Raw genomic sequence first — 66704 nt, forward strand, 5'->3', positions numbered from 1 at the left:
CGGCCAATCAAGTCGCCGTCCTTGGATACTGAGAAGGTAGACCTAGACGCAGAAGATTGCAATTTTCTTGCTCATCACGGTTTAAACTCAGTTATTTTGCATTCTCAAAAGGTTCTATTAGAGAAAAAAAAATAACTTCTATTTAATACAACTACAAATTTAGGTAATTGGACTTTCAAACTACCATACATGAAACCCATGCTCTATTTATCCCAATGTTTTATTTGAAATCTTGGTCAGGAAAACAGCAAAAAGCGCAATTTTCCACTTAACTTGCTTTTGAGATTACTCCATAGGTTACTCTGTATTACTCCTTTCCAGCATAATTACCCATAAGACCAATGTATGAACCAGGGTCACTTCTTGGACAGACACAAAACCGAACTATCTATGTTTTCGCCACTTCCAATAGTAAAGTTGGAAGGATATCTTCTTTTTGCATATGAAGTAGTAAAAGTAGTAAGGAGGTATTCATCATCAGAGCGAGAGAGGTTTTGCCACATGCTCAGTTTATTATTTAGGGGCTGATGCTCAACTGGGCTTACATTTTTTATCTAGTTATTAATAGAACGAGGAAATTGTAAGGCTTCAGATTCCCAGATTTACAGCTAGAGTAATCGATATGGTCGATATTATTAGGTATAAAAATATAAATATCAAAATGAGTTTATTCAAAATTTAGGAGTAATAATATTATCAACATGGGATATTTATTTCAAATCTATAAGCTGCTTTAGAAATTAAAGTTCATCTAAAATCGAAACTTACCACTTAACATGCTTGGAAGATTATTCTGTAGGTTAAGCTAAATGTTTTATATAAAACCAACCAATTCAAAAATTAGATCTGTTGACAAGTTACTAAAAATTAGATCTGTTGGCAAGTTACCGAAAAAATTCTTGTAACTGACATTCACATTCTACTCTGTGTATTAATGTTATACTTTGAATTAATCGTTTCGAACATGATTACCCATAAGACAAATGTACGAATATGAACCAGGGTCACCTCCTAGACAGACACAACCTATGTTTTATCGAACAGCCAGAAGCTCAGTTAATTAATTAGGGTCTGTTGGACAAATAAACTTCATTAACTATGAACAAAATATGAGCTCAATCTTTAGATGTAAACTTTCGAAAATAACAGTGCAAAAGAGCGTTTTAGAAACATAATGTATTTTTATTCATTTCTTGGTGTAACGAGGAAATTGTACGACTTCAGATTCCCAGATTTGCAGCTAGAGTGATCGATATAGTCGATATTGTAAGAGATAAAAATATGAAAATCAAAATGAGTTTATTCAACATTTGGGAGTAACAATATTATCAACAATGTAGGTTTATTTTAAATCTACCAGTTGCTTTTGGAATTTAAATTTTGAAGTGAGCTAATATTGTTTTAGGACTAATGACCAAAGAAAATTAACTGTTTGTAATTCTCTCTCCCTCTGGCCGGTACGTCTGTCGCTTATTATGTAAATTAGATACTTTATCAGTCCATGAAGACAGTAAACTGTATTTTATAGCCCTGCAATAATGTTAAGAGTGAATGGGGTCAAGGGCGGAAATTCTCAAGACAACAACAAACAAACTTCCACTCGTGACAACTCATTTTTCTCTTCAGTCCACAGTTTTAATAAATAATTACAAGTTCTTCATATTTAAATACTCCTTCTGAAAAGAAGGATTAGTCAACAGTGTAAGGGCAGTTTCTGTATTGTCATTTCCGTTCTTAAATGAAGATACTTTTCAACCATTCTACCATTTATAATTTTAGTACGCATTCATTACTATACGAGTACTCAAGTATTGCTTAAATTTTAACATAATTACAATGAAATAGTTCACTATAAAATTATTTAAGGTACTTTGGGATTATACCGACCACACCAGTATGAAGAACACAAAAATATAAATTTATAGAAACAAACATGATAGAACGAAAAAACAACTCTTTAATTACAAAATTACAAACTTACAACGATTATCAATTGTTAATGGGGTCAGATTCCGTTATATACCCCCAACGCTTAAACTTTTTTCAATGAACTTACAACGTTATAAAACGTTGTAGTTGAGTAACAGAATTAACATTCCATCAATCAACAAGCATTTCCAGGTATTGTGATCGATATTGTTGTCGCTGTTATCTTATCTTTCTCGAGAATCCCGATTACGGCAGGCCGCGCGGCATCACATGATTATTTAAGTATTTGCACGGTACATAATTGCCTTTCCATTACAATTCAATTTATATTTCTGATCAGCCCCTCTAGAATTTGATATTTTACTGATAGGTACTATCTCGAGGGATGTTTTTCTATCGTTGACATCAGCGCGGGCTTCGGCAGCACCTTCGGTCCTTCGAGGCCGGAGGCACTCGCATTTTGGGTGGCGGAGTGTGATCAAGAATAAAAACAAGTTTTGTGAGTTTTTTTCAATAAAGAGTTTAGTTTTTGTTTGGTAATGTTTGTTTTTGTTGAATTTTTGTGTTTGGAGAAATGTAGGGGTAAAACACGGAAGTACAACAAAGCGACGCACCAACTGAAAGGGCGTTAGGTTAGGTTAGGTTAGGTTAGGTTAGGTTAGGTTAGGTTAGGTTAGGTTAGGTTAGGTTAGGTTAGGTTAGGTTAGGTTAGGTTAGGTTAGGTTAGGTTAGGTTAGGTTAGGTTAGGTTCTACTAGACCGCTCGACTTTGACCTCTGTCTGAGGATGGGGAGGGGTTTGCGATAAGACAATACCTGTTTTATATTGACGAAATATTGTTCCTACGCTAATCTAGTAATCAGTAGAAACAAAATCTCAAATAACGATTCATGTCTGGGTGTGGTCGGTATAATCCCAAAGTACCTTATTTAAATTATACATTATTATTGTAAAAATAAAATAATATATGTTTTTACATATATTATAGTATAAAATAAAAAAGTCCTTTCCCAGTAAATGGCTATAAAAATCTAGTTTCTTTTCTGAGAAGGTAACTTCATAGATTTTCATGTAAGACAAACACATGAAGTGGTCTTAGTTTATTCATTTGTGGTTTTTATTGTTAAATTTTGATTAATTTATTGGTTGTTATTATTTTTTTACTTTATTTTCCCAGTGTTACAGTTTTCTCAAACATTATTTTTCTCGTATTTGTTATAATTTACAGCTCACTCTTCAGCTTCTTAAGTTTTAACTTATTTTTATTTGATACAAACTTATAGTGTTTTTTTATCTCTTAGGTATTCTTCTATTTCAGTTATTTTAAGTTAATCATATCATTGCACTCAACTTTGTATAAAAACACATTGTCGTTGGTCGAATAAATAAATACTAATTGTTTATCATTCGTATTCAGTATATTTTTCCCATAAGAAACTCTATGTTGAATATAAATTTAAACCAGTACTTTAAACAGTTAATAGTACTTAGTATTGAAAGTTGTTGAGTTTAATCTCTATTAAAAAGCAGGTGTCAAATTTTACACCTTGTTGAAAGCGGAGCGTCAGATCGGAGGCCGGCAGCTAACTAGAGTGTCCTCATAAATACAAATACTAAAATAACAACTGACTCTGTCTGAAAAGATTAATCATTTTATAATGTTTTATCGCATCTTAATCTTGCCATTTGTCATAAATAGCCATAGTAAACCATTGCAAAACTAAGCAAGCTATAGTTTTCGTTTGCCGCTAAGTAAGAATAAGAACATTTATTTTTCTAAATTTGAAAATTATTATAGTAGCGTTATATTGTTTGGAAAATGAATAACTATCTACGACCAGTTTTCGATGGTTATTTAGGATTAACATAACTACGATTTACTTAAGTATACTGTAACACTTCTTTGTAAATTAAACACTGGTAGTATATATTTGTTATACAAGACACGCAAGTCAAAAATCAAATTATCTAAATCATAAGGAAGTCTGGGAGTAAGGCGAGCTCTGAAATGGTCAAAGACGAAAGATGGACAGAGGGCCAAGGATTGAGAGGCTTACAGATCAATCAACCCTCTTCACTCACCCCTCCTTCCCTCACCCCCTACTACATTTACTCCCATTCTGATATTACGTGGAAAGAAATCTTTGTTAGTACTGGAATCTTCATTTATTTGATACTGTTAGTAACTTGCCGTTTAAGGGTAATAAATTTAGTTCAATAATGCGAATTTTCGTTAAAAACCTGACATTCTTCTTTTTAAGGATTACTTAAAATAGTTATTATATACAATTATTGGTTCAGATCTCAAATAACAACAATTTATAATTTTGCTGTTTAAAACTCATATTTTTCATCGAATTTCACTTTAACATATTTATAGAAGAGCACCAACAATATATTGTATTATTTACAATGCGATTTAAAGAAGTGGTATACCATAGTCTCATTATATTCTATAGTAACCACTATTTTAGATTATAAATGTTATTTTTAATTTAAAAAATGAATCAATGTAGTAAAAACCGATAAATAATGCATGATTGCAATGATGTAATATAAAACGTTTATAAACTTTGACCACACTTAGAATAACAAGAATAAATTGATGACGTTTGTCGAGAATTCATAATGAATTTCTTGGCACTGAACGATCAACATGTTGGATTTAAGCTTATAGTAACCAAAATGTATGTGTGCAATTGAATAGAAATATTTATATTTACTTAAACTATTATTAATGTGCACGTTAACAGCTGAAACAGTTTGCAATCATATTACAAAATTTCTACAGATATGTGTAATTATGCGTCTGATATTAGCTAATAGTTGAGGTAATAAGGGAAGAAATTATTTTCCTGATAGGGCAAGTTGGTAGTGCTGGCTGGTAATGCAGGTTGGTAGGGCAAGCTGTTAGTGCAAGCTGGTAGTGCAGGCCGATTGGGCAAGCTGGTAGTGCAAGCTGGTAGTGCAGGTTGGTTGGGCAGTCTAGTAGTGAAGGCTGTTAGTGCAAGCTGGTAGTGCAGGCTGGTTGGGCAAGCTGGTAGTGCAAATTGGTAGGGCAGACTGATAGTGCAGGCTGGTAGGGCATACTGATAGTGCAGGCTGGTAGGGCAGACTGATAGTGCAGACTGATAGTGCAATCTGGTAATGCAAGCTGGTAGTGCAGGCTGGTAGGATAAGCATAGTAAAGCGCGTTGCTGTGTTAGGTATCGATTCCAGTTCCATACCGAGAGTAAAGAATGAAATTTCCAGTTTCTCTGACATCTCCAATACTCTCCTGTCATCACATCTGATATCAATACCACCCATACGCTCTCTCAGTCCTGACGTTAGCATACACAGAGTATGGGTTTGATCGAATATGTATTCAATATATTGTCTCCAGCTAATGGATTGAGTAGTCCTTACTGGTTTTATTTCTAAAACTGTAATAGGTCAGTCATGGAAGAAATAAAGGTAAAAAATATTATAATTTGTGGCGGTAAAGAGAATATCCAAAATCCACGAACCCATTGATTAAGGGTGTAATCTTTTTTACTCGCTATCTGTTTTTTATAGAATGATTGTTAAATCAACGTCACTTTTGATTCATATGTAAGATGGTACAATCGAGTTTTTCGAGTTTAGTTGGAAACAATTATTTTTATTTTTAATTCGTATCACTTAAATTCGTAGCCTTGCCTGTAAAGCATAAAAAGTCGGAAAAAATGTGTTATTATCACTTCTCGAGGAATTACAGACATTTAAAGCAGAAAATGTAGGCAATTTTTAATAAGTGCTAAATTTTATTTTAAAGTTAAGAAAGTAATGTGTTTTAAAAATATAATTTTATATTATAGTATAATAAAAATTAATAATATTGTTATTATAGTTACTTTCAGCATATACACTTGTAATTATTATTAACTGAATGTAACATAGACTACTAGAAAGCTAATTAAAATTATTTAAGGCATGCCATTAAAATAAACCATTATTCTGATAAAAACCCCCAATATAAGACCTAGAATAACAACTAGAAGTGAGCAATTGAAAGATATTTAAGTATTTTTATCTATAAAATACGTAAATAGTGTCTTTGTATACGAGTATCGGAAAAAAGTTTGGAAATACTTCTTGAATAATAGATTTATTTATTATATGGAAGTTAGTAATATCCACTGGATGAGTTGTAAACTCGTAGATGTAAACATTGTAAACTGCTAAATAAAAGAAATCTCAAAGAAACCAGGAAAATAGGCCAAATTCAGCCTTACACAGACAGTTAAGTTTATAGCTCGCTGTTACATCAGATGGCCCGGTTTACGAGACACACATAGAACTGCTTGTCTTTCAATTCTTTTGAGAATGTTATTCACTGAGATACCAACTGAAAAACAAAACACCGATCCTTTATTTATGCTTGATTGGCTTTCACTTTTTCTACTAATAAGTTAGCGCCTTGACTTAATAGATTAATTTAGAATATTAATGTTTCAAAATGTTAAAATTGAAGTTAAGAAAATGTTAAATAAGAATATAAGAGATTTATATTTGAATGATTTTCAACTGCAAAATACTCATTGTTTGAGCGAGTGCCGCCAGGGACATCAATATATTTATACCCAAGGCCTTGACGCGCCAGTCACAGAAACTGTGTCTGAATCCTTTCAATTTCCTCCATGGGGTAACGCTGATGTGGATACCATATGAAACTACAATATTCTAAGTAAAGGCGATCCAGAGAAAAGTACAAGATCTTCAGCGTGTGGAGGTCATTAAAGTGACTAGATACTCTCCATATTAGGCCAAGGCTTCGATCAGAAAATCTTAAGATAACAAAAATGTAAGGGTAACTACAGGATCTTTTATATTATTGTTCAACTCATAATGTAGCTGGATAACCTTATATAATAGTCTGGATAAATTCACATATTGTGATTGGAAAACAGAGTGGCGATATCTAGTCTATTTTAGATCCTTTTGTTACGAGTTAATTTCCAACACGTAGCATATATACAAGGTTGTGGTTGGTATAAGAAATTTAAGAATAATAAATTAAAAGAAAAGCTCACAGCACATAAGGTATGATTCAATATGATTTATTGAAATACAAACTGTATTACTTTTTTACGAAAATATTATTGATTTCGATTTCATTCTGAAAATGGGCCAAAGATTATATTATTGGAAATTATATATATTTCCAGTCATTTTTCATAGGGTTATTAGAAAGTATGTTTATTTCCACTTTGCAATATTTACAACATTGATAAGTGTATTTAAAGTGTGATAAATTCCAACAGTTTACAGTTTGTAGCGTATATTACCCATTATGAGTGGTTACATAGAAAAATAAAATAACAGACCCCGACTTTCAAAGTATCAGAAGATTTAGGTCACGCATTATCTTTCCACTTCAGTACATATAACGTGATATTGTGAAGTAACACTACGGTAACAGGAAATGGAAATCTCCGATCGATCTCCAATAGCTCTCGATCACAGCTATCGGTTAACAGCATCTACTTGTAGCCTACCCTATCACATTTGTTCCTTCCAAGGAATCTACAGTTGTTAAACTAAGTCAGTATTCATGTGGATTTTCCGTCCGATCAGATCTCCAAATAGCTCCTCTCGATCACAGCTATCGTTTTAACCATTCATCTACTCTTGGTAGCCTACCCTATCAACATGTGTTTCTCACTCGGCACCTACTTGTTAAACTAAGATCAGTATTCATGTGGATTATCTACCTATCGGATCACCAATAGCTCTCGATCACAGATATCGGTTAACAGCATACTACTTGTACCTACCCTATCGACATTGTTTTCTCATTGCACCTACTGTTGTTTAAACTAAGTCAGTATTCATGTTGATTGATCCTCCTATCGACTCGCAATAGCTACACTATCACAGTTAATCAGTTAACAGCATCTACCTGTAGCCTACCCTATCACCATTTTATTCCTTTCCATGGCACCTACTGTTGCTCTTAAACTTAGACTCTCTATTCCGTGGATATCTCCTATCGATCTCCAATAGCTCTAGCGATCACAGTTATCATTTAACAGACAGTCTACCTTGTAGCCTTACCCTATCTCATTTGTTTCTCATGGCACCTACTGTTGTTAAACTAAGTTTAGTATTTATGGGATATCTCCTTACCGATCATTCACAAATCAGCTCGAAGCACAGTTATCAGTTAACAGCATCTACTTGAGCCTACCCTATCACATTTGTTTTCCTTTCATGGCACCTACGGTTGTTAACACTTAACTCTATTCATGTGGATATTCTCCTATCGATCTCCAATAGCTCACTATCACAGTTATCCAGTTAACGCATCTACATTGAGTAGCCTACCCTATCACATTGTTTCTCATGGCACCTACTGTTTATAAACTAATTTAGTTTTTAGATGATAATTCTCATATGCGTTCTTCCAATAGCCTCTCATCACAGTATCAGTTAACAGCATCTACTTGTAGCCTACCCTATCATATTTTTTTCCTTTGTCATGGCACCTACTTTTTACTGAGTTAACTTTAGAACAGCTATACATGGATATCTCCTATCTGATCTCCAATAGCTCATGATCACAGTTATCATTAACACCATCTACTTGTAGCCTACCCTATCACAATTGAGGTTCTTTACGTGGCACCTACTGTTTTAAACTTAACACTATTCATCGAGATATTCACCTATCGGATCTCCAATAGCTTCACTATCACAGTTATCAGTTTAACAGCAATCTACTGTAGCCTACACTATCACATTTGTTTCTCATGGTCACCTACCTGGATGTTAAACTAAGTTAGTTTTTATGTCAGGATATCTCCTATCGTACTCCAATTAGCTCACGATCACAAGTTATTCAGTTAACAGCATCTACTTGGAGTCTACGGGCCTATCATATTTTTTCTCTTCATGGTCACCTACTGTTGTTTAAACTTAGACACATTCATGTGGAATATCTCCTAGATCGATCTCCAATAATGCTACACTAATCACCGTATCAGTTAAACAGCATCTACTTGAGTAGCCTGCCCTATCACATTGTTTCTCATAGCACTACTGTTGATAAACTAATTTAGTATTCTAATGTCTGGAATATCTCCTATCGATCTAGCAATATGCTCTCGATCACCAATTATCAGTTAACACATCATACTTGTATCCTACCTCTATCAAACTATCTTTAGAGTTCCTTTCATGGCACCTACTGTTGTAAACTTAGACACTAATTCATAGTGGATACATCTCCTATCGATCTCCCAATAACTCACGATCACAAGTTTCAGTAACAGCATCTCATCTAACTTGTAGCCTACCCTATCACATTGCGTTCCTACTTCATGCCCTTACTGTTGTTTACACTAAGTTAGTTTGTTTTATGCTGGATATCTCCTATCGATCTCCATAGCTCTCGATCTTACAGTTATCCAGTTAACAGCATCTACTTAGTAGCCTACCCCTAACATATTTTTTCCTTTCTCATGGTAATGGCACCTACAGTGTTTCAAACTTCTACACACTATTCCAGTGGATATCTCCTATCGATCTCCAAATAGCTCACGATCACAGTTATCAGTTACAGCTCTGCGCTTGTAGCCTACCCTATCACATATGTTCCTTTCATGGTATCACAGTTCGTTATACTAAGACAGTATTGCCCATGTGGATATCTCCTATCGATCTCCAATACTATCGATCACAGCTATCGGTTAACAGCAATCTACTTGTAGCCTACCCTATCAACATTTCTGTTTTCCATGGCACCTACTGTTGTTAAAACTAAGTCAGTATTCATTGGATATCTTCCTATCATCAACCAATAGCTCTCGATCACAGTTCTCAATCCGGTTAACAGCATCTTACATGTAAGACTTATCCCTAATCACATTTTTTCTCATGCACCGTACGTAGTTGATAAACTAAAGACAGTATATTCATAGTGGATATCTCCTATCGAATCTCCATATAGCTCAACTATCACCAGTTATAAGTTTAACAGCATCAACTTGTATCCTACCCCTACAATTTGTCCTTTCATTGCACCTACTGTCTGTTTAAACGAAGTCCAGTATTCATGTGGGATAACTCCTATCGAACTCCAATGCAGCTCACTTATCACAGTTATCAGTTAACAGCATCTACTTGTAGCCTACCCTATCACATTTCTCCTATCTCTATGGGCACCTACTAGTTGTTAAACTAAGTTAGGTTATTTATGTGGATATCTCCTATGCGATCTCCAATAGCTCTCGATCACAGTTATCAGTTTAACAGCATCTACTTGTAGCCTACTACTCCCTATCACATTTGTTTCCTTTCATGGCACCAGACTGTTGTTAAACTAGACACTATTCATTTGGATATCTCCTATCGATCTCAATAGCGCACGAGTCACAGTTATCAGTTAACAGCTCTACTGTAAGCCTGACCCTACAACCCATAACATTTGTTCCTTCATGCACCTCCTGGTTTTTTAAACTTAGCCACTATTCATGTGGATATCTCCTATCGATCTCGCAATAGCTCACTATCAAGTTTATCAGTTAACAGCATCTACTGTAGCCAACCCTATCACATTTGATTTCTCATGTGTGCACCTACTGTTTGTTACAAACTAAGTTATTATTATTGTGATAACACCTATCGCGTTCTCCAATAGCTCCTCGATCACAGTTATCAAAGTTAACATCATCTACTTGAGTAGCCTACCTATCATCATATTTTTTTTCCTTTCATGCACCTACTGGTTGGTTAAACTAGACACTATTCATGTGGGGATATCTCATATCGATCTCCAATAGCCACGATCACAGTTATCATTTAACAGCATCACTACTTGTAGCCCTACCCTATCACATTTGTTTTCTCAGGGCACCTACTGTTGTTAAACCAAGTTATATCTAAGTGGACTATCTCCTATACGATCTCCAATAGCTCTGATCCAGCAAAAAGTTATTCAGTTAACAGCATCTACTTGTAGCCTACCCTATCACATATTGTTCCTTACATGGCACCTACTGTATTGTTAAACTAAAGTTATGTTTTTTATGTGGATATCTCCCTATCGATCTCCAATAAGCTCCGATCAAAGCTATCGTTTACAGCATCTACTTCGAGTCCTACCCCCTATACACATTTGTTCCTTTCATGGCACCCACTACTGTGTGTTTAACTTAGAACACTATTCATTGGACATATCTCCTATCGATCTTCCAATACTCACTATCACCAGTTATTCTCATATAAACCATCATCTACTTATAGAGCCTACCCTAATTCACATTTGGTTTTCTCATGGCACCTACTGTTGTTACACTAAGTTAGTTTTTAAGTGGTAGTATTCTCCAATCGTTCTCCCTAGCTCTCGATCACAGTTATACAGTTAACAGCATCTACTTGTAGCCCTACCCTATCATTATTTTTTTCCTTTCATGGCACCTACTCTTGTAATCTTAGAACACTATTCATGTTGATAATCTCTCCTAACAGATTCCTCGCAATAGCTCACGAACGCAGCTTTATCAGTTAACAGCATCTACTTGTAGCCTACCCTATCACATTTAGTTTTTCTCTCATGGCACCTGTACGTTAGTTAACAACTAAGTTAGAATTTATGGTGGATATCTCCTAGTCGATCTCGCAATACTCTCTCTGATCACAGTTATCATATAAAACAGCAAATCTACTTGTAGCCTACCCTACATCACATTTGTTCCTTTCATGGCACCTACTGTTTTGTTAAGACTTTAACACAATTCACTGTGGATATTCTACTATCGATCTCCAATAGCTCACGATCACAGTTATCAGCTTAACAGCATCATACTTGTAGACCTCCCCTATCACATTTGCAGCGATTCCTTTCATGGCACCTACTGTTGTTAAACTAAGTTATTGTTCTTATTATGGCATATCTCCTATCTATCTCCAAATAGCTTCTCGATCACAGTTAATCATTTAACAGCATCTACGTTGTAGCCTACCCTATCAAAATTTTTTCCTATTCATGGCACCTACAATACTGTTGTTAACTTAAGACACTATTGCATGTGGATATCTCCTATCTGATCTCCAATAGTCCACGATCACAGTTATCAGTTAACAGCATCTTCTTAGAAGCCTACCCTATCACATTTGTTCCTTTCATGGTATCTACAGTTGTTAAACTAAGTCAGTATTCATGTGGATATCTCCTATCGATCTCCAATAGCTCTCGATCACAGTTATCGGTTAACAGCATCTACTTGTAGCCTACCCTATCACATTTGTTCCTTTCATGGCACCTACTGTTGTTAAACTAAGTCAGTATTCATGTGGATATCTCCTATCGATCTCCAATAGCTCTCGATCACAGTTATCGGTTAACAGCATCTACTTGTAGCCTACCCTATCACATTTGTTTCTCATGGCACCTACTGGTGTTAAACTAATTAGTCAGTGAGTTTCATGTGGATATCTCCTATCGATCTCCAATAGCTCACGATCACAGTTATCAGTTAACAGCATCTACTTTGTAGCCTACCCTATCATCACTTTTGTTCCATTTCATGGCACCTACTGTTGTTATTTAAACATAAGTTAGACACTATTCAATGTGGATATCTCCTATCGATCTCCAATAGCTCACGATCACAGTTAATCAGTTAAACAGCAGTTTACTTGTAGCCTACTCCTATCACATTTGTTTCTCATGGCACCCTACTGTTGTGTTAAACAAGTTAGTATAGTATTTAATGTGGATATCTCCTATCGATCTCCAATAGCTCTCGATCCACAGTTATCAGTTAACAGCATCTACTTGTAGCCTACCCTATCACATTTGTTCCTTTCATGGCACCTACTGTTGTTAAACTTAGACACTATTCATGTGGATATCTCCTATCGATCTCCAATAGCTCACGATCACAGTTATATCAGTTAACAGCTTCTACTTGTAGTCCCCCTACCCTATCACATTTGTTCCTTTCATGGCACCTACTGTTTGTTAAAACTTAGTTCACTTTTTTTCATGTGGATATCTCCTACTCGATCTCCAATAGCTCACGATCACAGTTATCAGTTAACAGCATCTACTTGTAGCCAACCCTATCACAATTTGTTCTTTCATGGCACCTACTGTTGTTAAACTTAGACACTATTCATGTGGATATCTCCTATCGATCTCCAATAGCTCACGGATCACAGTTATCAGTTAACTGCATCTACTTGTAGCCTACCCCAATCACATTTTGTTTCTTTCATGTGCACCTACAGTTGTTTAAAACTAAGGTCAGTATTCATGTGGATATCTCCTATCGATCTCCAATAGCTCTCGATCACAGTTATCAGGTTAACAGCATCTACTTGTAGCCTACCCTATCACACTTTGTTTCTCATGGCACCTACTGTTGTTAAACTAAGTCAGTATTCTATGTGGATAATCTCCTATCGATCTCCAATAGCTCTCGATCACAGTTATCAGGTTAAACAGTCATCTACTTGTAGCCTACCCTATCCGATATTTTTTTCTCATGGCAGCCACCTACTGGTTGTTAAACTAAGTTAGACATATCTTCATGTGGATATCTCCTATCGATCTCCAATAGCTCACGATCACAGTTATCAGTTAACAGCATCTACTTGTAGCCTTCCCTATCACATTTGTTCTTTCATGGCACCTACTGCTGTGTTAAACACTTTAGACACTATTCATGTGGATATCTCCTATCGATCTCCAATAGCTTCACCGATTTTTTTTTTTTTGTCACTAGTTATCAGTTAACAGCATCTACTTGTAGCCTACCCTATCACATTTGTTCCTTTCATGGCACATAACTACAGTTGTTAAACTAAGTTTAGTATTTTTATGTGGATATCTCCTATTCGATCTCCAATAGCTCTCGATCACAGTTATCAAGTTAACAGCATCTACTTGTAGCCTACCCTATCACATTTGTTCCTTTCATGGCACCTACTGTTGTTAAACTTAGACAACTATTCATGTGGATATCTCCTATCGATCTCCAATAGCTCACGATCACAGTTATCAGTTAACAGCATCTACTTGTAGCCTACCCCTACACACACACACAACACATTGTTTCCTTTCATGGCACCTACTGTTGTTAAACTATAGTACACTAAGTTTTTTCATGTGGAAATCTCCTATCGATCTCCCAATAGCTCACTCGATCACAGTTATCAGTTAACAGCATCTCTACTTGTTAAGCCTACCCTATCACATTTGTTTCTTTCATGGCACCTTACTGTTGTCTAAACTTAGACACTATTTCATGTGGATATCTCCCTATTTCGAATCTCCAATAGCTCACGATCACAGTTATCAGTTAACAGCATCTACTTGTAGCCTACCCTATCACATATTTGTTCCTTTCATGGCACCTACCTGTTGTGAAATACTTAGGACACTATTCATGTGGATATCTCCTATCGATCTCCAATAGCTCACGATCACAGTTTATCAGTTAACAGCATCTACTTGTAGCCTAACCCTATCACATTTGTTTCTCATGGCACCTACTGTTGTTAACTAAGTTGTATTTATGTGGAATATCTCCTATCCGATCTCCAAAATAGCTCTCGATCACAGTTATCAGTTAAAACAGCATCGTACTTGTAGCCTACCCTATCATATTTTTTTCCTTTCATGGCACCTACTGTTGTTCAAACTTAGACACTATTCATGTGGATATCTCCTATCGATCTCCAATATGCTCACGATCACAGTTATCAGTTTAACAGCATCTACTTGTAGCCTACTCCTATCACATTTGTTTCCTTTCATTGGCACCATACTGTTGTTAAACTTAGACTAAGTTCAGTATTCATGTGGATATCTCCTATCGATCTACCAATAGCTCTCGGATCACAGTTATCAGTTAACAGCATCTACTTGTAGCCTACCCTATCACATTTGTTCCATTCATGGCACCTACAGTTGTTAAACTAAGTCAGTATTCATGTGGATATCTCCTATCGATCTCCAATAGCTCTACGATCACAGTTATCATTTTTTTAACAGCATCTACTTGTATCCCTAACCCTATACATTGTTTTCTCATGGCACCTACTGTTGGATTAAACTAAGTTGTATTTTTCATGTGGATATCTCCTATCGATCTCCAATAGCTCTTCGATCACAGCGTTATCAGGTTAACAGCATTCTACTTGTAGCTACCCTATCACATTTGTTCCTGTTCATGGCACCTACTGTTGTTAAACTGTAGACACCTATTCATGTGGATATCTCCTAATCGATCTCCAATAGCTCACTATCACAGTTATCAGTTAACAGCATCTACTTGTAGCCTACCCTATCACATTTGTTTCCTCATAGGCACCTACTGTTGTTAAACTAAGTTAAGTTTAGTTTTTTTGTGGATATCTCCTATCGATCTCCAATAGCTCTCGATCACAGTTATCAGTTAACAGCAATCTACTTGTAGCCTACCCTATCATATTTGTTTCCTTTCATGGCAAAACCTACTGTTGTTAAACTTAGACACTATTCTTGTGGATATCTCCTATCGATCTCCAATAGATTCACGATCACAGTTATCAGTTATACCAGCAATCTACTTGTAGCCTACCCTATCACATTTGTTCCTTTCATGGCACCTACTGTTGTTAATAAAACTTAGACACTATTCATGTGGATATCTCCTATCGATCTCAATAGCTCTCTCGATCACAGTTATCAGTTAAAAACAGCATCTACTTGTAGCCTACCCTATCACATTTGTTCCTTTCATGGCTCCTACTTTTGTTAAACTTAGATTTTCACTATTTTTAATGTGGATATCTCCTATCGATCTCCAATAGTCTCTGCGATCACAGTTATCAGTTAACAGCATCTACTTTTTACCTACCCTATCACATTTTTTCCTTTCATGGCACCTACTGTTTGTTAAACTTGAAACACGACACTATTCATGTGGATATCTCCTATCGATCTCCAATAGCTCTCGATCACAGTTATCAGTTAACAGCATCTAGCTTGTAGCCTACCCTACTCACATTTGTTCTCCTTTCATGGTATCTACAGTTGTTAAACGAAGTCAGTATTCATGTGGATATCTCCTATCGATCTCCAATAGCTCTCGATCACAGCTATCGGTTAACAGCATCATCTACTTGTAGCCTACCCTATCACATTTGTTACTTCCATGGCACCTACAGTTGTTAAAACTAAGTCATTATTCATGTGGATATCTCCTATCGATCTCCAATAGCTCTCGAATCACAGTTATCGGTTAACAGACATCTACTTGTAGCCTACCCTATCACATTTGTTTCTCATGGGCACCTATCTGTTGTTTTAAACTAAGTCACTATTCATGTGGATGGATATCTCCTATCGATCTCCAATAGCTCACGATCACAGGTTATCAGTGTTAACAGCATCTACTTGTAGCCTACCCTATCACATTTGTTCCTTTCATGGCACCTACTGTTTGTTAAACTTAGACACTATTCATGTGGATATCTCCTATCGATCTCCAAATAGCTCACGATCACAGTTATCAGTTAACAGCATCTACTTGTAGCCTACCCTATCACATTTGTTTCTCTATGGCACCTACTGTTGTTAAACTATGTTAGTATTTATGTGGATATCTCCTATCGATCTCCAATAGCTCTCGATCACAGTTATCAGTTAACAGCATCTACTTGTAGCCTACCCTATTTCGACATTGTTTCCTTTCATGGCACCTACTGTTGTTAAATACTTTAGACACTCAATTCATGTGGATCTATCTCCTATCGATCTCCAATAGCTCACGGATCACAGTTATCAGTTAACAGCATCTACTTGGTAGCCTACCCTATCACACATTTGTTTCCTTTCATGGCACCTACTGTTGTTAAACTTAGACACTATTTCATGTGGATATCTCCTATCGATCTCCAATAGCTCCACGATCACAGTTATCAGTTAACAGAATCTACTTGTAGGCCTACCCTATCACATTTGTTCTTCTTTCATGGCCCTCCTATACTGTTGTTAAACTAAGTTAGTTTTTATGTGGATATCCTCCTATCGATCTCCAATAGCTCTCGATCACAGTTATCAGTTAACAGCAATCTACTTGTAGCCTACCCTATCACATTTTGTTCCTTTCATGGCACCTACTGTTGTTAAACATAAGACACCTAGTTTTTCATGTGGATATCTCCTATCGATCTCCAATAGCTCACGCGATCACAGTTTATCAGTTAACACAGCATCTACTTGTAGCCTACCCTATCACATTTGTTCCTTTCATGGTAAATCTTACTGTTGTTTAAACTAAGTCAGTATTCATGTGGATATCTCCTATCGATCTCCAATAGCTCTCGATCACAGTTATCAGTTAACAGCATCTACTTGTAGCCTACCCTATCACACATTTGTTTCCTTTCATGGCACCTACTGTTGTTAAACTTAAGTCACTAATATTCATGTGGATATCTCCTATCGATCTCCAATAGCTTCGATCACAGTTATCAGTTAACAGCATCTACTTGTAGCCTACCCTATCACATTTGTTTCTCATGGGCACCTACTGTTTTGTTAAAACTAAGTCAGTATTCATGTTGATATCTCCTATCGATCTACAATAGCTCAACGATCACAGTTTATCAGTTAACAGCATCTACTTGTAGCCCTACCCTATCACATTTGTTCCTTTCATGGCACCTACTGTTGTTAACCTTAGACACTATTCATGTGGATATCTCCTATCGATCTCCAATAGCTCACGATCACAGTTATCAGTTTAACGAGCATCTACTTGTAGCCTACCCCCCCCTAAAAATCACATTTGTTTCCTTTCATGGCACTACTGTTGTTAAAACTAAGTTAGTCAGTATTCATGTGGATATCTCCTATCGATCTCCAATAGCTCGTCGATCACAGTTATCAGTTAACAGCCTCTACTTGTAGCCTACCCATCATCACATTTTTTCCTTTTCATGGCACCGTACTGTTGTTAAACTTAGACACTATTCCATGTTGGGATATCTCCCTATCGATCTCCAATAGCTCCACGATCACAGTTATCAGTTAACAGCATCTACTTGTAGCCTACCCTATCACATTTGTTTTTCATGGCACCCTACTGTTGTTAAACTAAGTTATATATATGTGGATATTTCCTATCGATCTCCACAATAGCTCTACGATCACAGTTATCAGTTAACAGCATCTACTTGTAGCCTACCCTATCACATTTGTTCCTTTCATTGGCACCTACTGTTGTTAAACTTAGGGACACTATTCAATGTGGATATCTTCCTATCGATCTACCAATAGCTCACTATCACAGTTATCAGTTAACAGCATCTACTTGTATGCCTACCCTATCACATTTGTTTTGCCTTTCATGGCACCTACTGTTGTTTAAACTAAGTTTAGTTTTTATGTGGATATCTCCTATCGATCTCCAATAGCTCTCGATCACAGTTATCAGTTAACAGCATCTACTTGTAGCCTACCTATCATATTTTTTTTCCGTTTCATGGCACCTTACTGTTGTTAAACTTCAGACACTATTCATGTGGATATCTCCTAATCGATCTCCAATAGCTCACGATCAACAGTTATCAGTTAACAGCATCTACTTTGTAGCCTACCCTATCACATTTTGTTCCTTTCAAATGGTATCACCTACTGTTGTTAACTTAGTCACTATTTCATGTGGATATCTCCTATCGATCTCCAATAGCTCACACGATCACAGTTATCAGTTAACAGCATCTACTTGTAGCCTACCCTATCACATTTGTTTCTCATGGCACCGTACTGTTGTTAACTAGTCAGTATATTCATGTGGATATCTTCCTAGCGATCTCCAATAGCTCAACATATCACAGTTATCAGTTAACAGCAATCTACTTGTAAGCCTACCCTATCACATTTTTTCCTTTCCATGGCACCTACTGTTGTTAAACTTAGACACTATTCATGTGGATATCTCCTATCGATCTCCAATAGCTCACGATCACAGTTTATCAGTTAACAGCCATCTACTTGTAGCCTACCCTATCACAAGTTTGTTTCATCATGGCACCCTACTGTGTTAAACTAAGTTAGAGTCAGTAATTTATGTTGGATATCTCCTATCGTATTCTCTCCAATAGCTCTCGCATCACTGTTATCAAGTTAACAGCATCTACTTGTAGCCTACCTATCACATTTGTTCCTTTCATGGCACCTACTGTTGTTAAACTTAGACACTATTTATGTGGATATCTCCTATCGATCTCCAATAGCACACGATCATAAGTTATCAGTTAACAGCATTCTACTTGTAGCCTACCCTATCACATTTGTTTTTCATCGGCACCTACTGTTGTTTAAACTTAGTTAGTAGTGATTATGTGGATATCTCCTATCGATCTCCAATAGCATCTCGTATCACAGTTATCAGTTAAATAGCATCTACTTGAAGCTACCTACCCTATCACATTGTGACGTTTGTTCCTTTCATGGCAACCCCCTACTGTTGATAAACTTAGTTAACACTATTTCCATGTGGATATCTCCTATCGATCTCCTATAGCTCACGATCACAGTTATCAGTTTAACAGCATCTACGGCTTGTAGGCCTACCCTATCACATTTGTGTCTCATGGCACCTACTGTTGTTAAACTATTGACACTAGTTTTTTTATGTGGATATCTCCTATCGTTCTCCAATAGCTCTCGATCACAGTTATCAGTTAACAAGCATCTAACTTGTAGCCTACCCTATCATATTTTTTCCTTTCATGGCACCTACTGTTGTTAAACTTAAGACACTACTAATTCTATGTGGATATCTCCTATCGAATCTCCAATTGCTCACGATCACAGTTATCAGTTATAACAGCATCTACTTGTAGCCTACCCTATCACCATTTGTTTCCTTTCATATGGCACTACTGTTGTTAAACCTAAGTAGACGCTATTATGTGGATATCTCCTATCGATCTCCAATAGCTCACGATCACAGTTATCAGTTAACAGCATCTACTTGTAGCCTAACCCTATCACATTTGTTTCCTCATGGCACCTACTGTTGTTAAAACTAAGTTAGTTTTTTTATGTGGATGATCTCCTATCGTTCTCCAATAGCTCTTCGATCACAGTTATCAGTTTAACAGCATTCTACTTGTAGCATACCCTATCATCTATTTTTTTCCTTTCATGGCACCTACTGTTGTTAAACTAAGTTAGACACTACTTTCATGTGGAATATTCTCCTATCGGATTCTCCAATAGCTCACGATCACAGTTATCAGTTAACAGCACATCTACTTGTAGCCTACCCCTATCACATTTGTTTCTCATGGCACCTACTGTTGTTAAACTAAGTTAGTATTTTATGTGGATATCTCCTATCGATCTCCTATAGCTCATCGATCACCAGTTAGCAGTTAACAGCATCTACCTGTAGCCTACCCTATCACATTTGTTCCTTTCATGGCACCTACTTGTTGTGTTAAACCTTAGACACTAGTATTCATGTGGATATCTCCTATCGATCTCCAATAGCTCACGATCACAGTATATCAGTTAACAGCATCTACTTGTAGCCTACCCTATCAGCATTTGTTTCCTTTCATGGCACCTACTGTTGTTAAAACTAAGTTAGTTAGTATTTATGTGGATATCTTCCTATCGATCTCCCAATAGCTCTCTCGATCACAGTTATCAGTTTTAAAACAGCATCTACTTGTAGCCTACCCTATCACATTTGTTGTTCCTTTCCATGGCACCTACTGTTGTTAAACTTAGACACTTATTCATGTGGATATCTCCTAATCGATCTCCAATAGCATTCACGATCACAGTTATCAGTTAACAAGCATCTACTTGTAGCTCTACCCTATCACATTTGTTTCATCATGGCACCTACTGGTTGTTAATAACTAAGTTCAGTATTCATGTGGATATCTCCTATCGATCTACTCCAATAGCTCTCGATCACAGTTTATCAGTTAACAGCAATCTACTTGTAGTCCTACCCTATCACATTTGTTTCCATTTCATGGGCACCTTACTGTTGTTAAACTAGAGACAACTATTCATTGTGGATATCTCCTATCGATCTCCAATAGCTCACTATCACAGTTATCAGTTAAACAGCATCTACTTGTAGCCTACCCTATCACATTTGTTTCTCATGGCACCACACTGTTGTTAAACTAAGTTTAGTATTTATGTGGATGAAATTCATCACTAATTATCATTACTCGAATCATCTTCCTATCGATCTCCAATAGCTCTTCGATCACAGTTATCAGTTAACAGCATCTACTTGTAGCCTACCCTATCACATTTGTTTCCTTTCATGGCACCTACTGTTGTTATAACCTTAGACACCTATTCATGTGGATATCTCCTATCTATCTCCAATAGCTCACGATCACAGTTATCAGTTAACAGCATCTACATGTATAGCCTACCCTATCGCACATTTGTTTTTCATGGCACCTACTGTGTTATAACTAAGTTTAGTATTTATTGTGGATATCTCCCTATCGATCTCCAATAGCTCTCGATCACAGTTATCAGTTAATATCGCATCTACTTGTAGCCTACCCTATTCACATTTGTTCCTTTCATGGCACCTACTGTTGTTAAACTTAAGACACTATTCATGTGGATATCTCCTATCGATTTCTCCAATAGCTCACGATCACAGTTATCAGTTAACAGCATCTACTTGTAGCCTACCCTATCACATTTGTTCCTTTCTCCATTGGCACCTACTGTTGTTAAAACTAAGTTAGTTTTTTTATTGTGGATATCTCCTATCGATCTCCAATAGCTCTCTCGATCACAGTTAATCATGTTAACAGCATCTACTTGTAGCCTACCCTATCACATATTTTTTTCCTTTCATGGCACCTACTGTTGTTAAACTTAGACCACTATTCAATGTGGATATCTTCCTATCGATCTCCAATAGCTCTCACGATCACAGTTATCAGTTAACAGCATCTACTTGTAGCCCTACCCTATCACATTTGTTTCCTTTCATGGTACCTAACTGTTGTTAAACTTAGACGCAGTATTCATGTGGATATCTCCTATCGATCTCCAATAGCTCACCGATCACAGTTATCAGGTTTAACAGCATCTACTTGTAGCCTACCCTATCACATTTGTTTCTCATGGCACCTACTGTTGTTAAACTAAGTCGAGTTTTTCATGTGGATATCTCCTATCGATCTCCCAATAGCTCACTATCACAGTTATCAGTTAACACAGCATCTACTTGTAGCCTACCCTATCACATTTGTTCCTTTACAATGGCACCTAATGTTGTTAAACTTAGACACTATTCATTCATGTGGATATCTCCTATCGATCTCCAATAGCTCACGATCACAGTTATCAGTTAACAGCATCTACTTGTAAGCGCTACCCTATCACATATTGTTTTCTCATGGCTCACCTACTGTTGTTAAACTAAGTTAGTATTTCATGTGGATATCTCCTATCGATTCTCCAATAGCTCTCCTCGATCACAGTTATCAGTTAAACAGCATCTACTTGTAGCCTACCCTATCACATTTGTCCTATTCTCATGGCACATCTACTGTTGTTATACTTAGACACAATTTCATAGTGTGGATATCTCCTATCGATCTCCAATAGCTCGATCACAGTTATCAGATTAACAGCATCTAACTTGTAGCCTACCCTATCACATTTGTTTTTCATGGCACCTACTGTTGTTGAAAAACTAAGTTAGACATTATTTATGTTGTGGATATCTCCTATCGATCTCCCAATAAGCTCACGATCACAAGCCTCGAGTCACAGTTCAGTTAACAGCATCTAACTTGTAGCCTACTTACCCTATCACAATTTGTTCCTCATGGCCGTATGTGCACTGTTGTTAAACTTAGACACTTAGACACTTATGTGGATTATCTCCTATCGCTCACTATCTAACAACAGTTATCCAGTTAACAGCTCTACTTGTAGCCTACCCCTATCACATTTGTGTCTCATTGGCACAGTTAAAAGCTAAGTTAGTTTTTATGTTATCTCCTATCGTTCTCCAATAGCTCCTCGATCTACAGTTAGCAGTTAACAGCATCTACTTGTAGCCTACCCTATCATAATATTTTCCTATCACATGTTGTTAAACTTTAGACACTATTTCATGTGGATATCTCCTATGATCTCCAATAGCTCACGATGCACAGTTATCAGTTAAACAGCATCTTCTTGTAGCCGTACCCTATCCAATTTGTTCCTTTCATGGCACCTTACTGTTGTTAAACTTAGACGCTATTCAATGTGGATATCTCCATTATCGGATCTCCAATATCACTATAACAGTTATTCAGTTAACCAGCATCTACTGTAGCCTACCCTATCAACATTTTTTTTCTCATGGCACCTACTGTTGTTAGAACTAAGTTAGTTTTTATGTGGATATCTCCTATCGTTCCCTCAATAGCTCTCGATCACGAGTTTATCAGTTAACAGCATATATAAAATCTCTTGTAGCCTACCCTATCATATTTTTTCCTTCATGGCACCTACTGTTGTTAAACGTAGACACTATTCAGTGTAGTCTCCTATCCATCTCCAATAGCTACGATCCAGTTGTCATTAACAGCAATCTACTTTGACCTACCCTATCTCCTCCCTCCAACATATGTTTTCTCATGGCACCTACTGTTGTTAACTAAGTAAGTATTTATATGTGGATATCTCCTATCGATCTCCAATAGCTCTCGAATCACAGTTATCATTTACAGCACTACTTGGCCTACCCATCACATTTGTTCCTTTTCATCATGCACCTACTGTTGTTAAACTTAGACACTATTCATGTGGATATCTCCTATCGATCTCCAATAGCTCGATCACAGTTATCAGTTAAACAGCTTCTACTTGTAAGCCTACCCTATCACATTTTTTCTCATGGCACCTACTGTTGTTAAACTAAGTTAGTATTTATTGGATACTCCTATCGCTCTCCCAATAGCTCTCGATCAATCAGTTATCAGTTTAACAGCATCTACTTGTACCACCTACCCCTATCACATTTTGTATCCTTTCATGCACGCTACTGTTGTTAAACTTAAGACACTATTCATGTGGGGGGGATATCTCCTATATCGATCTCCAATAGATCACGATCACAGTTATCAGTTAACAAGCAATCTACTTGTTAGCCTACCCTATCACTTTGTTTCTCATGGCACCTACTGTGTTATACTTAAGTTTAGTTTTTATGTGGAATAATCCCTATCGTTCTCCAATAGCCTACGATCACAGTATCAGTTAACAGCAATCTACTTGTAGCCTACCCTATCATATTTTTTTCCTTTCATGGCACCTTACTGTGGTTAAACGTAGACACTATTCATGTGGATAACTCCTATCGCACTCCAATAGCTCACGATTCACAGTTATGCAGTTAACAGCATCTACTGTAGCCGACCCTATCACATTTGTTTCTCATGGCACCTACTGTTGTTAAACTAAGTTAGTATTTATGTGGATATCTCCTATCGATCTCCAATAGCTCTCGATCACAGTTATCAGTTAACAGCATCTACTTGTAGCCTACCCTATCACATTTGTTCCTTTCATGGCACCTACTGTTGTTAAACTTAGACAGTATTCATGTGGATATCTCCTATCGATCTCCAATAGCTCTTGATCACAGTTATCAGTTAACAGCATCTACTTGTAGCCTACCCTATCACATTTTTTCCTATCATGGCACCTACTGTTGTTAAACTAAGACAGTAAATATGTGGAAATCTCCGATTAATCTCCAATAGCTCTCGATCACAGTTATCGGGTAATAGCATCCACTTATAGCCTCCCACTATCACATATTTTTGTTGCCATCTACTACTATTAAACCAAGGCATTATTCATGTGGAATTATCCGATCGATCTCCAATAGATTTCCATCGTAGATACCGTAAAGAACAATTCGAAATATTTGTTTTCACTCATCCGAACCCCGTGAATTGATATGCACTATCATCGAACTCAGTGGTCCTCAACTTAAACGAAGCTTCATGTAAAATATTAAATTCATAGGTCTTGCCATTTTTAAGATGTTCGCTAAAGCTCACCCAATAAGCGCTGTTGAGTTGGTGGTTAATTAATTTTATGATTATGTGTAAGTAGGCACGAATATAAAGTAGAAAACACTTTATTCTACGTTTGCAATTTAACAATGATATGCGTCAGAAATAATTTTACGTCTGGCATGTTTATATATTCAAGGTTAAACTTGAAGTGGTTACAGCAAACAACGGTATGTCGCTTATGTCTGAGAACGCTATGGATGTCTAGGAGTGAAACACCACTAACCGCATATGTTTTAGTAAAAGGATCGATCTCTAGGTCTATTCTACTGCGTTGGATGACTGTTGGAGTGGGTATGACCTTCCGTCTTCCAAGGGGACTTGACTGAATTACAGTCTGCTAGACCTGTTCATGAGATCTCGCCAGGAGCAGGTACCTCCAATTATGCCCATCCTGAATATCCTTCCACTCTGGAGGCAAGCGGAAAGGTTCCAAAGGAATAAGTTGCAATGAGGAAGAAGAGCTTTCATAATAATATAATATAATAAATTAATTAAATAAACGAACCGGCATAGGCCTATGAACCTAGTTTATCTTGTAAAGGTAACATAATTTGATATAATAATTCTATGTCAAAACACATACATTATACGCACCCGAAAAATATTAGGCCGGTTAATTTTAAATATTTGTAGTGAATTAAACAAATTAACATGAAACATATCTTTGATGAAAACCACTATCGATCTCAATAATCAGGCGAATTAAAAAATACCAAAACTAACCTAAGATTTTTTAAAATTCATTTATCGAAAGCAAATAAATTCAATCATTACGTAGTACATTACTTTGGAGGTCTTGATAGCCTACAGACCACACTTTTCACACATATAACAACATTAAATAAATGGCTATCAAATAACAACTTAGAGCTTAACTCTGATAAAACTTTTTTTTCAATTCCTAACTCGCAAAAGAAGTCCCCAATCAATTTCCTTAGTTGTATTTGGAATTAAGGAATGCACTTTAGTTAAATTCCTTGGTTCAACATAACACTTAGTGGTCTGTCCTGGTCTCAACATGTATCAGATCTGTACTTGTACCGAGTTAAGTCGAACTTGGGACTTTTAGGATCTCATATTCATATATGGACCAGAAAGAATCTTTGGTTGTGTATCATGGTTTTTTTTCTCATTTGCTCTATGGAATTAGAATTTTGGGGTGGTCAATCTCACGCGTTTAAGTTTTTCATTGAAAAAAGAGAGTAGTCCGTGTCTTTTATATCTGCCCCTATTGACTTCATGCAGTGGTGTATTCAGAGCACTTAAAATGTTTACCTTTATTGAGCTTTACATTTTTAAGTCTATTTTGTATGTCCTGAATATGAATAACTCTTGGAGCCTCCATAAAGTTAATGCGGATCACTGATTTCCAACCAGGCAAGGCTCCGTATACCCAGACATCCCGGGGGTTAATTGTCTCATGCGGGATTGTGTTCTTTAATTCGTTACCTTCTAAAGTAAAATTATAATAAGGTAAATAATTTGAAAATACATTAAAATGATTATACCAGAAAGTAATGTCTTGACAGAGAGTTTTACTCCTTGGAAGAAATTTTTAGTGCAACATATTTTTAATTTATATTAAGCACTATATGTTTGAATGTTATTAGGAAAGATAAAAAGTGTCATAATAGATTTAGAGTTGACGTCAGAGTAAACAATGTATCTATTCAGAGATGAATCATTTGAATTTGTATTTGAAGACCAAGCGATTGATCTGTTGTCGCCCCACAGTGAGCTTTACAGAACGTTCGGAAACCATAAACAAGGTTAACGCTGTGATGGAGTATTGTTGGGCGAGACAGTCTGACTTTGGTTACTGGCCCATTTATACAAGGGACAACCTATGGTTGGATAATTCAACCAGATTTTACAACCGTGTTATCTAGTTCTTATCAACGATAAGGTTAAATAATTTGACACATAACCAATGTCATAATTTGTGTATGCTCATACTTGGACTGTACAATAAAAATTAAGCTTAAAATGTTGGTTGTAATAAATTATATAATCGTGATTTAGACGAGAAAAAAAACACATTATCATTCAATATTTTATCTATAAGAAAATCGTTCACTGGAATATATCACTCCACGACATTTGGCTCAGTGTTAGCGAAAATTAAAACATTGGTCTTATGGTGACCACGGTGACAACGAAGAAATGGTAGAATAAATAAATTTTTAAACAAACTATAACATCACATAAGACAAACACGTGGTATATTAACACATAGACTAACTAACACAACAATACATCTTTTAATCTTTTGTCACTTGGTGTGTAGACTTTTATTGTTTAACCACTGATATGAAACCCAACGCAATGAATAAAAATATAAATTCACCATGTGGAAAAATAGATCCACTTTGGTTGTTGCATTAAAGTTAATTTCAACATAGAAAATAATAAGTTATATGACGGAGCATGTTCAACATACTGACCATGGAATTTGGCTGAGTGAATTGAAACGTATTACTCAGTAGGCTAACACAATTTCTCTTTGAAGACTCTTGGAGCAATTGGAAAAACTTATAAATATTAATAAATGTAAATTATTATTCTTCGTTCTCAATTTATCAAAAAATTACACCGTAGCCATATCTAATTTTCATACTGGCTAAAATACTTCCAAAATCTTGTACATATTTACACCATATGGTATTTTAATTGTAATAAGTAGTATGTAAATATTTATTTGTGGAGTCGCCTGATGAGGAAACCTTCGGTATCGATAGGCCTCGCACGAGAAATAAATAAATTGGAAATATTATGTATTCTTTACATTTATTAATATTTACAATTTCTCTTTGTCAGACGGGAGGATGAAACATTCTTTTCTGCATAATTGCCTGTCTATCTATATGTCTGCAGGACGTCTTGAGAATTTCATTTAATGTGATATACTTGAATAATCATTCAGTAATATACTTGAAATTGTGCATGCCAATTGTTATATTTTATTCAATTTCTAACTAATTATTGCTTATATTACTAATTAGAGATACGAGTTATGATTAATTAACAGTACAAAGCTGTAACTCAATTATTTTTATACACATTATTTGTCCATTTGCAATATAGGCAACGTACTTTGTTATTATAAAGTGCTGATGAAGCTGTTCTCAGAAGAAATATAAACAACACGTACAGTTAATACACATAAATAAACATCTAATCCTTATGTTTACCTATTCCAGTCCCTATCAAAATGCTTAAATGTTATTTACTTTACATTCATTTCCACTTTGTTTGCGCAAATCTTGTTGTTTTTCTTGTAATGTACTTTATTTACATTTATTATGTTCATAATTTATTCATACTACCTGATAAAATTTCAAGTTTGTAACTTATTTTTTTATTTGTAGTTTGGGTTAGTACTATGCATTACATTAGTATTTGCTGATATTCCTCAGCCTGTTTTCACCATATGTAATTACATGAGTTTGCGTCTGTTTATTAGGTATGTTGAAACTATATTGTATTGGAACTGTTCAAGCTGGAAATGGTTCATCGTTGTAATTAACTGTCACGATACAGCTGTATCACGCTCAACAAGTATAAAGTTATATTTAGTTGAACATGGCATTCTCATCTAATGAAGGTTTAAATGGTTCATCGTTGTAATTAACTGTCACGATACAGCTGTATCACGCTCAACAAGTATAAAGTTATATTTAGTTGAACATGGCATTCTCATCTAATGAAGGTTTAAATGGTTCATCGTTGTAATTAACTGTCACGATACAGCTGTATCACGCTCAACAAGTATAAAGTTATATTTAGTTGAACATGGCATTCTCATCTAATGAAGGTTTAAATGGTTCATCGTTGTAATTAACTGTCACGATACAGCTGTATCACGCTCAACAAGTATAAAGTTATATTTAGTTGAACATGGCATTCTCATCTAATGAAGGTTTAAATGGTTCATCGTTGTAATTAACTGTCACGATACAGCTGTATCACGCTCAACAAGTATAAAGTTATATTTAGTTGAACATGGCATTCTCATCTAATGAAGGTTTAAATGGTTCATCGTTGTAATTAACTGTCACGATACAGCTGTATCACGCTCAACAAGTATAAAGTTATATTTAGTTGAACATGGCATTCTCATCTAATGAAGGTTTAAATGGTTCATCGTTGTAATTAACTGTCACGATACAGCTGTATCACGCTCAACAAGTATAAAGTTATATTTAGTTGAACATGGCATTCTCATCTAATGAAGGTTTAAATGGTTCATCGTTGTAATTAACTGTCACGATACAGCTGTATCACGCTCAACAAGTATAAAGTTATATTTAGTTGAACATGGCATTCTCATCTAATGAAGGTTTAAATGGTTGCTGTGGTGTGGTAACAAGTCAATATCAGTCGCTCTGTTGTGGCCAGGTGGTTTAACACGTAGCTACTGCACTGTCGTTTACGGGCAAATATTAAAAACGTTTTGTTACACTGGTATGACTGTATTGCTACCCCATTGTCTTTCTGAATATTACGCTGTAAGGAACAATTAGTAGTTTTTTGTTAATGTAAAATTTTAGGTAACTAATATGTGGTTAATTTCTTCCAAACACTGATCGGCATATGCCGAAATATAATTATATAAATATAAGTAATGTGTATGTATCTGACACCCTTAGATATATATATATATATATATATATATATATATATATATATATATATATATATATATATATATATATATATAATATATATTTCTTGTGTTCGTGTGTATGTGACTGAACTCCTCCTAAACGACTGGACCGATTTTGATGACATTTTTTGTTTTCAATGGAATTCGAGAATGGTTTAGATTCACAATTTCGTTCACTGGAAAATGTTTTATTAATTAATTTTTAATTTCTAAGTAGTTGTTTATTTTAGAATGTTTTACCTTCGATGCGGCAGACTGCACTACGACACGTAATGCAAAGTGAACTGATGCTGAAGTTCATCTGAAAGAGGCAGAAACATTTGTTTACATTTAAAATTTAGAAAATTTTTATTGTAAAGTGCTTGATCAGTAGTGTAATGCAGGTTGCGTAGAAGACATAATTGCCTAATTTTAAATTTAGATTGCACCAATGATCAATAAACTATAATCTAATGCAATGAAAATACTATTAAACGCTATTATGAAAACAACCTCATTGTACAAATCCGTGAATGTTTGCACATAAGGTAATTGAATTTGGTTAGATCGAAGTTAAGTGAAAAGAGCCGAAAGAAGACGCTTTATGATCGAAATTGGTTTTCGTTTGGTTGATACATTTTCTTGAAGGCACACTCCTCAATAATACTGGAAATATCTTAGACAGAAAATTAATTTTAACAGACTGAATTTGATTCTTTATAACCTAATTATTTTACCGAGATTCATCCATATAAATTAATTGTTCTGAATAACTTATCAACACCTAGCAAAAACCACGAAAGATAGAAGTAGGAAATATGGTACATACCTTCATAATGCGACCAAGAGGCTCACGAAGGAACGACTATCAATTATCTTAGCAATGTTTAGAGTGTGATTGAAAAAGAATACGTGAATATAGTGGTACTGGTTTTCAACGGGAAATTGCGTGCGAAGCCGCGGGCAACTGCTAATATATATTTTAACAGCCGAAGCAAATCCATTCCGGCTCTTCTTATATTTTATAAGTTTGGAGGGAAATCCATGTACTGTATACAGAAATCCAAGTACAACGAACGATTTTTTTGAATACATTTCTTATATGATGAGGAATTCGCAATGTATATGAACCAGTGCAGGTCTCCTTGTTGCTTTTTCATCAGCAATAAGTTAAAAAAGTCAAAATCTTGTATTGTCATCCGACTATATATATATATATAGCATTGACAATGGTCAATTCAATATTATTTATCTTTAAATATGGTTGATATAACAATTAGACCATAAAGCACCTGCTTACAGTGTAAACTACATGAAGTATCAGATATGATAATTATGTATTAGATGTGTTGTATCACTATTTTACCGATTGGACAATCGGGCATAATACTATTGGATACTGTAACATTCCGAACGGGCTAAAATGCTCTAACACAAAACTACTTAATGCAGTGTAATATGTATGTCTTTTAAAAAATTAGTGTTGTGCTTTGGGAAAATTAAAGATTTGGATTTTCGAAAAATGTATCTGTTAGTACTATATGTTGTTATATCCAAATATGTTGAATTATATTCATGTAAAGAGTTCAAATGTTAAGAATGTGATACTAAAAAATATCAAACTGTTATGATTCAAAAAATCCCTCTACGGGAATCAGAGTTTTCCTATCCAAAAATGAGCCTAACTGATTTCTTTTTCAAGCGATATATATTTTCGTTTTTCGATATGTAGTTTCAGCACCCTAATTGCAACTGGACAGGATAAAAGTTTAAAATCTTTCTAAAAATATCGTAGGAAAATCAAGATGGAAAACTAAGTGAGGCGTTATTTAAAAGTTTCAATTAAAAACACTTGTTTCTACTGAACTCTCTTCCCAATAAATCTTTACACATTTTCAGTTTAAATAGTATCTCATTAAAACGGCTCTATTCACTGAAAACGTTTCTGCTCTCAAGATCCTTCATTTCATAAAAGAAATAGTTTTATTCGTGCAGGTTTTCATAATCTTTAATCTTTTATGTCCGATAATAGTTACATCAAATTCCATCACTAGAAGACTAAAATGATGAAACTGTGGAAAAATATGACTATAATCATGGTTTTAATTAATTAATAATATTAAAATTATCAGGTGCTTACAACACTAGTCTGTAATAGTATTTTTCATAAAGCTGTTTACAATATTTTAATGGTTTTAGTATTAAAATACTGAAAATAGTTCAAATTTAGCCTCAAAGATTTGCTTCAGCTTGCAGACAGAAACGCCCATATCTGAGCAGTTTATGCCTAGCCAGTATTGGGGCGGATCGATATCGATAAACAATATCAGCAGCAGTAGGATATTGAAGTCGACTTATAATTTCCTGCCTCTGCCACATTGCTCTTGAAATTTATGCCTTTTAGTGCAACTTCAAGAGTGGTAGTTGTGCTAAGTTTATCCTTGCGTCTTACAGACAGTTAAATAGCAACAAAGTTGCAGAAGATAATAATTATCTTGAAATTTATATCAATTGCTTAAACTTTATAATAACTTTATAACTTATAGTCATGTAGTGTGTTTCACTTTTAGTTAATTACAGAAACTGTAATAAATAAATATCACCATCATAATTATACAAAATAACAACGTTTATTTTAATATAATTAAAAATAAAATTTCTAAACTATAAATTTAAACAGTATATCAAATGTTTAACAACTTTTTTATATTAACCTAGTTTAAATAATAAGTAATTTACAAACTTACAAAGTGCCTACATTCAATTTCAATTGAGTTCACTCTTTTATTTCAATTTTACATATTCCTGTCCCCACCGAGTTATTTAACTTATCAGTTATGAAATAGTTCTTCAAGTTCATTTAGAAGAAGTAGATTTTGTGACAACTGCAATATTAATATTGTTTATTTGAGAAATACAAGATCCAATTACATTTGTAAATTTGTTTCTTCTGGTCCATAAATAACGTTCTTGATTTATTTAAATTTAAACGCATGACGTATTAGAACGAAATAGCGTTACATAGTTGCCTAGCGAAGTTTGTAAGGTATTTATAACATCAGTTTTTGTACCAATTTTAGAATTATTACACAGTTATTGCTTGCATAAGCTACATTATACCGGCTGTCTTAAAGTTCCATCCATCCCCCCTCCCTACTAAGTTTCTTATGAATAGAGACGGAGTGATTTACTTTTGGGGATGTTTATATGACCAACTGAGGAGTTTTTTTGTGTATTAAATTTACAGACCTATCCCTCTCGAAAATGGGGTATTTTGGGGGTAAGTCAAAATATTTATATAGGAACCCCTAGCAAGTGGGTATTAGGTATTATAAAAAGAAGAAGAATGGCGCAAACTAGAGGTATCTAATGTTACTCTATCTAATCTTATGGCCAACTAAAGGTTTCATTTGTTAGAAAACCTCCATAGTTACGTTTAAAGTTATTGTAAAGAAGATAAAAAATTCACTTTTTAGTTATTCTGAGGACTTAAACAAGTTATTACAACAATCAACAAACATCAACAACCATGATTAACATATCATTTATTAGTTTATATTTTGTCTAACCTCAGCCCATTAGGAAGTCCTAGGAATACCAATAGCTGGTTTTACCATGTTATTTCTTATTGTTTTCACTTAGTATGTGAGACACATTCAGTCCACCTTGATATAGTAACTGGTTTTAGGCCCTGGTCGTTATGTTCGTGGAAAATATAAAGTAAAGTAAAAGTAAACTGATGTATTATTTTACCAGGCGAAGTTTGGGCTAAGTGGTCCTCTCTAACACTTAACCTGAGGACCAAAGTCTTAAATGTGACTTCCGAACAACTAAAGGCTAGGCAGGCGGGCTGCTTGCAAGGACAGGATAGCTCAGCGGTCACCCATCCAAGCAGCCACGATCGACAATTTCCGTAATGCTACTATGACATTAATTGCAATATACCGATTTAACATTGCCATTTTGGTAGGATTAATTCAATACTAATATTAAGTTGGCTCCAATTTACCTTCTACTTAGTGCAGTGTCTGAAATCTGTCACACACTTGAATCTTAGAATCTGGTGTCATGTCCGTCTGAAGAGATCCAAAACGTCAGCTATGAAGACGGTCAAAACGAACTCTTCCCCTTTTTTCTCACACCAAAAACACCTAGGTCACAAAATCTCCGTCTGATTTCTTAGGAACCACCCAGTGTGATCTAGATAAAGTGGCGTTCACGATCTTCCCTCGGGTGTACAATCGAGTGCACTATGATGTTTTAAACACGATCCCAAAAGACATAATAACCAAGTTTTCTACAAATAACGTAGTTATTGTGCGAAGGGTCGATTCAGTACTAATACAAGTTCCTTCAAATCTTAGAGTGGTCAAGTCTGTGACAATGTCAGAATATGTCAGACGCTGCACTGAGTGGAAGGTGAAATGGAGCTAAACTCAGCATTGGTAGGTAATAAGCGGATGTTGTGTACAAAATCTACTTAGGACAAATTCAAACATACAAATTTTAATTTAATACTAATTAAGGAACGTATTTCGTTATTTAGTAATTTAAAATTTATAAATAGAGTAGTATGAGACAGGCATCTAGAAACAGCCAGGTAATGTTTGTTGTTTAATATTTTTTTACTCTTGTTATTCATTTTAATCTTTCATTGTTGTTAATATTTTTATAGTTTATTTGCACTGTTATTATGTGTCTGTTTGTTTCTCCATATGGTATCACATCTTACAGTAGTGTATTTAAGTTAATATTATCACTAATTTATTATATACTTTCACTAATTTTTAATATAATTTATACTTTCTTATTACATTAATTATACGTTAATTATGCCTAGATCTGATTTAGTGTCCAGTTGCATGTTTGGTTTGGCCCTTTTGTTTAAGTATGATTTAATCATCTATTATAAGTTAATAAATGTAAAATTGGTTTTTGACCGTTGGAAGGAAATAAATAAATGTAGCATTTTTAATAATAAAAGAATGTTGAAGCAGTTTAGTAATATAAAGGTACAAAAAGGTAAAGTATGTGTTATTTCACCAGGCTACGTTAGGCTAAACTATGTAATATACTGTACATTGTTACATGAATATATCGTACATGCATGCTTACAAACGAATACATACGTGGTTGCTAATGTAAACGCATGCAAAGAGTAAAAATATTAACATTAATTTATCACATATTCCTACATCTCAGATATAAAGCTCCCTAGTTTACATATAATATATAGAAACTAATTCATTATATTAGTGTAAATTATTATCAACGTAGGGTATTAATGTAATATGTTTTATAACTACACAGCAAATCCATCGAAAGAAGTAAAACTACAGAAGAAAACAAAAGACATGCCATTTCCACTACATGAATATATTCAAGCCCTTGTGACAGTCGGCTATTTTCTTTCACAGCATGGTCCAGTGCGCTGCAATTCTCTGTCTCCATGTCCTTCTTCCCTGTTTGACACTACATTCGGGAATATGAATGCCTGACTAAGGAACGGTTGAATAATGACATAACCTCAAAGTTAGTGTTAATGTATCCACTAATTTATTTTGATAACAGCATTGTTTTTAAATTTTCCGTAGGAACATACTAATGCCAAAAAAACAAACCTACGATTGCCTCATTATGTTGTTTTGCTTCTACCCCCCATCCATCACCACTCAAAGCTAACGCATTATCGTCATTTATTACTCAGTCACCGTGTAAGTATCGAATAATATAGTCTATGAGCCTTGGCAAACCTATGAACCAATGCAAACCAATTTGCACTGCATAAAGCACAGTACTGGTTTTTCTTGATATCTGTAGAGGTTTTTTCGAAGACTAATTTTGGTGTGAGTCGAAATGGGAGGATGTCGAAAGAATTAAAAATATGTAACGATACTTTTTCCTCAGATTATATTTTTCATAGCTTAGTGCTTAGTACATTTAAAACTAGCCGTCAGACTTGCGAAAAATATCCTTATATCATCGTTAAACGGCTAAATAAAGATATTTAAAATAGTATGTATACTGTATGTTCAGAAACTCGTATCAAAACGCCTAATGCCTTTAAGTGTTAAAATGTTTGTTGCTCCCAGCTTGTGCGTCGTTAGGTGATCGTGGTCGTTTATGCTTTGACGGATTTTGTAAATCCAAAGTACCATTGTCATGTTATTAAAAATTTCAAAATATTTGGTATTCTATAACTTTTTCATAATAATAACAATTTATTGTTATTTGACTTTCAACAGGCGACATTTTGTTAATATTAAAGCAAATTACACCATTTTCCCTCTTATTTATCTAATTAAAAGTATGTGCAAAGTTGGTATATGTAGCTTTTATTTCTCCAACTATATTTATATGACATTATTTGTTTAAAATGATGAGTATTATCAGCCACAGATGTATGTAACACTCTTTTATAAACACATTGTATACTTACTTGACACTGGTTTAGCATTTATTTGCTTATCTTATCCTGGGTTGGTTTAAATTATTTCAAGGTAAGGAACCTTGAAAAAAATAGCATTCCATATTTTTAAACCTTTTGGAATTGTCTTAATTCGACCTTCACTGACATTATCACTATTGACAATATTTTTATTTGTTGCGATAAATTTCTCTATCAATTTCAAGGAAAATCAGGTTGTGTACTTATTTATTGTAAATTGAGTCTCGGCTTTTGAACAGTTAGTTTATATAACATACGTAACATATATAACATATTTCGGATCTACACAAATTAAGAACTAATACTCACATCTGTTCCACGAAGTAGTTCCTAATTCCTGCTATCATGGTAATTCATAAGACTTATGAAATTACAGTTTTCCTACGATAACATTTTAATATCTAAAATATTACATTATTACTAAGTCTCGGTGAAAATTAGTATACAAATATAAGTGATTTAAAATAACGTATATATAATTTGTGTATTGTTCCAGGAAAAATAGGAATGACAGTACACATGAATTGGTACAGAGAATAATTGGTACTCATGTAGTCCGCCTGAATGGGCTCCTGAACTGATCTCGCACTAAAATTCTAGTTTTAAATTGCGCCGGAACTAATTAGTTCATAGTGAAAATGTCTGATTTGAGTAACTTTGTTCCGTTTTCATATAATTAGAAACCAACATACGTAATATTGGCGGAGCTTGTCATTCTCTATGTAGTTTAAAACTGATTGCTTTTTAATAAAACTATAAAACTTTATTAATACTAGAGTGCTTTCTAAATTTTAAGGAATTTATCATAATTTTTTATTTAAATATCTTCCTGCGTGGTTAAACACAAATAGTGCTTGTATAAGAGTCATTCCTCTTCTTTATAAGGAATTTTGTAATATGAGTACAAAATTACACAATGTTAATAAAACTAATAGTTTTATTCAGTATGACAAAGTTTTATAATAACAATTACTTTTCTTTACGTGTACTACCAAACCTCCAATTAATGAAAAACTACTTCAAAATTTCTTGATCTCTTGGTTAAAATTCCTCCGTCTGGAAGGTAGATCGTTTTGTGGTTTGCTGTGCTATTTGCTTGACTTCATTTTGGAATAAAATTAACTTAAAGTGATAAAAGTTTCTAGATAATAAACTTAAGACAAAGAACGACGTATTTTTGAGTTAACTGTGACTTTTTGTGCGCTTCATGGTAAAATATATTTCAATGCAGAGGAGCAGATCTGCATGATAAGTGACGTTTAAAAGATAATCGCAATCAAGGAAGGTAAACCATGATGAATTAGTTTGTACGTGTATTAATTAAGTATGGGCAATTATTGAGGTTATGAAGATATAATGTAAAACTATAGAAATTCTGGGGATGTAATCTTTACCGGCTTTTATCAGATATGCTCTGTTTCTGAGTAGAGTAAGTTGAAAGAAGCACATTTGCACGGAGGTTTTCGGAATTGGAAATCATCTTATAATAGGATTTAATTTTTTATCAGAAACGAATGTATAGATAATGACAGAGACAAATAAAGCTATAAAACTGAAATTGTGTTCGAATATAATTTCTCTTTATCTAATCCGAAAGTTATCTTCAGATACTTATAAGACGATTAACTTAAGCCAGTGGAAATTGGAACAAGAATACATTACTAATTGCACTTATGAAATTGTCTTAATATATGTGCCTTGCTTTACAAAGAAATATTATCCTAAATAATACCAAAACACTATTATTTAAAAGCTGAAAATACGTTTCAATGAATAAAACAATGTTCTTTCTAACGACCATACGTTGTCCGGTAATTTAAAATTAATTTTCAAAGACATCGACTTGCTCTCAGGATATTTTTCCTAGATTGTGAAAGTTTTTAAAGGAGCAAATTTTAAGAGCCAATGACAATTTGAATTTATTATAAAAGGTACCACTTAAACCAATAATCAAGTTTGAGTTCAAAATAACCGAGAGTAAACTCGGAGGAAGCCTTTTTGGATTTCAAATCGGTCCATTATACAGTGAATGAAGTCAGAGTTAGCCTGTACAAGTAGTACTTGATGCAACGGACGAGGTCGACCCTCTAAACACTGGTGATTGACGGCCCGACTGAATTCGGATTGCAAGTCGGCCGGCTAAGCAGTGGATGGTGTCGAAGTTAGTTTGACCGAAGTTACACCATTAAGTATTTCATTATGCAATGGACGAGGTCGACCCACTAAACACTGGTGATTGACGGCCCGATTGAATTCGGATTGCAAGTCGGCCGGCTAAGCAGTGGATGATGTCGAAGTTAGTTTGACCGAAGTTACACCATTAAGTATTTCATTATGCAACGGACGAGGTCGACCCACTAAACACTGGTGATTGACGGCGCGATTGAATTCGGATTGCAAGTCGGCCGGCTAAGCAGTGGATGATGTCGAAGTTAGTTTGACTGAAGTTACACCATTAAGTATTTCATTATGCAATGGACGAGGTCGACCCACTAAACACTGGTGATTGACGGCCCGACTGAATTCGGATTGCAAGTCGGCCGGCTAAGCAGTGGATGATGTCGAAGTTAGTTTGACCGAGGTTACACCATTAAGTATTTCATTATGCAACGGACGAGGTCGACCCACTAAACACTGGTGATTGACGGCCCGACTGAATTCGGATTGCAAGTCGGCCGGCTAAGCAGTGGATGATGTCGAAGTTAGTTTGACCGAAGTTACACCATTAAGTATTTCATTGTGCAATGGACGAGGTCGACCCACTAAACACTGGTGATTGACGGCCCGACTGAAGTCGGATTGCAAGTCGGCCGGCTAAGCAGTGGATGATGTCGAAGTTAGTTTGACCGAAGTTACACCATTAAGTATTTCATTATGCAACGGACGAGGTCGACCCACTAAACACTGGTGATTGACGGCGCGATTGAATTCGGATTGCAAGTCGGCCGGCTAAGCAGTGGATGATGTCGAAGTTAGTTTGACTGAAGTTACACCATTAAGTATTTCATTATGCAATGGACGAGGTCGACTCACTAAACACTGGTGATTGACGGCCCGACTGAATTCGGATTGCAAGTCGGCCGGCTAAGCAGTGGATGATGTCGAAGTTAGTTTGACCGAAGTTACACCATTAAGTATTTCATTATGCAATGGACGAGGTCGACCCACTAAACACTGGTGATTGACGGCCCGACTGAATTCGGATTGCAAGTCGGCCGGCTAAGCAGTGGATGATGTCGAAGTTAGTTTGACCGAAGTTACACCATTAAGTATTTCATTGTGCAATGGACGAGGTCGACCCACTAAACACTGGTGATTGACGGCCCGACTAAAGTCGGATTGCAAGTCGGCCGGCTAAGCAGTGGATGGTGTCGAAGTTAGTTTAACCGAAGTTGCAACATTAATGCAAAGGACGAGGTCGGCCCACTAACGTTGGTAATTGACATTGATTACATTATTATTAAAATAAAATGTAATGCTACTGTAATACTTTTCCGTACTGTTACAAATAAATTGTCCAAAAATATTTTCATTTACCCATCCTAATTAACACATTTAAATTATTTTTGGATTGTGTTAGAGAAAATACATGTATTAGGGCAGACTTTTTATCCGTTAATTATATATTTCAAGTGATTTACATGCTAGTATAAGTAGATTTATTAGAAGATTATTAAGGCAAATATTTTAATCCTATATTACTGAAAAATGTTAAATGGCTGTGTTAAAGTTTGTGTAACTAATAACAGTAATGTAAGATTGAATGATAATATATTCTATATGGAAAGTGGTCGAGCTGGAGAGCTACTCTCAGTCTTTCATATTTGAAGTTTGTTTATTCGGTAGATTTATTCTTGAGGTTGATTGACCTCATCTTAATCACATTTTGATTCTTCCCTCGGGGTTCCCATCCCTTGCTAAGATTTCATAGGTTCGATTTCTACCGTTATTAGAAATAAGAGTCCCTCTCTCCCTCCTCCATTCCTCACTCCCTCGCTCCCTCACTCCCTCCCTCCCTTCCTCCCTCCACTATCTCTACATCTCTCCCTCCTCCGTCTCTTTCCTTAGCATGCTACCTCTACGACACCTCTCTTCCGCGACACGTGGTAATTAAAATATAAATTTCTACTTGTTTACAAAGTTGTCACATTAAACTGCGTACCAGATTGTATATTTCTAATTAAAACATCCAATGGTGTGTATTAGTGCATAATTCATTCATTGTGCATCAAATGAGACAATGAGAATACCTCTTCAGGTATAATACAATATATCTTGAAGTTTAGGTGCCTCTGATGTCGATACAATGTAGCCAATTCATTTTGAGCTTATTCTTTGACGAACTTTTTCGAATCGTTTCTTCAAACGATTATGATTCCAAATTTCAGGAAATCACGTTTCTAACAGCGTCAGATACCAAACGTTGCACTAAGGGTAAGGTGAACTGAAGCTTAACTCTACATTCACATGGAATTAACCCTTCCCACCACAGCTACGTTATGTATAAAATTAATAATTTTTCTAGGCCTAAGTCACGTGGCCGCGTGTGGGGAAGATAAGACCGGTTGACATTTAAGGAGTTTTAACAGTGTATGAACTAAGCACCAAGGCACAGAACAATACCTTAACTACCAGATCTATCATCTACCATTATAACTACCGGAGCAGTCAATTTTACCTGAACTATAACTATCGAAATGCTCATTAATGACGGTTATTGAAGATTACCTATGAAAAACATTCCTGAGAGCAGCATTTACTCTTTTGTTATAAATTATTCAGTACAACAATTTTTAATTTAATATTAAATTCTGTAATTCTATGGATATTCCTACATTTTAATCAATTACTTAGTGTAACTACTGACATCCAGTCAGACTTTGAAAATTCACTTTGTAAGTAATAAAACTACCTGAAGATAGCTCACATTATATTGTCAAGATCGTTAACTGAAGAAATGTGCTCACTTTTATAGCTCAATCTACAAAAGTACGCTGACTTGAATCATTGTGACAAATAACCAGTAAGAACACCATTAAACTATATTTATTTAACGAGATTTATTACAATATACCTCGTATCGTGTTTTTCATATTATAAGAAAAGTAAAGTATTTAAATATGTAAAATACTCGTATATAGCCGATATTTTAGCATATAAGGTATGGAATATGATATAAAAACTTAAATACGAGTGTTTATTCATATTAGTATTATATCTGGATATAAGAAGCTTATTTATGAATATGGTATAATAATTATCAAATTAAAAAGATTTATTTGAAATCGTATATAAGATAAATATTTATCTCGTTTAAACATTTATGAGAGCAAGCATTTAAATCAGCAATCAGGTTGAATTGTTACGTACTAAATGTGAATGTGTCATATTTATATCAGCAAACTGGGCAAATTGTAATGTATGTACTGAATGTGAGTGTGTTATACCAGCAATCAGGGTAAATTGTTACGTACTGAATGTGAATGTGTTATATTTGTATCAGCAAACTGGGCAAATTGGAATGTACTGAATTTGAGTGTGTTATACCAGCAATCAGGATAAATTGTTACGTACTGAATGTAAATGTGTTATATGTAGGCTCTATCAGATATCAGGATAAATTGTTACGTACTGAATGTAAATGTGTTATATGTAGACTATATCAGAATCAGGATAAATTGTTACGCACTGAATGTGAATGTGTTATATTTGTATAAGTAATCTGAGCAAACTCAGACACTCGAAATTTCTTACTTGTATAGGTAAGGCAAGATGCAGTTGAACGTTTTATAGATTAATCTATAATAATATCATTTCCTGTAAACAGTCACTGCAAAAATAAAATGTAAAGTTCTTATTTTAAATATGTAGTTAGAAATAAAAGGTCCTTCTGCGGATTTATGGTGACTAGCAATTATTTAAAGAATAAGAGAATAAGAGTAATCTAAAAGAATAATAATTAAAAAATAAATGCTCTCTTTCATCGTAAGGTAAATTGTCTTACTGAATGGGTCTGTTATTCCGAGAATCAATATATTCCCGAAGATAATTCTTCAATTCAATTCTTCAATTCAATATTTGGAGATTTTGGTTAAATCGACCATTTACAATCAGCAGGCCACATAAAGGACTCACTATGTTATTACGATTACAAGTAGATCCCAATCAGCTGATACGTGACGTCATCATTCCAGTTCCAAGCGCCATTCAGTCCGTGTGAGTCTAATGAGAACCGCTTAAAACGTGTCACCCGCTCACAAAGCTACCAGAGCTTGAAAACGAATTACGTTATTTAAATTTGAAAGGATATTAAGTCTTATTTCTTTGTCTATAAAGCGAGCCAAATTTATTGTTTTCATACTTAGTGTTTCGACTGTCACTAATCAGTGAAACGACGATATCAAAAATCCATTATTTAACACATTTTGAGAATGGTGTTCCAAAATTTAGAAGTTTGATGAGAACATTCAAAGTGTTTATTTGAAATTAAATACTTTCTGTACGATTTAATGTGTGCCTTTCAATACGAGTTAAATAGAAGAGGGTGGGGGGAGACTGCCTGTGAAGCCCCATCAGGTGCTGCCTTTTTTTTGGTTGACTATACTAAGACGATGAGAAAAACGTTTGAGGTAAAGCTTAATGTTGTATAAAAACGGTTCATTTTACAACGTCACTAATTGAAATTATCGTGGAACCACCACTGGCCCTCGTGAGGCATCACAACTGAGTTGTGTAGGTTTGACCTTTTGTTTTTAATTTGTTTAAGGATTTATTAACAGAGCTCAACGATACAAATAAGATGAGAAATCGAAAATAAAATTAGCTTACTCAATGATGCATACTATAAAAATATATAAAATTTATTTAAGCATGTAACATTAAATAGAATAACATCAAATATGTTATCGTTAAGACATACAAGTACAACTTTAAGCTACAATTACACTTCCATGACATTTAGTACCGGTACTTAAAATTTTAATAATAAGGATAAAATAAAACAACCTATCTTTAAGACAAGTTATTTATTAATTTAATTATTTAAAATTTTAGTAAGTTTGAAGCTATCTGTCTTTTTAATTGAAATATTAAAAAAAAAATTATTGGAACTAGATACTATCATTATTTATATTTATTTATACATCATCATTACAATAACGCATATACATAAAACATACGATATTACATATATGATAACATTATTTTGTATTTGACCGTATCTGTCACATATGTGTTTAAATAAGCAAACTAACCTATGATCGGAAGGCCAAATACCTGTCAAATGACTTTTAACAGTCAATACATTTGCATAAGCATAAATAGCTTGATTTTAATCGACATTAAAAATATACATGCTAATTGCTTATAGTTAAAAATTATCTACAGATTTTATTAGTCTACATTATAAATTCTAAAATATTGCTTTTTCAGTCAATCCGGATCTTTTGTTTATTTTTTACCCCTCCATTTCCTTTACCTTTTCCTAGTCATTTTCAATTTCCAATACTCTTCAATACTTCTCCTTTCCACGGAAATCGATTTCCCGTCCCATGACTTGGGCAAACAACTTAAGTTTTAAAGTTAAGTACAGTTTTTATATAACGACCCTTATATATATATATATATATATATATATATATATATATATATATATATATATATCCCTGTATTCATTATAACTTATGGTTTTCTAAAACTTATATACATATATATATATATTTAAGAGGTCCATTTATTTTATGAAGTAACTAAGTACAGAATATTAGAGTAGGCTAAATACAGTTTAATATACAGTAATAACCGTTTAGAGGAATCTAAATAATAAAATTTTTGTAGAACTGTTAGAGTTAGAGTAGACAGTTTATTGTATGTCTGTCTCCAATTTAGCACAATTATTATTTCTTCACTTTCAAATCGGCAAAGTTCTTATTTGCATGTTAATGTCATCAATAACCGTGCGTTTAAAATGTTGACAGTTTTTTTTGTACATTATTTTCTGAACGATTTTTATGATACAGGTCTCAAAATGTTTATGATTATTATATTCATAAATTTGTATTACTCTTTAAATATTTTCATAGTCTTAAATATCTTATGATAATCTTATTGTCATTAAAAAATAAAATTCCCATGGTGACCCTGTTTTATACAAGCAAATGCATGAGGAACCGTGGGTAACTGCTAGTTAATTGATAATTTTGGCTGTAATAGTCAGTGTTTGTAACGGGATAAAATGTGTTACCTTCGACTGGAATAAAATGAGAGATCTCTTTATACTGTTTTAACTTACTTAATAATATAGACAATAAGTTTTCATAAATCCTATTAAATTCAAAGTTATTGCAACTGCATGGAGAAAATCTTTAGGTAATTGTGTCTTCCTCCACACATACTGAGAATAATATTATAATTATTATGCTATATTATTGTTTTCAAGGTATATTATTTTACATATTTGCACCCTTTTAATGGTTAAAAATTATTATGCCTGATTGTTGTATGATTTTACCATAATAAAGAAGAAAGACACCATATATTTTTTTCACGTTTATTGCCTAACATGTATTCCAACTGCATGGTTTTCTAAAATGTGGGCAAGTTTGGTTTTATGCCTGCAGCATGACTCCATATCGGTAGTCCAAACCGTATTTGTAATTTTGCGATTAAATCCATGCATATAAATCACTTTTACTACTATTGTAAAATAACTGTAGTTCTGTTACAACTGCAAAATGACAACGAAGTAGACAGTAACAACAAAGGGAGGTATTTACTCAGCATTACCATGTCAATTGAACCCTGCTGCGGGCTGTGGACCCTAGCCTCGGCATTTTCACATAACGGTCTGACGTTGTTTCCATCTCTTTAAAATATGTCCGTTCCTTTTGACGTTGAATGCAATTTTAGTTTAAACGTTGCAACCTGTGTGCAAACAATATTTATTTTTTATTTTAAATACATTTTTATTTAAATTGTATTAGTTGGTAATAATTGGTAGTTTTAATTATTATGCAGTTTAACAAACATTAAAAAAATATTTACATATATACTAACTTACTTTATATTTTAATGATATATCTTAAGAAAGCGTAGAATTAGAAATAAGTTAGTATTTACTATAAAGATCAACGTGAACGTTTCTGGAATTTTATGGATCGACAATTAAGAGAAGTAATATCATTTTAAAATGAATTTCATATAAAACTTTAATAATGCATAACTTATCTGTAATTGAAAATTATATAATTAAATAATTATAACAAAATAATTTAATTTACTCACTATCGTACAACGTAATGTTGAATAATACCCTTTTTCCATTCAGTTTCAAAATCTTTTTGTAACTGAGGGTACGTTCTTTCTTTTCGTAGCGAATTAAGCAAACAATTTTGAACACCGTACAAAAGTGAGCTTGTAAGTAATAACTTACATGTACCAACATTTAGAATCAAATTAACTCACTACCTAATATTTCTTTATTATAAAAATAAAACACAGCTGTTTATGAAGCAAAAGCTAAACGGCCTATATTAAAATTTCTTCATCTCAAGGAAACAAAACAAAGACGCCTCAAACTACTATTTCACGAAATTTGGCGTTCCACACTCATGGTTCCACACTAACTACATCCAATTATCAAACTAAATTTGTCCCTGTTGAGGCATAAATCATTTTTTTAATTCAAGAATTATTATAAAACTATGACTTTTTGTATTCATAAATTTGAAGTCCATGTAAAAAGGATTGAATTTGAAATCAGGGTCTATAATCTATGTAACATCTAGTTATAATTTTATACACACTAACATAAAATGTACGACCAACATTTGTTCACTTTAGCATACCTGACCACAAGGCGCAGGAATAATGTGATATTATTTCAACAAAGTTATTGGTTTCACTTATTATAATCTTGGTTGTAAAGAAAGTTTTCCAATGCATAGAAGAATTTTATAGTTAATGATTATTAAATAATTTGTACAATTGTATGTGGTATAATTTAAAACAATATTGATAAACTTAATGTTAATCTGACCACTTTCCATTTGTTTTGAAACATGAACTTTTTTCGAATTATGTGAGAAAAATGTGTTCTTTTGAAATGTGTTTTTTAGTTTTAAAAAGTTGTTATGGAAATTATATCCTCTTAATACCCTATAGGTGAAATTCCTTTGGATTTTTAATCTTACAAGTTCCACTAATCGAGTAAGAAATTAATATATTTCTTAAAACTGGCAGTGTTCTATTGGTTTATATCTAATAAACTATTTTATTTATAATTAATTAGAAATGTTTTACATCAGTCACGCTATCATAACTAGTTTTGTCAATGAGTTAATTGAAATGTAATAATATGTTATCAGATGATACAACATGGCGTGTATAAGATGAATTTTACTTCGTTGCTCTGTAGCTTTTATTGCTCTCGTTAACATCAAATATCAGAGTAGAATTCTTCATTAGAACAAGTGAGCATTCAATTAAGAATGTGTTACAAGTATCATTACATTTTAAACCTCAAGTTGTAACCGACTTGTAGTGTATTAAAGTTATTACATTGTAAAATATATAAGTAAGTCAAGTATATTCCTCCGAGTGAAGTTCGACAACTGATATAAGCGAGGCTATGACGCTCCTCCATCATGATGGCAGCGCAGTTGATGGCTGAGTCCATTATTTTAACAATTATGGTCGTATTGTGTCCAGACAGCAGATTAATCACTACCTAATTGTACTGTACTAATGCACTGCTAAGTGCCCGACACTGGCTTATTAAAATATGAAATATTTAGAATATTCAAACATAACATTTAATTGCAAAATGTATAAAAAAAGCAACCTTGCATCAAACCATAAATATATTTCACAATATTAGTGTACCTTATGAAATATGTAAATCTACACTAATTAATTATGACATCATTATGTAGCAGTTACCAACATATAAAATCTTACGATGTAAATTAATTCTTGATTTTTATTTATTTCCTTTCAACGGTCAAAAACCAATTTACATTTATAAACTTATGATAAGATGACTAAATAATACTTAAAAGTAAAGGGCCAAGCCAAACGTGCAACTGGACTCTAAATAAAATCTTAGGCATAACTAACAATAAATAAGAAATGTATAAATTAAAATAAATATTTGTGATAGTAAGGTCTAGTAAATCATAAATGAGAAAAATATTTAACTTGAATACATTACTGTACAAGATGTGACATATGAATAAATATAATAACAGTGCAAATAAACTATATAAAAAATACTATAAATGAATAACAAGAGTAAATATATAGAGACCAACAGAGAAAAACTAAAACATCAAATTCAAGCAATAAATGTAAATATATAACCAAAAGGCACAGTTATAATTACGAATAAGTAACAAAAGACAAGAAAAAAACCACAACAGTTAATAACATAACAAGAATAATGAGAAAATAAGTTATCAGACGATAAGTAAGTCATGGCAGGCTAGTCGTAATTTTCTCTTGAAGGTATCACAACTCATTTTAAGTCCAGATGTCTGGGGAGGTTGTTTGCCAGGCGTTGAAGACGTGGAACAGCCCTGTGAAACATGTACTGTGTTGTGTAGTGCCGCCTTGCAAACAGCTGGGGGTGACGAAGATGACGTGATGCCCGGAAGTCCAGCAATTCGAGCAGATCAGGTGCATCAATGACAGAGCAGATCAACTTCTTCAGAAAAGGCAGGTCTTGAAAGGAGAGGTTCTAAGTTAGACTGAACTTGAATTTCATCAATCGGCACATTACGGTACTCAAAGCCCAGCTGCAGCCCAATCAAACGAATGAAGCGGTTCTGTATGCTCTCAAGCCTATCAATGTTGACCAACAAGGTAAGGGTTCCAGACCAGTAGAAGAATATTCAAGCAATGCCGAATTTATATGATGGTGTATGGCAATCCATAGGGATTTGAATCAGAGTCAGTAAATATTTTTACATGGATTATCATAAAATCATGGATAAATTGCAAAACAACAATATATTTGTAAACAAATTTGGCACAAACATGACATTTTATCTTGGAAGATAGTACACATATAGCCTAATTAAATAAGCTATAGTCTTAAAACTTTCATGCAACCTCAATGACACATTATATGACTTCCTTCTACCTTACAATTTGAGCAACCAATAAAACCAAAAAACAGTGGCAGCCGCTTGACTGATCAATAGTATGAATAAAAAAGGCTTGGGTCACGCCCCTTCATTGCGACATGATTTATAGCCAACTTAAATCATACTGCTGACAAAGAGATTGGTAGAAGCTTTGATTATTTATTTACGTCGTTTATTTATTTATTTATTTACGGCAATACACCATTTAACATAGAAATTGTACAATTGTACAACTGAAAACAACAAAGAAGAAGGCTGCTGCACAGAAAAGAAAAGACATTAATAACAATCAAAAAGAATGTGCAAGGACTAATAAATACAATTATGAATAACAGCTGTTATGGACAACAATCATAGATAACAATAGTAAATAATAATAAAAAATAACAGATTATAAAATAACAGTAATAAATAACAAATTATAAATAACAATAATAAATGGAATTATAAATAACAATAATAAGTAACGATAGTAAATAACAATTATAATAACAAGGATAGTAACAATTAATAAATAAGAATTGAACGATTGATAATAGAATAAATTAAACATGGCATAATGCTTATTTACAGCTTAGTTAAATTACAGCTTAGTTATTTATAGCTTAGCAGCTGGGTTATGTAATATCCCATATTCTCCTGTAAGCTCAAAGGTTTAAGGGTTAGTAGAGAAGGACCAGAAATGCCAGCTGCTATTACACTGAAGACTTCACTTTTTAAAATCTTCATTTCACTCCCATTCTCCGCATTACGTTTTCAATATTCTTTTCTATATTTTATTTACCCAGCTTTGTGGTTAACCCGATATAAACGGTTCATTCATTTCATTTCCGGAATGGTTCATAATTCGTTTAAGATAGATTTTCCGGTTACCAGCTCAGAAAGAACCCCTGACAGATTTACTTCTGGTTAGTTTTTATACCTTCCAGTTGAACCTACACTAAGCACAGTAAAAAACCAGTGTATCACTTAAAACTAGGCAACTTTATGGGATGTCCAGGAGTGACATATTACTGACAGAGATTCTGGGGTGGGGTGCGAGGGTAGATCGATGTCTAATCTACTGAGGGAGATGACTGTTGGAATTGGTGGGGCTCCTAGTAGGTGTCAAAGACTCTTGGTAACCTAGACATAAGGGCGTGCTGCCCCAGCCATCGTTAACTGGAGGAGAGGTTGCTTCAGAGCTGGTTTCCCCTTCATCCAAGGAGGACATGACTGTCATGAATGCCCTAAAAATTGTTCTTCATGGATCTTGACAGAAGGCGGCCCCTACTCCCAACCTTACCCATCCAGAATATACTGTTACTCCGGAAGCAGAGCAAAGGTCCTTTTAGGACTATATACAATTTTAAGTTTCTTGTCCTAAGAGAACAAAAACTCATCAGAAAGAAAAATTTTTATTTTAATCAATAAGGAAAGCATTTATAGATCCAAGGAGACTAATAACATAAGGTTATGATCAATACTAATACAGCGATAGTACAGGTATGACACAACAACCCGAATTATTTTGAATGTTGAGTTTAGGTTCTATGGGATTTTATAGGTTACGGTTGTGTCATAATAACAAAAATTCTAGAATTTGTTACAAATATAATAACTTAGCTATGATATATAACAATTTATATCGAATTTTCAGAGACCAATGATGTAAAAAATTTGACATGTATTAAATATAAAAATATAGATTTTATAGCAATATCAGTCCTTTTGTGATTAGAAAAAAAACATTCAATTTTAACTTTTGTTTGAAAAACGAATAGGTAAAGTTGGTTGGTACCGAAAATCCCCAGAAAAAGTCAAGGTGGGATGATCTGCGTGTAGTGACGGTCTGACATCGCGACGACAGCTGACAAACTGTTTCCCGCTCGTAATATAAGGGTTCAAAACACGCCTATTCTCTGACACAGAAAGTTATTTCCCCCCCCCCCCCCCACCCCCCCCCCCCCCCACCCCCCCCCCCCCCCACCCCCCCCCCCCCCCACCCCCCCCCCCCCCCACCCCCCCCCCCCCCCACCCCAGATATATCTGGACACAAACGTCTGCAAAATGACACATCACATCTATAGTATAGAACTAACTCTGGAATATGAACTAGCGATCAGAAATCTATGATATTTAATGACTACATAACCTATTTTGAAAATAACACTGTATTGTTGTAACCTCAAGATTAGATCAAATTCACTGAATTATCATTTTTTTCACTTCTTAATAAATTAACATGTCTAATTTTAAATTTTAGGTTTAAATTTATTCACAAAACTGCTAACTGAGTATAGAATGTTCTGTGAAATAGACAAGTGTAATCTAGAGTTAATTAATTATTAACGCATTGAATACAGAACCCTAGACGGACTAATCATTGTATATATTGAGTACAGGTTGGGCTACTGTATTTAATTTATTTCGTATAAAATCGGGTTTACTATTTTCAGATATATTTCTTTCCTAGTTTTACTTTGCTCATAATCTCTATGACTTCATTTATTTCTTCTAATAAAAATTGGTTTATAAGCATATATACTTTCTAAAATTATATGTTTGGTGTGCATAAGAGAATCTTTGATGACCACACCCATACATAATATCAACGCCACAATATCATTAATCAGTATTACGCATCAATAAACCATAAACAAAATTAAACTGACTAACTATACTTATATAATAATAATAAACAACTTGCCACTTCATCTAAGGAACTTAAAATGAAATTTGTACTTCAATTATTGACTTTATACCCACAATACATTTATTTTAAACAAGTCTAATTATATAGGAATGTTTAGCTAAAATGTACCCAATTTTCTCATTTATTTAAATCAAGTAAGTCATTTCACAATTCCATATCAAATTCCTGCAGTGCAATAATAATTTTTGCATAATACTACCAGGTCAGAAGAATTTTGCAGGAAAAAATTGTATAACATTACTAAGTTGTGCTAATTGTAGTAGTGTCAAAATATATTAAAATCTTCTTTTTTATAAAATTTTAGCGCAAGTTATTGTCAGTTTATAAATGATCAAAGTAATTTATACTAGATCAGATAATGTATTCTTAACTATTACGAAAACACACCACTTGTAGATATAATAGAATTGCTGACAATTCTTACCTGACGTCTTTATCAATTTGAAGAAGAACTTCATTGTCTTTAAAATAGGTTTGCCACCGACTATCTGGACTCACGTTCAGAGGATGATCGGCAAACGTACAGTCACCCTCAACACCACATTCCCCAGGATTGACTATCATCTCATCTGTGAAAATAATATGAATCCACGTTGGTATAGCTTTTGATAAAAATGCCAACTAATTTTTTTTATTTTACCATATGATGTCAAGACAACATTAAAATAGGTGCATACAAATATATTGAGATAAAAATTAAAATTATTATGTATCAAAATGTATTTAAATTTCGTTTTATAATATTTTAATTTAAACATTTTAACAACTTTTATCATTCAAATAAATATTATAAATTATAGTCTACTTTTTCCCCCAACAACATAAAAAACCATTCCATTATGTTTATTTCTTAAAAAGGTGTGAATTGATTCAAGGAGCACTACACAAATACCAATTTAAAAAAAAATCAAAACTCAGTTTTACAGATACAATTTTTTTAACTTTTTTAATTTAGTCATTCCACAATATAGAAGGTATTCGAAGAATTCACGAACTGTTAAAGGAACAAATACATAACATAACAAATACAGTAATGTAAGAATACCTCTAAATGCCCATTAAATTCAATTCACCATACAAAACACGGACCATAAACAGTCATCTTATATGAGTTATTGTTGGCAGGATAATTGGAATCGATTCAAGCTAAAATGTTAGGAAAATTGTCTGGATATTATTCGTCCATCAAGGTATAAAATAACCACGGTTATTTATTATGGTTATTTTTATCACTAGTTTTAACGTAACAGGTATATTGCTTATGTTGTAAAGTACACACCAATGAACTGGCTGTAAAGTTCTCTCTTCTCAGCGAGTACTTCACACCACAAAGTTCTGTTTGGAGGAAGGTAGTTCAGAAGAAGTTTCCAACATACAGCACGGTGCCCACCTTCATCAGGGCAACCTAATTATAAAATCTGAATTTAGTTTTTAATAACATACAATTAACCTACGCAACACATTGCAAAATACCAAACAGCAGTAATTGTCATTTGGTCATAGCTATAGATGAGTATCAACTTAACTACTGAAATACTTACTACAAATTATAGACAAATAAATATATTGGAACTATTTTAAAATGGTGTGAGTGCATTAAGTGTCATTCGGTGATATCTATAGATGAGTATCAACTTAATTACTGCAATACTTACTACAAATAAATATATTGAACTATTTTAAAATGGTGTTAGTGCAGTCATTGTCATTTGGTGATAGCTATAGATGAGTACCAACTTAAATACTGAAATACTAAAAATTATAGACAAATAAATATATTAAACTATTTTAAAATGGTGTTAGTGCAGTCATCGTCATTTGGTGATAGCTATAGATGAGTATCAACTTAACTACTGAAATACTTACGACAAATTATAGACAAATAAATATATTGAACTATTTTAAAATGGTGTTAGTGCAGTCATTGTCATTTGGTGATAGCTATAGATGAGTATCAACTTAACTGTTTAAGTACTTTCAACAAATTATAGATTAATAAATGGGTACTTTGAGATTATACCGACCACACACAGACATGAATCGTTATTTGACATTTTGCTTCTACTGATTACTAGATTAGCGTAGAACAATATTTCGTCAATATAAAACAGGAATTGTCTTATCGCAAACCACTCCCCATCCTCAGACAGAGGTCAAAGTTGAGTGGTCTAGTAGATAACGTGATTGCAGAGTCTCGCTGCCCGTTCAGTTGTGGTCGCTTTGTTGTACTTCCATGTACAACAAACCCCCTACATTTCTCCAAACACAAAAATTCAACAAAAAACAAACATTACCAATCAAAAACTAAACTCTTTATTGAAAAAAACACTCAAAACTTGTTTTTATTCTTGATCACACTCCGTCACCCAAAATGCGAGTGCCTCCGGCCATCAGCGCGGGCTTCGGTCGGTGCTGCCCCGCGCTGATGTCGACGAAAGAAAAACATCCCTCGAGATAGTACCTATCAGTAAAATATCAAATTCTAGAGGGGCTGATCAGAAATATAAATTGAATTGTAATGGAAAGGCTATGTATGGAATTGATAATGTAGCGTGCAAAAAACTTAAATAATCATGTGATGGCGGCCTGGCCTGCGGGATTCTCGATAAAAATAAGATAACAGCGAGAAAGATAAGATAACAGCGACAAAAATACCGATCACAATACCTGGAAATGCTTGTTGATTGATGGAATGTTAGTTCTGTTACTCAACTACATCGTTTTATAACGTTCTAAGTTCATTGAAAAAAGTTTAAGCGTTGGGGGCATATAACGGAATCTGACCCCATTAACAATTGATAATCGTTGTAAGTTTGTAATTTTGTAATTAAAGAGTTGTTTTTTCGTTCTATCATGTTTGTTTCTATAAATTTATATTTTTGTGTTCTTCATACTGGTGTGGTTGGTATAATCCCAAAGTACCAATAAATGTATTAAACTATTTTAAAATGGTGTTAGGGATCTATTTTTGTTTGATCTATCTCTACATATATTTACCACTGAAACAAAGAGTTCTAAGGGTAGTCATGTTTATTTCCTCTCCATTCAGAAGTTCTTCAAAGTCTTTAAGCCTAAAATATAAAGAACAATGTATTAACAATTAATTTCAGACATTCTTATTTCTAATGTTAAACAGGAATAGGGTGGGAAAGCACGTTTGATGCCAATTGTTCTAATGATTATTTTATATGGGATTGTCTACGTAGTCAGAGGTGAAAGTAGTCTATAACAAGGTATCAGTGCATTACAAACAAAAGTATACCATAAAATGTGTTACATAACAAATAGGCTTTGCTGAGGTTGTGTGTGAAATTCCAAGTCTATAGCTCATTTAATTCAAGGGTGATAATAATACAATTCAAGGAAGGACAAGCATCACCAAAGATCTCATTTTTTTCTATGTAAAAATGGAGTTTCATACTAAATTTAAATTGATAAAATCTCTCTTTATATGTCTTATAATTAGTTAGGCTACACGAGTTGCTTATTATGTATTAAAATGTCATTGACTGTACTCAGTTTGTTTAAAAATGTATTTATCCTGCCATTTTCTCATTGCAAGGCTACTTTATAAAGACGTTTGGTAAAACTCATCCTAATCCCATGGAGTGACATCCACCACCATAAGACTCAATGCTGTGTATGTAGAAATGAAGCTTCATGCAAACTTTAAGTCTAGAGATAAATTTGTTCTTGAAATATTGTGCGGATAGACACACAGAATTTTTAAGACTAGAAACCAGCAGAACTAGGCCTATATTGTTCTTTGAAATATATGTTATGTTATTTTGTCCAACATCTTGATTTCTGTTTTCAATATTATTAAATGGTCAAGAATATCGATGATTCGATAATCATAATTTGATCGTGTTGGTGACCACTTATTATACTCAGCCGCACTCTCTAATAATTATCAATCCAATTCGGATGGATGTAAGTTTTCCACTTTTAATAGCATGTAGTAATAGGCCTAAATGCAACCGATATTCTAAAATGCAGTAAATTCAGTTAATTCTTCAATGTGAATGTTGAGTTTAAAAGCTCCTTTTAATATTCTGATCAGTACAGCATCTTATTAAATCTGACACTGTCAAACTTGAGTCCTGGAAACTCGAGTTTATGAATATCTGAAGAGATTCAAAACAGTCAACAAAAATACATTCGAAATAAACTCTTTGCATTGTTTTGACATCAGAGACACCTAGAATGCAAAAACGCTTTGTCTGGTTTACTACAGCCACATAGTGTAATCAAGATAAAAAAAAGTATTATTGCCTCATACAGTACAAATTTCATTGACACTGATTTCAACTAGCCACTACAATACTAATCAGTTATTTTCAGTATTCTGTACTATTTTTATAACACTGTGTTTTAAAATTATGAGTTAAAACATTACTAATATTTATTTATGCTCAATAAAATTATAAAACATCATAGTAAAACAATCTGATAAGGATCAAAATAAAAAATTAAGAAAATTGTACTGTAGGCAGTAATTAAAATAGTAATTATATTGACAGGTAAATAAAACTGTAAAAAATGTATATGATTCACCAAAATGGATGGAAAAATCTTCTTTAGAATACTTACTTAGCTCGGTATGAGGTCATTCTGATATATGACTATCTCTTACAATCTGGAATGTTCAAATCAACAGACGCTATCTCAATAAAAATGAAATACTCCTACATCCTAATATAGCCTGATTCAGTAATATTGACTGTTATGTACCCATTCGTTGACTCCGCAAAGAAACTAAAACATAAATGGACCACTATTAAACATTAAAATGAAACACATTTATTTGACTTTACTATGAATGAAACTAAAACTAGAAATAGTGTAAATACAATTTATAAGTAGATTTCTGCTGTCACTACTATAACCATAAATGTTGTTTACCAATCGTTATTGGTAAAAGACGATAGGTTAAGTCTGCTGTGTTTGATTTCACAATCAATCAGCTGGAGCTGTCTAGCTGTTTGGAGATATAAGTATTTAAACAGTAGAAAAAAGTTATTTAAGATCTAACAGCCATTAGTAACTCACTTTCCTCTCTGTATAACTACTACTTCTCATTTAGTTTCTCTTAAATGTTATTTACTTAAAAGATGTATGTGTAATAGTTAGATAACGAACTAAGACGAATAAGAATTCTCGTTATTCATTATTTTACCGTAATTTATTTAATTGGAAGGTGACTTATATGTTGCTTCTTTGTATAATATAGTCACATCTCAATGATAAAAGTAGTTGGAACAATAATATATTTCCCAGAGACACATTTTGCTTTAGCAAGCTTAAAAAACAAACATATGTCTTAATATTTCCAGAATTTAAACAATAAATAGTAAAGATACTATTTTAAGCACTTATTTATGGCCAACCATTACTGGCCAACCAACAGGATAAAATTCCTTTTTTTAACCTGAATTTTTAAACTTTTTGATTATGAAAGAATTCACCTAAAAGTCTGTCAGTATCTTCTTGTTTATATTTATCTTCTGATTTTTCTCCAGTCATAAGTCTTAAATGCTCATGCCCTAAACTAACCCAAGACTACCTATTTCATATAATATAGAAACTGGAACACCTTTAAGGAAGAAATTAATTCTAATGTTATATTCAAGATTCCCTTAAAATCCCCTGATTACTCTTTGTTTGAAGTTTGTTTTTGAAGATGGAAGGATTGTGAAAGAAACAGGATTTTTCCGGATATTTTCCATCGTTCAGTGTTACAAAAAAATCAGTAACACAATACTGAACGATGGCAAATGTCCGGAGAGCTCATATTTTCCCCTTACGATTTTAAAGCAATCAATCATCTCAACACAATTATTTAGAACGCCGCTTGGCCATCAACACCTGGTATGTTTCATAAACAATCGGGTAATAAATATAGTTTATCCGATTTACATGAGGAAACGTGTAGCACAAAAGTGTAAGCTTAGACGCCTTTGGCAGAATACTAGAAGTCATACAGTTAAACCAATGCTTGACAAAGCCTCTGGAAATCTATCTCAAACACTGATAAACATAACGAATGATGGGTTTAACCATTTCAGTAAAAATCTTTCTGCTACTAACGCTACTGACTATTCTCTGTAGAAAGCCACCATGTATTTAAAAAGAACAATAACTCATGTAATGAAACTAAGAAAACCTTTTTACAAACTAAGGCTTTAATCAACAAAATTCAACTAGATAACCTTAGATATTCAATGAGAATGTATAAACAATTACTTAACATCTTCTTTAAAAATAACAGATGATCTAGTTATGTTTACATGGAGTAAATTATATAACATTCTCCCCCACTGAATTTAGGAGGTAGTCATTGAAACGTTCAGGGATCCTTCTTATTATTGATCCTCTTCGAGGAGAAACTATTTTATTTTTTTGATTGAACTGTTCAGATTCAACTTCAGTGTCTTTTGAAGAATCTTCCTTATTTCCTTGTGATGCATCTTCATGTTCATCCTCCACCTCCTGTTCTTCCGACCAATTGGATAAGTCTGTCACCATTAGACTTTTATCACCTCGGGGAGCTAAGTGTTTTAGTGAAACAGTAGATTCTCTTCCATTGGGGTAACGAATTAGAGCGTATTGTGTTTTTGCTTCTACTAATTCAACTTCATCAACTAGTGGTTCGTATTTGCTGCTTCTTACATTTCGCCTGGTTAGTACTGGTCCAGGTTGCAGTAACCATGCTGGTAGTGAAGTACCTTTAGTTGATCGGCGTGGATGTATGAACATTCTCTCGTGTGGAGTGCAGTTTGTTGCTGTGCAAAGTAAAGAGCGTATCGAATGTAGAGACTCTGGAAGTACAGACTCCCAGTATCGTTGGTCCAGTCCTTTGGATTTTAGTGACAATGTAACGGTCTTCCATATAATTCCATTATACCTCTCAATTTGTCCATTTCCTGCAGGATTGTATGGACTGGTTAAACTTGTAGCAATCCCCTTTTGATGAAGATATGTCCTTATTTCATCAGACAAAAATGATTTGCCTCTATCAGAATGGATGTAATTTGGTATCCCATAAACAGAGAACAAGTTTTCCAAACATTCTATCACAGTATTCGAAGTCATCTCTTTGCAGGGGTAAGAGAATGGGAAGCGAGAGTACTCGTCAACAATATTTAACATATAACGATTTCTACTTGACGATGGTAGTGGTCCTTTAAAATCAATATTGAGTCTTTCAAAAGGTAAAGTGGCCTTTATCAATGTGTTGGTTTGTTTGTGGAATCTAGGTTTGACCTCTGAACAAATAGGACAAGATAAAGTCATTGATTTGATCTCATTCAAAGAATATGGCAAATTCTTGCTGCGTACCCAGTGATAGAAACGCGTTATTCCTGGATGACAAAGAGACCGGTGCGTTTCAAAAAGTTTGTTGTCAGTCGTAGAGGCGTTACAGATCCGAGAGAGTGCGTCTGCAGAAACGTTTTCTTTACCAGGTCGATATTGAATGTCGTACGAGAAAGGAGAAAGCTCTAGTCGCCAGCGCATGATTTTGTCGTTTTTAATTCTGCTAGAATGTTTTTGGTCAAAAATAAATGACAAAGCTTTTTGATCAGTTAAGAGAATAAATTGTCTCCCTAACAAAAAATGTCTCCATTTCTTAATAGATTCTACGATGGCCTGTGCTTCTCTTTCTACTGTTGAGTGTTGTTTTTCACTTCCAGACAAAGTCCTAGAAAAGAAGGCAACAGGACGTCCATTTTGGCTCAGTGTAGCAGCTATTGCAACTCCTGAAGCATCCGTTTCGACTATCAATTGACTTTCCGGTTCAACAGTCACAAGAAATGATCTTTCTATATCCTTCTTAATGTTTTGAAAATCACTAGCGGCAAAGGAGGTTGGTTCAATAGGAAAATTCTTACAGCTTACTAAACTTCTAATCTTGTCAGAAAACCTTGGTATCCATTTGGAATAGTATGATAACAATCCAAGTGTTCGTTTAAGAGAAGCAGCATCATGAGGCAGAGGCATGTCCAAAAGTGGTTGTAATCTCTCTGGGTCGGGACGTATAGTTCTATTTCTGATTTGATAACCAAGGATAGATATAGTATCTTGAACAAATTTACATTTCTTCAGGTTCAATGTTAGATTGTATTTCTTAGCCACAGCCATAAACTTTTCTAAATTTTTATCATGATCTTGTTTACCCATTCCTCCTATTGTAACATCATCAATATATGCGAAAGTACCTTCGAGTCCTTCTTCTGAAATAATCTTATTTATAGTCCTTTGGAAAGCGGACACGCCGTTGGTTACTCCAAAAGGAATGCGTTTGAACTGATACAACTGTCCATTAGCTTCAAAAGCGGTAAGTTGTTTTTCGTGCTCTGGAATTGGTATCTGATGATAAGCACTAGACAAATCCAATGAACTGAAAGTATCAAATTTAGCAATTTTTAACACAAGTGATTCGATATCTGGCAAAGGATAAGCATCCAATAATGTAAATTTATTTACTGTCTGAGAATAGTCTATTACAAGTCGTTTCTTGTGGTTTTCATTTTTGGTAATGAGCACTTGAGCTCGCCATGGAGAAACACTTTCCTCGATAACACCATCTTTCAGAAGAGACTGTATTTCACATTGTATAAATTTTTCATCTTCCCCAAAAAAACCGCCTTGTCTTAGTCACAACAGGTCGACAATCTTTAGTCATGTGCTGAAATAATGATGGTGGTTCCACATTAGCACAGGCAACGTTACAAACGGAGAAAGATGATCTTGGGCCCCCAAAGTCTACAGTAACATTTGTATGTAGTTTCATGATATCATGTCCTATCAGTACATCAGTACATAACCTTTCAATTACAAGCATTTTGATTTGTTTGTAAGCATTGTCTTGTACATACAGATCTACCCTAACATACCCTTTAATTGGTGAAACGAGTGACGTAGATGCCATCGACACCTGTTTGACTTCTGGAAATGTTTTAAGGTTGTTAGCCTTTACAAAACTACTATCAATAAAACTATCAGAACTTCCAGTATCAACTAAAAACTTAGCAGAAATTCCGTTTACATTTCCGGATACAATTGCTTTAGATAATACTTTGGGTGTTACTGCTGAAGTTATTACGGGACATGTTGTTAAAGAGGCTGAATTTATCTTACCTTTTTTAAGATTCTTAGATAAACAAACTCTGAGAAAATGACCAGTTTTTGAGCAACCTTTACAAATAGCATCTTTTGCAGGGCAGTCATATCTTGAAATATGTCTTGCTCTTCCACAAAAATAACATTTCTGTCGGAGTCCGTGTGCTGATACAGCAGCAGCAGTAGAATTGTCTTCCTGAGTTTTTAGTTTGTCTGAAGGAATCTTTAAATTACTACTCGTATCAACGTTGTGACAATATGATTGAGGTACCTCTGAAGTCATGGAATAAGCGTCCGCATGTTTCTGAGCTGACTCTAAGGAACGAGCTATTTCTTCAACTTTTTCCAAGGTTATAACGTTATGTTCCAAAATACGTTGTCTGATTTGAGAAGAATTTAAACCACTAATAAAGGCATCTCTGATAGACTCATCACTATAGGTTTTAGCATCGACATTTACGAAATCACACTCCTTACTAAGAGATTTAAGCGTTTGCAAATAGTGATTTATTGATTCTCCTTCTTGTTGTTTATGGTTAGCAAGCAAGTGTCTAGCAAAAAGTACATTTTTCTTAGGTATGAATAATGTTTCTAAAGTTTGTATAGCATTGTTGTAATTTTTACACTCACTGATAAATTCATAGTTTTCATAGGTTAGAAAGTTCACTAGTACTCCAAGTTTCTTATCTTCTTTAACTTCAGCATTTTCTATGAATGTATTGAACGTTTGAAACCAATGTTTCCATTGTTTAGAAGCATTTGTTGTTTCAGGGCTGCATGCAAATTTCTCAGGTTTCAGTAGTTTTTCCATTACAGAGTATTGAAGATAGTGTAGCAAAATTGTTGATTAAATTGTAATGAAACTAAGAAAACCTTTTTACAAACTAAGGCTTTAATCAACAAAATTCAACTAGATAACCTTAGATATTCAATGAGAATGTATAAACAACTAGCGGGCCCGGCGCGCTTTGCTGCGCATTTCAATAATTTTTTGCAAAAGTTGCCCGCGGCTTCGCACGCAATTTCCCGTTGAAAACAGTACACTATATTCACTTATTCTTTTTCTATCACATTCTAAACATTGCTGAGATAATTGATAGTCGTTCCATCGTGAGCCTCTTGGGCGTATTATGAAGGTATGTACCATATTCCTGCCTCTATCTAGCTGTTACCCACGGCTTCGCACGCAAATCTTAAGAACCGAAGTCCTTATATTACTTAGTAAAATTTTTTTTTTACTACAATAAATTTTAGATTAAATTAGTTATATCTCCGATGCCACGATTGAGCTTGCTTTGTTGTCTCGATCGAGAGAATATGTACACACGGAGTTTTGAGAACCATACTTCTGTCAAAAAAAACAACTAAGCTTGATTTTATAACATTCTTTATATTTGTAGCCAACGTAAGATAGTAATTATGATATCTGCATTGCTCTTCTGATCAAGCATGAGCATGGTTTATATTAAATAAATATTGCAGTTAAAGGTGAATTTTTACGTCAAATTTGAATTGTATTATCTGGATAGTAAAGTCTATGTTTAACAGTGATTGCAGAAACAGTTTAAACAAAATTTGTCGTTTCTCTTAAAACTATAAGTGTAATATATGTTTACAAAGAACAGCTGATTAAAAATTTGAAAAGACGTTAACATATGTTTGCTGCAATGCATTTCTTATGGGTATTTCTGTAACCAGTGGGGTGGAATCCTGAATCGGGAAAGGGATGGGCATAGCTTATAAACCTTCTCCGTGGAAAAATACATATACGTACAAATTTTCATCATGATCGGTCCAATAGTTCACGATTCCATAAAGGACAAACACACAAACATTCATTTTTATATATATAGATTACTTAACATCTTTTTTAAAAATAACACATGATCTAGTTATGTTTACATGGAGTAAATTATATAACAACTCACATTCCACCAATACAAAACGGAGATGGTTCATGGGCAAAAGCAGCAATGGAACAGCGTTACCATCACTTTTTCACAGTGTTTCAACCATACTCACAATTAGACCTTCAAAATTATGACGATGAAGTATTTGAGTTTTTAGACTCCCCTCAAACAGATGCCATTGCCTGTTACATCTTTTGCGTCAGATGAAGTCAAAGATAGGATAATTCTGGATCAAAAAGCTCTTGCATATGACTTTATTACATGACATAAAAAATACCAAAAGAACTCCCTTGAAAAGGTGTTGTTTTTGTTACCTTGATACTCAAAGCAATATTAAGCCTGGAATATGTTTCGAAATTATGGGAAAATCATGGCACATAAACCTGCCAATATTGTGTCATCGTACAGACCAATAAAGTTTGCTGTCAATCCTTTCGAAATTATTCGAGAAGCTTCTCCTTAAAAGATTTAATAAATTAGTCTATAAGAGTGATTTAGTTCCGGGTCACCAGTTCGGTTTCTTTTGGAGTAAATTCGTATAATTTGTTACACTATCGGGTAAACGCTTGAAGATGAGAGATTTTGTTCGTCAGCTTTTTTAGACATAAGCTAAGCTATGGATAAGGTGTGGCATCCCAGCTTGCTATTTAAATTAAAACGCTGTTTACCACAATCGATGTATACCATTCTGAAATCATACTTAAGTGACAGATATTTTCAAATTAAATTTGATGGAATTAAATGGATTTAGCACTAATTGAGTCAGACACTCCTCAAGGAAGTATTCTTGACCCGTTTCTTTACTCTTCATTTACAGCGGATATTTAAACATCGATTGAGATAACGATAACTACGTTTGCAGATGACGCTGCTATACTATTTTATGCCATGGAGATGCTGCGTCTGCTCTTAAAGATCTAAAAGAACGTTCTTGATAATGTTGCTTTCATGTTAAAAAAAAATGTAGAGGGTACGTGTCATTGAAAGTAAATAAACCCTTGTTACGTTCTCGTTAAGACACTAAATAGGTCAGCCTCGATAATTTTGTAATTCCAGAAGCTCAAAGTGTCAAATATCTAGGGCTGACAGAAGACTAAATTGGCATAATCCCATATGGACCAAAAGACAACAACTAAATCTAAAATCACGTAAGTTGATGGGAAAAAAAGAAATTTTAAACTCTATAAATTAACATCATACAACTATAGGGGACTGCCAGTAACTCCAACATAGAAATCATATAGAGGTTTTAGTCAAAAGTTTCAAGACAAATTGTAGATGCTCCATGGTACGCTTCAAATAAAACTACGTAACGATTTGGAAGTTCAACCAGAACTACAAGAAACCGCCAGATATAGCAAGAAATATGTTATCGAATTAAATAATCATCTGGCAGCGAATTTATTAGACAATAGCCTGACTACTACTATATTTCAAAGATATAGTTCGCATACAGCACATTCCTGACCGGTTCTGGTAAGAACAATCGACATAATTTAATCATTGATGCTGTTACGCATCAAGATTATTAACTTTTTGTAATGTCATGTTATAATTTACCTAAAAACGTATTTAATTGATGTTCATTAAAAGTCTGTTCACAAATAAAATATCGTTAAAAATTAACTTAAAACAAAAGTAATTTTAAAACACAAATTAGTATTACAAGTCAAGGGAGAATTTACTGACATTTAACCTAAATGCTGACCATGTCTTTTCTTTCACAAGGATCACATATGGAAATCTTCGTTTTCACTGTTCTCTCTCAGTGATTGTTAATTCCACTGAATGCCTTTTATTTGCTGATGACAAACTTTCTCCTCTGCTTTGAATTGCCACCGTCTTCAGCACTTGCCTGTATAGATTGAATTGATTTATATGTTGTAAATCTATGAAAGTAAATGTGTAGTAAATAAAGATTGTTGATTATTAATAATTATTTGCTATTCAGTTTATGTATTGATAGAAAATACAAGAGAAAACTGTTTATACTTCCAATAGTTAGTATTAAAGCTGTCAAAATGTTATTGACAAAACATAAAAAAGCACTTTATACTGCTATATAGGAGCAATTATTACACGCTGTTAAATCAACACCTACCTCGTCGGACAGTGAATATTGCCTTTGATTATGTATCAAACGGGTAGCTATTGGTTTACAATGCTTAAAAACGAGTTGTTCTTGTTTTACAATAGGGACAGGAATTGGAACATTTCTTGAGTTTTTAGATCTGTGTTTTTCACATTATATAAATACTTTTAAAAGTTCGTTGCAAATTTTAATATTTCTTATCCCATTTAAAAATGTCTAATGGTTTTCATGTTGTAAAGCTATGAAAACAGGTTTATTTTAAAATGGTCAACATCTTTCTGATAATTGTTTAAAAGAAAACCCCCAGGCTGGCTATGCCTTGATGCTGAAACTGGGATCAAACGAAGCATCAATTCTTTTACACGATAAAACTTACATAATCATCAGAAGCTTGTTTTGGGTGTTTGAGGAGGGAATTCACCTGGTAAAATATTTCTAATCCAGATGCCTCAATATATTATTTGAAGATTTCATTTTAATACCTAATAACACCAAAGGTGAAGTATGAACCCAATCAATAGCTGAACGAGCCATAATTGCTGTTTTTAATTTCCGATTAAACCGTTGGAAGAAGATGCCAGCTTGTGATTACGATAAATATATTTTAAGTTATCGTGAATTTTTTGAAAGATATGAAGTAAGTTGAACTACTCGATTATAGATTATAGATTCAGAAATGTAAAATGAGGAATCCAACAAGATAAATCCAAAATTCCGCAATTATGCATCATAAATGACAAACTTAAGGGTATTGAGTAAAATGCTCAATACCAGTTAAACAGTGTAGATAAGAATGTGTAGACGGAAGTGAATAAATAAGATCAACATGTACAAACTTTGTGCTGGAGATTAGAAGAATTTAAGAGGGGTGAGGACATGACAAGAAATCTTTTTGATTGTTGGTAATTAATTCGAGGTCGAGCCCAATTGTGACAATCTTTGTTCATAAAAGACAGAACAAAACTATTGTTGATCTATTTAAGATAAGCATTATTACATGAGTAACTCAGAATGTAACATTTTTTTAAATATTTTGAAAAATATTCTATAGCTACTATTAAATTTCTGGAATCCGTGACGCTTAATAAAAAGTAAATAATCTTACTTTATTGGATATCCGTAGAACATTAAGACATGAAGGAGAGCTGATACTTTTAGACTGGGGAAAGTGCTTAACGTTTTTGTTGAAACGATGGGAAATTTGTAGCTGTGTAAGAGTTCTAACTCATATATTTTATGGATATTCCTCCGAGAGATGACGAAAATATTGAATCGTTACATATAGTGGCTCATGATAATAAACAGGTCATGTGCGCTTTCCTTAAAAGTTTATATTTAGACGTAAACAAGTAATGGTTGCAGAGCCAACTAATCTTGAATTCGAACCTATGAATACACTGGTCGCGGGCCCGTAACCGATCACCATTACAACATTATTATCCAGCCCCATCCAACCCTCACTGGCTATGCATTTTACCGCCTCAATGCCTTGATTAAATGGTTACATTGAAGTGAATAATTAAAATTCATATACCATGTATGTGTTGTCAAACAATATTCATCATGAAATTATTCGCAATTTCATATATAATTCACAAACGTATTATTTTCCCCCGTCTTTCATTAAATTATGCGATCTAAGAAATGTTGAATCAAAAATAAAGATTTTGTTTTAATTTAAAATGTTTTTTTTTACTTGTCGAGTAAATGTAACATGAACAGATTTATATTCATTTACGTATATTTTAGAAAGTTTTAGCCATTCATATATTGTATTCAATTAATCTTGCAAGATCTATGAAGCAACAAATGTGTTTTGATGAGAAACCAAAACCTGCTGTGTCATAAGTAAAGGTTAACGTCGCTTGATTCGTGGGTATATCTGATGTGAATATTGTGTACAAAAACGGCCCAATACACTCCTCTATGTATTTTTTTAGATCAAATATTTTTCAGACCTGAATAAGTTTTAAAAATTAATTCTGAACTATCTTTCAGAATATAAGATTGAAGAAATGCATCGTAGAGGGTATGAGGTAGAAGTAATTATTATAACTTGAACAAAAGGCCGTTATGCCAGACTTCGTAAATGTCTTGCTTACATCAAGAAACGCTGTATAACAGAATTTAACTTTTTTGAGATTTTTTTAAAATTTACCAATATATGTATTTTTCTTTCAACTAAACTGTTAACTTCTGAATCCAAATTGGTGTTTCTAAATCACATTTAGCTCAATAATCAATGGCTGAAAATTGGAATTTTTAGAAAACCCAGGAATTAATGGGAGGCTTCTTGGTCTTTATAAAGAAACTTGATGGGGTAGTTTGCCAATTTTCGGCATAACGATTTAGGCTAAATTCCACTGAGCTGGAATGTACTGAAATCCTAGAATGGTATTAAACGATATAATTAGAAAAATAATTCCTTTTCTATGGAGCTTTTGTAACCAGTAATGAGGTCACACCGGGAGATTATTCAGCTCTCTTATTGTTTCCTTCACTTCCGAAGGTGTGAAAGCTTATTACTATCGAAAGCTGGTTTGGACATTTTAGGAATTCTTTTTTTGGCAGGACTTGCATCAGAGTTGTTGTCTACTAGGTTAGGTTTTAAAAT

At 34.0% G+C, this 66704-nt stretch overlaps 1 protein-coding gene across 1 annotated transcript; it reads right to left on the bottom strand.

Annotated features, from left to right (window-relative positions):
* Positions 1-4747: 4747 nt before the first annotated feature.
* On the bottom strand, positions 4748-55926 carry LOC124354038 (TBC1 domain family member 13). The gene is made up of 6 exons (XM_046804235.1): positions 55559-55926; positions 53963-54036; positions 52245-52370; positions 51390-51534; positions 50288-50312; positions 4748-5095 (listed from the first exon to the last, which is right to left on the bottom strand). Exons 1-6 carry the CDS (start codon positions 55576-55578, stop codon positions 4748-4750), a joined length of 738 nt encoding a protein of 245 aa, XP_046660191.1. The 5' UTR covers positions 55579-55926.
* Positions 55927-66704: the final 10778 nt, after the last annotated feature.

The sequence above is a fragment of the Homalodisca vitripennis genome, chromosome 1 (genome assembly GCF_021130785.1).
Source record: "Homalodisca vitripennis isolate AUS2020 chromosome 1, UT_GWSS_2.1, whole genome shotgun sequence".
Lineage (NCBI taxonomy): Eukaryota > Metazoa > Arthropoda > Insecta > Hemiptera > Cicadellidae > Homalodisca > Homalodisca vitripennis.

Coding starts and splice junctions, on each gene's coding strand:
- LOC124354038 (XM_046804235.1), bottom strand. CDS start 55,578: ATGACCTCATACCGAGCTAA. Junction 51,535..52,244: donor ACTTTACAGCCAGTTCATTG/GTGTGTACTTTA, acceptor TTATTTTCACAG/ATGAGATGATAGTCAATCCT. Junction 5,096..50,287: donor TGTGTCCAGATATATCTGGG/GTGGGGGGGGGG, acceptor TTATCCTACCAG/CCTGCACTACCAGCTTGCAT.